This window comes from Gorilla gorilla, chromosome 14 (genome assembly GCF_029281585.2).
Source record: "Gorilla gorilla gorilla isolate KB3781 chromosome 14, NHGRI_mGorGor1-v2.1_pri, whole genome shotgun sequence".
NCBI classification, from domain to species: Eukaryota; Metazoa; Chordata; class Mammalia; order Primates; family Hominidae; genus Gorilla; species Gorilla gorilla.
Window position 1 is genome coordinate 125,601,465 of NC_073238.2, and position 61,306 is coordinate 125,662,770.

General features: G+C 43.2%; 1 protein-coding gene across 4 annotated transcripts; it reads right to left on the bottom strand.

Annotated features, from left to right (window-relative positions):
- Positions 1–16,615: 16,615 nt before the first annotated feature.
- On the bottom strand, positions 16,616–53,012 carry ANKRD10 (ankyrin repeat domain 10). Of its 4 annotated transcripts, none has more exons than XM_004054743.4 (6): positions 52,607–53,012; positions 48,512–48,664; positions 44,184–44,275; positions 31,126–31,361; positions 21,780–21,875; positions 16,616–18,186 (listed from the first exon to the last, which is right to left on the bottom strand). In XM_004054743.4, the coding sequence occupies exons 1-6, from the start codon at positions 52,814–52,816 to the stop codon at positions 17,711–17,713; spliced, it is 1,263 nt and encodes a 420-aa protein (XP_004054791.1). In that variant the 5' UTR covers positions 52,817–53,012; the 3' UTR covers positions 16,616–17,710. The 4 variants fall into 4 exon arrangements, 3 of the variants coding, with proteins under 3 accessions (XP_004054791.1, XP_018895241.1, XP_055216397.1); XM_019039696.4 differs by having other exon boundaries at positions 21,635–21,875; positions 52,607–52,983; XR_010130626.1 differs by lacking the exon at positions 16,616–18,186 and adding an exon at positions 32,207–32,300 and having other exon boundaries at positions 52,607–52,983.
- Positions 53,013–61,306: the final 8,294 nt, after the last annotated feature.

Genomic DNA, 61,306 nt, shown 5'->3' on the forward strand with positions numbered 1-61,306 from the left:
CACAGGCTTAAATTTTGATGTGATCAAATTTATGTCTTATTTCCTCTGTTGCCTGTGCTTTCAGTGTCATATCCAATAAATTACTGCCAACTGCAATGTCATGAAGGTGTTGCCGTGTGTTTTCTTCTAAGAGTTTTATAGTTTTAGTCTTACATTTAGTAAGAGCTAAATCTTACAAAATAATACTTAATAAGAGCTAAAACTATAATTAATTAAGTGTATCCATATATGGTAATTAATATTAAGTAATATTAAGTAATATTTATATTATATGTGGTGGAAGGTAAGGGTCCAACTTCATTCTTTTGCACGTGAATGTCCAATTTTCTCAACATCACTTGATGTCTTTTCCCTCATTGAATGATCTTGGCACCCTTGTTGAAAATCATTTGTCCATATATGCAAGGGTTTATTTCTGGGCTGTGTATTTTATTCCATTAATCTATAGGCATATCTTTATGCCAATACCATATTTTAAAAATTACTTTAGCTTCGAAATGTTTTGAAGTCTGAAAGTGTGAGGCCTCCAACTTTGTTCTTCCTCAAGATTGTTTTGGCAATTCAATGCCCCTTGAGATTTCATATGAATTTTAGGATGGATTTTTCTATTTCTGCAAAAATGCCATTGGGATTTGATAGGCTTTCTGATTCACTTTGAAAGTATTCTCTATATGTGGAAGGACATTAGCCCTTGGTGTAGCTTGTGACATTCATTTTTTTATTCCACGTGGAATATACCTTGGAGCATGGTGTGAGATGGCGATTTAAAACTTATTTCCCCCAATGCTAAATCATATTCAATCCCTTCCCACTGATTTCTGATAACACTGTATATAAATTTCCCCTTTTCATTGGTCGGCTTCTGGTTTATTTACTTTGATCTGGCTTTACACATTTTTCTATTCCAAACTATCTGAAGTTCCTGCCCTATCATGCTGCAAAACTTTGGTGTGTGATTCTGAGAAACAAGGACACACTCCTCCATGGTCACCCCCGGCCACCATGCATGACAGCTGTGCTGACCACCATCCCACCCACCCTCAGGCTTTATTCACATGTCTCCAGGTGTCACAATAATGTCCCCTACAGAGAAGAATCCGGTTCACTGTAAAGGACATTATTGCAGCCATAAAAAAGAGCGAGATCCTGTCTTTTGTGGGAACACGGATGGAGCTGCAGGCCATTATCCTTGGCAAATGAATGCAGGAACAGAAAACCAAATACCACAGGTTCTCACTTATAAGTGGGAGCTAAATGATGAGGACTCATGAACGCAAAGAAGGGAAGAACAGGCACTGTGGTCTAGTTGAGGAAGGAGGGTAGGAGGAGGGAGAGAAGCAGAAAAGAGAACTATTGGGTACTGCGCTTAATACCTGGGTGATGAAATAACATGTACAACAAACCCCTGTGACATGAGTTTACCTATGTAACAAACCTGCACATGCACCCCTGAACCTAAAATAAAAGTTAATAAAAATAAAAATGAAAGAAAGAACCTGGTTCAGAACTCAGGGAGCACCATGGTCAGGTCTCTTCGGTCTCCTGCCGCTGGGACGCTCCCCAGGCGCTTTTAACCTTTCTGACCCTGGCACAGGCCCCCAGTTCCTGGGTCAAGGTCGCAGCTTGGGTTTCTCTGGTATTTGCTGTGAGTCAGGGTCAAGGTCTGTGCCTCCGGAAGGAATGTTCTGGAAGGCACATCTCCATGTGCTCCATCGTGTGTGTGAATGTTTGTGTCTGCACATTTACATTCATTATGATGCTTATTTTTATGTATTGGAAACCCTGAGCTCATGCCTGTGCCTCCAGATCCAGTCTAACCCCACAGGCCCACTCTCATTTCCTGCTGTGACCTGAGGTCACCCTTCACACATGCAGGCCTGGTGAGCGGCCTCTCCTCTCCAGGTGGCCATAGCAGCGGGAGTATCACATATCTGGCTTTTTTCTTTAATGTGGAGTACTCCATATAATGATAGGAAGATAAAATACTTTTGACAAAGTTCATCTTTGATAGAAAGCATCAGGATCCAATAACACTCTGAGCAATGCTTGTCAAAACCTCTCTCCTACTTTCGTCACCAGGCAGTGCTGTGGCCAGAGCCCCATTGTTCAGTGGGGCCCTACGAGGTCCGTGCCTGCTCTTCCTTCTGCTGCGACCCCTGTGGGGTGAGTGGTCCTCAGCTCCCAGACTGCTTCTCCCAAGCATAAAGTCAGGTAGAAATTTAGCAATTTTCAGAGTTACATTACTGTGTAATTCAGGTGCTCTGTTTACACATTAAAACAGAAACAAATAATATTTATTTGCAAACCAAATCACTTGGTGTAGGTAGCCTGCATTGAGTTAACTGGGTTAGCCCTGACCTGCCCTGCTGCTGAGCTGTTCCCGGCACGCAGTGCTGTTGTTACTGGGCTGCCATTGCTGCATCCCATCCCACACACTCACACCCCACTGTCTTTTATGGCTGGGAAGGGTTGTGAGTGTCGAATATACTTTCTATGTAAGCTTACACTTTTAAAGAAAATTTCAGAAGGAATATAGGAATCCATGCTCATGGTAAAACTGCCAATAACATAGAAGCTGATTGTCTTAGTCTGTTCTCTCACTGCTGTAAAGATACTACCCGAGACTGGGTAATTTATAAAGAAAAGAGGTTTAATTGACTCATGGCTCTGCATGGCTGGGGAGGCCTCAAGGAACTTACCATTATGGCAGAAGGGGAAGAGGCACGTCTTATAGGGCAGCAGGCAAGACAGAGCGAGCCAGAGCAGGGAAAACTGCCTTATAAAACCATCAGATCTTGTGAGAACTCATTACTATGAGAACAACTGGGGGAAACCACCCCTAAGATCCAGTCACCTCCCAACATGTCCCTCCCTCGATATATGGGGATTATGGGGATTACAATTCAAGATGAGATTTGGGTGGAGAAACAGCCAAACCATTATCATTCTGCCCCTGGCCCCTCCCCAATCTCCTGTCCTCCCATTTCAAAACACAATAATGCCCTTCCAACTGTCCCCCAAAGTCTTAACTCAAAAGTCCAAGTCCAAAGTCTCATCTGAGACAAGGCAAGTCCCTTCCACCTACGAGCCTGTAAAATCAAAACCAAGTTAGTTACTTCCAAGATACAATGGGCGTACAGGCATTAGGTAAATGATTCCATTTCAAATGGGAGAAATTGGCCAAAACAAAGGGGCTATAGGCCCCATGTAAGTCCAAAATCCAGTGAGGCAATCATTAAATCTTAAAGCTCCCAAATGATCTCCTTTGACTCCATGTCTCACATCCAGGTCACGCTTATGAAAGAGGTGGGTTCCCATGGTCTTGGGCAGCTCTGCTCCTGTGGCTTTGTAAGGTACAGCCCCCCTCCTGGCTGCTTTCGTGGGCTGGCATTGAGTGTCTGCAGCTTTTCCAGGCCACAGTGCAAGCTGTCAGTGGGACTACATTCTGGGATCTGGAGGGTGGTGGCCCTCTTCTTACAGCTCCACTAGGCAGTGACCCAGTGGGTACTCTGTTATGGGGGCTACAGCCCCATATTTCCCTTCCTCACTGCCCTAACGTTCTCCATGAGGGTTCCACCCTTGCAGCAAACTTTTGCCTAGACAGCCAGCTGTTTCCATACTTCCTCTGACATCTAGGCAGAGGTTCCCAAACCTCAATTCTTGAATTCTGTGCAGGCTTCCGGCTTGCACCCGCTGAAGCAGCAGCCTGAGCTGTATGTGGCCCCTTTTAGCCACGACTGGAGTTGGAGTGGCAGCAGCTAGGACAGAAGGCATCCAGTCCAGAGGCTGCACAGAGCAGTGGGGCCCTAGACTTGGCCCATGAAACCATTTTTCCCTCCTAGACCTGTGCTAAGAGGGGCTGCTGCAAAGTCCTCTGACATGCCCCAGAGACATTTTCCCCATTATCTTGGTGATTAACCTTTGGATCCTCATTCATTACTTATGCAAACTTCTGCAGGCAGCTTGAATTTCTCCCCAGAAAATGGGTTTTTCTTTTCTATCATATTGTCAGGCTGCAAATTTTCCAAATGTTAATGCTCTGCTTCTTCGTAAACATGTGTTCCAATTTCAGGTTATCTCTCTCACGTTCAAAGTTCCACAGATCTCAGGGCAGGGGCAAAATGCCACCAGTCTCTGCTAAAGCGTAGCAAGAGTGACCTTTACTCCAGTTCCCAAGAAGTTCCTCATCTCCATCTGAGACCACCGCAGCCTGGACTTTATTGTCCACATCACTATCAGCATTTTGGTCAAAACCATTCAACAAGTCTCTAGGATGTTCCAAACTTCCCCACATCTTCCTGTCTTTTTTCTGAGCCCTCCAAACTGTTCCAATCTCTGTCTGTTACCCAGTTCCATAGTTGCTTCCACATTTTGGGTATCTTTATAGCAGTACTCTACTCTCCGCAGTACCAATTTACTGTGTTAGTTCATTCTCATACTGCTATAAAGAACTACCTCAGAGTGAGCAATTTATAAAGGAAAGAGGTTAAATTGATTCACAGTTCTGTAATGACTGGGGAGGCATCAGGAAACTTACAATCATGGTGGAAAGGGAAAAGCCATGTCTTACATGGCGGCAGGCAAAAGAGAGCGTGTAAGAGCGGGGAAACTGCCTTATAAAACCATCAGATCTCATGAGAACTCACTCATTATCATGAGGACAGCATGGGGGAAACCACCTCCACGATCCAATCACCTCCCATGGGATCCCTCCCTCGACACGTGGGGATTATGAGGATTACAATTCAAGATGAGATTTGGGTGGGGACACAGGGGACACAGCCAAACCCTATCACTGATGGACAAACACCTTGTGAGGGCATCAGCTCATTTAATCCTCACCACCATCTTATGAATGAGGAGTGGGCATTGTCACAGACCCCGCTTTAGAGAGGTGGAAGTGAAGGCACAGAGAGGTTTAGGTATTTTGCCCAAATTGCACAGCACTAAGTAGGAGCAGGATTTGAACCCAGGCAGTCTAGCACTAGGCGAAAGCCCTTCTTCACCCTCTCCCCACGCGGAGCTAACCCCTCTTGTTGTGGGGTGACAGACGCATTACAGATGGATGCACTCATGTCCCTGTGTAAATGCACAGCCTGGGGCTTGTTCTTTTTCTCCTTTGAAAACGCAGATAGAGCCGTTTTATCCCGCTGATGCTTGGAGGCGCCTCTCCATTTCTCACCCGCCCACAGTATCCCACAGCCCCGCAGCTCCACCGCTAGACCGTTTCCCACGGATGGCACTTAAGTTGCTTCCCATGTTTTGTCACAACAATGTTCAACCCTCGTCATCCTTTGTATATTTTGTGTGCTCTCGTGAATATTTTGTGAAAATGTCCCCTGGAAGTGGATGCTGGATGAAGGTTTGAATGTCGTCACTGGGGGTAGATGTTAACCTACTGTTCTCGAGGTGGCACCACTTTCCAGCCCACCCTGGCCTGAGACTGTCCACTTCCCACACCTCCCCATGCCACAGGCTGCCAACTCCTAAGCTCACATCTTAATATATTCAGTCTTCAACAAATTCACATGTGCAACCAGGAACCAAGAGGAGATTCCCCACAGTCCCACTTTTCAGAGGCATCTTACGGTCGTTCCTCCTCTTTACCACCAGCCTGGTTTGCTTTTGTCTCTAGTTCTTGATCTGTCGACCTCAGATATTACCTCTCAGCCTTGATGATCAAAGGTGAGGATCTGGCTCACTCGTGCTGGTGCTGCCGGAGGGAGGCAGCCATGGCATTGGGTTTTGCTTTTCCAGGAGGCACTTGTGGCAGCGAGTGCCCGTGTGTTTCCCCAGCGTCCCTCTCTGCTTCATGGCAGAAGATCCCAGTGTCTGTCCCTCCCTAGTTCCTGGAGCCCTGGAAGCCACAGGCCGGGAGGACTGGAGGTGCATGGTGGGGTGTGGCAGAGATGCAGGGCCGTGGATCTGATGACACTGCAGCTTTCAGACTTGTTTTACGAGAGAGAAACCACTTCCATTTCATTCCCTGTGGTTTGAGGATTTTCTGTGATGTGCAGCCTAATTTAACCCCAAATAAAGTAATGTCATTACAACCGCATCTGTTGTTTTGTCTTCCGCACTCACTCCATGAGGGCACGGTACCCTGACTCTCCTCCGTGCCTCCTCTCAGCCACCACCAGGTGCTCTTGCCACTGCCACACTCCCCTCACCTGGTACCGGGTGACAGGCCACCCTTTTCTACAGAGACAACTGAGTTCTGTGCTTTGTCCATAGTTGAGTCCCAAAGAAACCCTAAGCTACACGTGCATTACTACAACCGCATGAACACTGGTCTCCTACCAAAGTCTGCAGAGGTGGAGCCCACAGCCTCCCCAGACAGGCGGGAAGTTTGCCTCCTTCCCTGCATGCCCCACCCAGCTCACGAGGAGTTAGTTGGAGATTCTGGGTACCGCCGTGCACACCCAACGCCCCGTTTACACACTCAAGTATTTGGACCGCAAGTGGTACTTGTGTCTTTACTCAAACTGTTGCTATTATGGATGTTGCGGGGCAGTGGTGGAGGTGTTTGGCCAAAGAGTGACCATCATCTCAGTCTGACAGAGACTGTCCTAGTGTTAGCATTAAAAGTCCCACATCCATAAAACCCCTCGGTAGGCTGGGCACGGTGGCTCATGCCTATAATCCCAGCACTTTGGGAGCTGAGGCAAGTGGATCACTTGAGGTCAGGAGTTCGAGACCAGCCTGGCCAACATGGTGAAACCCCATCTCTACTAAATATTGAAAAATTAGCCAGCATGGTGGTGGGTGCCTGTAATCCCTGCCACTCAGGGAGGCTGAGACAGGAGAATTGCTTGAACCTGGAAAGTGGAGGTTGTAGTGAGCTAAAATCACGCCATTGCACTCTAGCCTGGGTAACAGAGAGAGAGGCTCTGTCTCAAAACAAAGAAACAAACAAAAACAAACAAACCTTCAGTCCCAAGCAAATTGGGACAGTTGGTGACCCTGGTGGAGCACATGCTGTAAGATTATTTCCTAAACTATGAGTGGGTAAGAATTGTTCTGAGTCTCTCCCTGTTCAGAGTCCTCATTCTTTTTCCTTTTCATGTCAAAGCTAGTTTCATTCCTAGCAGGATTCTAGGTTAAACAACGGTTTCTTCTCAGACCTCTGGAATAGGTCCCATTGGCAGGCCACCACATTGTCCTGAAAGTGTTCCTGACTGTCCACCCGCATCAGTCCACAGGACGGAGCCACACAGCCAGGACGGAGCTGCACATCTGCTCTCCTCCACCTTTGGTCAATTCTATGCCCACCTGGTTCTTGGAAATGAACCAGGACATGTAACAAAATCCATTTTTTTCTCCTTAGGATGAAATGATGTTGAAGGAAAGAATGTTATTTGAGGACCTGCTGTCTGTCCTTTTGTTTAAAGTTGCCATTTCCAAGAACCTAATGACGACCTTAAGTGAGGAATTAGTGTGCTCATAAAAAAGTTTTAGACGTTTTACGCTTACAGGAAAATGGTGAGGATAATGCAGAGAGTTCTCATGTAACAGAAATTTCTACTATTATTCACGTCTTACATGAGATGGGCACACCCTGTCCCTGTATCCGAGGACTGGACAAGCCCACTCTAGCGGTGCACAGCTGGGGCGTGCCCCTCGGCAGTGGGGTGACCTGGCTCTCTCGCCCAGTGATGTCCTCATGCTTTGTGTCACGTGAACCACGAAATCTGAGTGAAAACAAAAGTCCATGAATGTCCAGGGCAGCTACCAGACGTGCGCAAGTAAGTCTCATGAAACAAAAGCTTCCCTGGATGGGGACAAAACACGTCGTCTCCATGACGTGTTCCTCTGCTTCTCTTCCTCCGAATAAAAAGGAAACATGCCTCGTAAGGACGGCAGTGCCGGGCTGGAGCCGCCTCTCCCCATCAGCACTAATGGCGTGGTACCTCTCTGCCCGCCCTTCTCTCTACTCACCTGTGTTTTCCTTTCTTCCCGAACCTCCTCTTGGCTGAGGCCTCATGGGAAAAATAGGGGCACTCGCCCCATGGGCCCCAGGGAAATGCCAGTACCCCGGGCCGGAGAGTAGCCGAGCCCGAGACTGAGTCGTTGCTCCATGGGCCACAAAAGCTGGTTCCTGCACAGCAGCCACCCTGGGCCCCGGCAGACACGACAGAATGGGTTTCCCTACACAAACTGTGCTTGGCAGATGTTGCCTGAAAGACAGGAACACCGAAATTCCAACAGAACGACCAGGGGGTGGCTCTGTTCTGGCAGGCTGCAGGCTCTAAGGGACACCATGGTTCCGGAAGGTCAGCGTCAAATGCTGGTGAGAACTCACTCACTGCTCACCTCCATGACAGGCACGTGTGTTGGCTCCACCAGGGTGCAGAAGCCACACGAGCTGCTTTAACAGAAGAAATTCATGTAAAGCACAGCTCTCGGGCCGTGGGGCTGTTAACCAGGAGGGTGCACAGTGCATGCACCGCCCAGGTTCCGGTCAGTTTTGCTCCCACAGTCATCACCCTGGTGGGCGTTTCATGTTGTTGCTGTGAGAATTTGCCGTTGCTTGAGTGAGTCATGCTGACGTGGCCCCTACTCCAGGGTTTCCAGTCTTTCTGCTCCTAGACTGACTCAGCGCTGGTCATTAGGTGCTGTCCATCAAGGGGAACTTGCCCTGGGCATGGAAAATGCTGACCAGCTCCCTGTTTTGGAAAATGACCTCATCCCCAGGCTGCCCACAGGAGGCGGAGCATGCCAATGCCGTTCCTTACTGGTGTGTATATTACTGTTTTTGTCCTTTTTATGCAGCCTGCGGAGCTGTCATTTCACGCCTGTGTTTTCTCGGCCTTGGGCGAGGATCCCATGCTGCTGGTAATGAAAGCTGCCTGTTCCCTCGGTTGTTTTCACAGTCCCTCCTTTCTCTTCCAGAGAGAGGTTTTGTTTTGTTTTGTTTGAGACAGGATCTCACTCTGTCACCTAGGCTGGAGTGCAGTGGCATGATCTTGGCTCCCTGCAACCCTGCCTCCCAGGCTCCCATCCTCCCTGCAACCCATCCTCCCACCTGTGAAGGGAAAATAAATCTTGGGCCCCCAAACTCAAGCCAAAGGGAAAAGTCAAGCTGGGAACTGGGTCGTGCAAACCTGCCTCCCCTTTTGGTCCCTAAATAAGATGCTGCAAGATGAAAAACTGCACACCTCCCCTATATTTTGTCCACAAGGAAATTCCTAGTGAGGTCTGAAATCTTTACTGTAAGGTGTTTCTGTTAAGATTTCACCATGGCAATGCAAACTGATAGCTCATCTTTACAGGTGCAGTCAACCCCTGCCCACCAGACACAAATGCAAACCTGATTGTTCCCCTGCCCCCTTTGTCTAAGTCATCTTGTGTAAAAATAATGCAGATTCAATGAGCCAAACGCATGACTATTTTTCTCTACCCGCCTCTTACATGAAAATTGTGTACTCGTCATTATCTCACCCTTTCCCCTTGAAATTTGGAGCCCTCAAAATCATCTTCGGAGAAAGGTACAGACTGTCTCCCGGGTGTTCGTCCTTAACTTTGGCGGATAAACCTCCTAAAATGATTGAGACTTGTCTTGTCATTTTTCTCAATTGATACACCTCAGTCTCCCAAGTAGCTGGAACTACAGGCATGCGCCACCAAGCCCAGCTAATTTTTGTATTTTTTGCAGAGACAGGGTCTCACGTTGTTGCCCAGGCTGGTCTTGAACCCCTGAGCTCAAACAATCTGCCCGCCCCGGCCTCCCAAAGTGCTGGGATTACAGGCGTGAGCCACTACGCCCAGCCAAGAGAATTTTAAAACCACTGAGGAAATAGTGCCATTGTTATGAATCAGAGACTTAATGTGCTATTTCATGTAGTGGTTCCTGTCGTTTTGCTTGCAAAATTGGCTTCAATTATCTTGAATTATATGAACTGTCAGAAAAGCCCTGCGGCAGATGATGGTGATGAAAAGACATCCTTTAGCAGACAGGGAATAGGACTGATTCACTGATGCATCTGAGTTGCAATTTTTGTAGCTGTTTCTAAAAATCTTGTAATTAAATTCACTGGTGAGAGCACAGTAGCCTTCATAAATGGGAAAACAGAAACATCGAAGTTGTTCTCAAACCATCCTGGAATCTTAAAGTTCAGGGGGCATCTGGCAGAGGGGAGCCACAGAAAGACGGCAGGGAAGGGAGGGTTAAGGCGAGGCCGGGATAAGCCAAGCAGGGCTGTTCTAGTTTATCTTTCTTACTTTGTTCTTAAGAAAACTTGCTGAATGTAGTTGGCTTCAGATCTTCCTGTTTTAAAAAAAAGGCAGTAAGATGAAAAACCTGATGTGTCCTCTGCCCTTCCCCATCCCTCCCGCCTCTCCCTGCGGGGGGTGAGCACTCCTCAGAGTGCCTGGTGGAGAGGCCCCTGCCCTCCCCTGCACGGAGCTGGGGTGGCCTTAGGCCAACAACCATCAAAGAACTCAGGCCCTTAGTTCAGCGACCCGGGGGGAACTGGGTCCAGTCACCAGCCATGTGCGTGAGCTTGGATGCAGAGGCTCCAGGGGAGCTTTCAGATGAGACTGCAGCCCTGGCTGACACTGCACTGTGATCTCCTGAGAACGTGAGCCCGAGGAAGGGGCCCCTCCCCGGGTGGGACGTCCTGCCTCACAGCTCAACGCTCTGCTGCTGCTGTCAGTGCTGTGTTTTGAGGGGGATGCCCGGTTCTGCATTGACCAGCTCTAACCCTGGGGACACTGCAGCCCTGGTCATGGCCTGGGGACCCCTTCAAGGTGACCTTCCAGCACAGGTACTGGGCGAGTACCCACCCCTCAGCCTCTGCCAGACTTTGCCCAAGAGGCACATCCCTCTTTGCTGCACTGTGGACCTGCCTGCCCAGGTACTGGGGCACTTGGTCATCTGGTGGCTGTGACCATTACTAGGATGAGGCCTGAACTCCAGGTGGAGACCCCTTTCTCAAGCCTGCACTTCCCGCAGCCCCTTCCTGAGCCCTGGGGCCTCCCACAGTCTCTTGACCTGTGTGGCTCTGCTTGCACAGGTTAGAAACTTCTAGTTCAGCTTCCCTGGCTGAGCCCTGCCGGTTTTTCTGCTGAATGCCCAGAGAACTGGGGGACCCATGGCCTCCCGCCCCGCCTGGCCACGAGGCTCGACAACACAGCAGCTGTAGGGCTTTTCACCTGGCCCTCACCTGTGGGGCCTCCGCCTCGTCCTCAGCTCTCCCTGCGGATTGTGGTCACTCAGAGTCCCCTCGGGGATGGTTTCAGAGCTTCACCGGCCTCCCTTCCCCACCCTGCAAACCTTCAAAGCCCGAACCCACGCCTCGCACGTGCTATTCCCAACAGAGAAAAATGTGACCCCATCCACGTCCTGCTCCAGACACCCAGGAGCTCCAGTCCTCTCCTCTTTCCGCGGACTGGAAGCTTCTCCAGGGCTTGAGATGCCCACCTTCCCAGCGATTCCTGCCCGGCAGACTGATTCCGACCCCATTCTGTCCACACGTCCCCTTTCCAGCCCCATCTCCCCCTGCCCATTTCCTGAGACCTCTCTAAGGACCCTAGGGTCCTGAGCGGACCCCAGCAGGGCCCCTGAGCTCCATGATTCTGCACTGCCTGGGCCTTCCCGCCAGAGCCGACCCTGGCCCCCAACAGGAGGCCGAGCTGCCCTCAGGGGCCTCTTCACGGTGTGCAGGCGCCCCCCACCCCGGCCTCTCCTCCCCAGTGGCCTCTCCGCCCCTCCCCTCCCCTCCCCCATGGCCTCTCCTACGCTCCCTCCGCCCTTTCCCATGGCCTCTGATCCTCCTCCCTCCCCCCTCGCCAAGCGCCTGCTCTTCCATCCATTCTCCACATCTGCACATCACACACATGACATTCACACACATGCATATATTCACACCCACACAAGTCACACACACATAACATTCACACACGCACACATTCATCCACACATGTACAAGTGACACACACATTCACACACCTGCATTCACACACATCCAGATACACAAGTCACATTCACACACATGCCCACACCTCGACACAACACCCACATGCAACATTCACACGTGCACAATAGCCACACACGTTCACACATGCACACATATAACATGTCTCACACACACACCACTCATGCACATCAGCCACACATATAAAACAGTCACACCTGCACACACACAGTCACAAACGTCACACACATATAGCAGTCACACATGCACAGCAGCCACACACATTTACACACATCCACATGCATCACACATTCATACACATCTGCACACACGTCACACAAAACATTCATACGTGCGCACACATCATACACATCCACACACATCACGTACATTCACACATAAACATTCACACATTCACACACACCAGATTACCACTCACAATACTCAACGCTTCCCTTCACATTCTCACACATTTGCACACTCACACATTGACAACCACACACTTCCCTCCACATTCCCCCTACATTCCCACACTGACACACTCTCACACTCCCAGTCCTTGCACACATTTGCACACTCACATCCATACATGGACACACATCCTCACGCTCGCTCACTCACATGCATTTGCAAACACTGATACACATCCTCACACACACACTTGCACACTCAGGGTCTCCCTGGCTGCAGCTGTGTCCAGGGTCACTGTTACCGTTGCTCAGTGCAGACTCTTGGGGTGGTGTCCACCTCCAGCCCCCAGCTCCAGCCGTGCCCTGCCGCAGCCCCCGCTACCCTCCCACCGCCCCGGGACCCCTCACCCGCCCCGGCCCATCCCACCCACGGCCTCGCCCCAACCTTGGCTGCGGTTCCCCAAGCAGACCCGCACCAGAACCGCCCGGCTCACCCCCCTCCACCCGCACCTGCGCCTCTCTCCCGGTTCCCGCCCTCCTGATGGTTCGTCCCTGCACCCGCGCCCGCGCCCCACCCCCGGCTCCCGCCCTCCCGAGGGCTCCTCCCCTTCCACCCGCTGCCTGTTTCTTGGCTCCGCCTTTCCGGGAAACTTCAATGTTTCCCATGTTCTGTCTCCAAATTATTCTCCCGTTTTCTTCTCCTTAATAAAACCCCGAAAATCCAACCTATGGAAAAGTCAAAAAGGGTAATTCAATGAATACCCAGTCTACATTTTCCAGTATTTATCACTAGTTGCTTAGATCTCATCATTCAAAACATTCCAGCAGTTCTCTCACTGTGGCCTGCAGAACCCCAGGGTCCCCAGGACCCCATTTCAGGGGGTCCCCAAAATCAAAACGGTCTCATTACCAAGACGTGATTTGCCTTTTTCAGTGTTGACTTCGGCACTGAGGGTTCAAAAGAAATGGTGGGTAAAGCTACTAGCACCTTAGCAAAAACTGCCCCGGCCTGATCACCTTCATATTCTTCACGGCCGTGCAGTCAAAAAAAAGAAAAAAACCCAATTTCACTTAAGAATGCCCTCAATGCTGTAAACATGAGTAAATTTTGACAGCACACGTTCTCTGTGATGTAAAGGGAAGTGTGCATAAAGGATTTGTTGTGTACAGCTGTCTCCAGGAAAAGCACGTCTCTGGCTGATTGTGTGATAAGTGTATCCAGTCACTTTTTCAGAAACGTCATTTTCATTTGAAATAATGATTGACAAGCTATGTGATTTTAAAAAAAATAACCAGGTTGTAATGCAGTGGCTCAAGCCTGTAATCCCCGCACTTTAGGAGGCCAAGGTGGGCGGATTGCTTGAGGTCAGGAGTTTGAGACAACCTGGGTAAAATAGTGAGACCCCATCCCCCCCGCCCCCCCCCCCAAAAAAAATTGCCGGGCATGGTGGTGCACGACTGGAGTCCCAGCTACCTTCAAGGCTGAGTCAGGAGGATCCCTTGAGCCCAGGAAGTCAAGACTGCAAGGAGCCAAAATCGCATCACTGCACTCCAGCTTGTGCGACAGTGAGACCCCGTCTCAATTTAAAAAAACCAAAAAATTAACCAAGTGAGTCTTCTACTTCAAGGAAAACTGACAGTATTTGTGTCCAATGATAAAATTTGAGTTTTTCAGCAAAAATCAGGACGTTGTAAAACTTGTATCCAGTACCATGAGCTTGACAACTTCCAACTTTTGACTTTCATGAGATTATTGGTGATCAATGTTTTATTTTTTTGAGATGGAGTCTTGCTCTGTTGCCCAGGTTGGAGTGCAGTGGCGTGATCTCGGCTCACTGCAACCTCTGCCTCCCAGGTTCAAGCAATTCTCCTGCCTCAGCCTCCCAAGTAGCTGGGATTACAGGTGCGTGCCACCACATCCAGCTATTTTTTTTTTTGTATTGTTAGTAGAGATGGGGTTTCACCTTGTTAGCCAGGATGGTCTCTATCTCCTGACCTCATGATCCACCTGCCTCGGCCTCCCAAAGTGCTGGGATTACGGGCGTGAGCCACCGCACCTGGCTGGTTATCAATGTTTTAATATTAATGAAAAGTTTCAACATTTGAAAGACTTGCAGAACTCAGTTAAAAAAATTTCCCAAGTAATGCATAAAAAATTATGCATGGGTTAAAGGTCCATTCTCAGTGAAAGATGGACTCTACAGTAACGATACAAGAAGCTCACTGATGTGGATCCTGATTCAACATTGCAACTAGCCTTTAAGAAACTACTGTTACTGAATGGAAGGTCTTGACTGCAAGTTGTCCAGGTTCCTGGTGCAGCTGAATAAAGAATGGAACAAAACACACAAAGCAACAAAAGAAGTAAACAATGAAAGAAGCAAAAAAAGCGCAGATTTATTGTAGCAAAAGTACCCTCCAGAGTGGGAGCCAACTTGAGCCAGGCTCAAGAGTCCCCCCTTTAGGGTTTTTACTAAGCTAAAAGAATTTGGTAACACCCCTAGGTGACCTTTAGAGGCCTCCAATTGGCTGCACCCTATGAAAGATTAGCCTGCAACCAATCAGAGGCTGAAGTGGAGACTGTCCTGTTATCACAGGTAGGAGGCTGTGGTCTGAGTGCTGCCTAATCTTGCCTAGAACTGGCTGTACCTGCTGTTCTTTTGCTTATGCCTTAGCCCTTGGTTACCCTAACTCCCTATTCTCCTGCCCCACGACCACTACAGAGTTTGGGCATGGTATTAAGTACTCACAATTAACTGCAAAGACGATTCAAATATCCCTTTTTCCAATCACCTATCTGTGTAAGGCCAGATTTTCTCCACATACTTCAACCAAAAATTTATTTAGGTATTCTATCTCTGAGTAATGTTTTATAGTTTTCAGTGTAGAGGTCTTGAACATCTTTTGTTAAGATATTTTCATAGGTATGCCATGGTTTGGGTGTCACTGTAAATGGGCTTTATTTCATTTTCCAATTGTTTCTACTAGTACAAAAGAATGCATGCATGGGAAAGTATCTTCAGGCCAAAAAGGCTAAGACTCAGTGAGCTATTCTTGCCATCAGTATAAACGTCAATTCTGGTGGACACAGAAAAACCTAAGCTTATTCTCAATGTTAAAATGACAACCATATTTTTTAATACAGCATTTTTTCTTCAAGTCCTGAAAAAAAAACCCAAAAAAACTTGTCTCAAATAAATACAAAATACACAGACTAATGCACCTTCACATACCCACCACATGGATTTAACATGAGCCCGCACCCGTTGTGTTTGATCCTTGTCTCCACTCACCAGGGATCATGGGCCCCACTCATATTTTTGTGTTTTGAAGCAAATTCCAGGCATGAAAGCAATTCCATCATCACCATTTCCTTATGTATCGCTAAATAAGAACTGAATATACTGGTGTAAATGACTCTAAACTAGAATATGACAAACTACTTCAATCATCCACTCAAGTGTGGATGTTGCCCTACTCTAGGTTCTATGCAACATTTTTGTTCCTAAGCAGTCATCTTCCGTCCAAAAATTCAAGACTAATCAAAAGTATGTTTACTGTGTTTTCAGAGATTCACAACGTTTTTCAGCAAAGAATTAAGTCACTATAGAACATCTGGAATACCTTAGAAAACAGTCCAAACGGGATGGCATCAAGTTTCATCTCTCTTAAAAACTCAGTAGTGTGGGTGGCTTCTTGGATCAGTCTGAGGCCAAATCCCAGTTCTAAGCTTGATTACTAGTGTCTGCCATAGGATGGGGGGCAGTGGCCTGGACAGCGCTATGCATTCTCTTCCCGTTCTCACTGTAATTTTTGCAAAACTTCCAAAGCGTAATGCTCTCTTATTGTGGTCTAAGTTTTTACAAGAATATGCATGATGCAGTGAATGTTTTAAATTGCATATGTAGGCATGCCAGAATGGCTATTTTGGTGCTATTTATAACTGTAATTCATATTCCTAAAAGGCTTACATTAATTAACATTTGCTAAAACCAAAGAAGTTTAGAACATTATGGTTGCTGTCTTTTATGAAAATAAGCACCCAGGCACAATACTGAACTGACATGCAATTCATCCTTCCTCCACAGAGGTTCAGTACCAACAGTGCCCATAAAACTAGAGTAGAAACTCAAAAATAGAAAAAACACCGTATGAAGAGTGTAAGAAGAGTCAAGTAAAATCTTATAAGCAAAATGAAACAATAGTAAACTTCTCCTCCCTTCCCATTCCTTCCACAGATATCCACAACCCGCTGGCCCCCAAGCCCAGAGAGAAACCCCAGGGACACACTGAGTGTGAGAGTTTTTTATTCAATTTGTGAAGGACAGTTTTAGAACAAAATGTTAGTAACACTCTTAGTACACTGGTTTGTTCATTTGACATTTTATCTGCACCAATTTTTTTTACAAAAATCAAAAAAGTAAAAATTCATTACAATATTTGCAGAGTATAACCACTAGTTGCCTAGACAAAAGCTAATTTCTACAAAATCAAAAACTTAATGTAGTTTTATTAAGAGAGTCCAAATTCTCTCAGTTAACTGGATATACATAGTGGTATATATCTTAAAGCAGAAAACCCCAAAAAACAAAAACAAGGAAAAAAGAAAATACATGTCAAAAGTCAGTTAAATATTTTGACCTGACAGTTCCTACAAATAGTAACTTCCACTACATATAAAGGAATCTGTTACATGTGGTAAAATTTCCAGAGACCAAGTAGGAAATGTGGAATAAAAACGATAAATCAGAACGCAGCCCCAGGCTGGGCCTGTTTTCCATGAAGCCCAAGGCAGTGATCTTCATCATTAAGGAGGGACCACTGTGTCCACAACTAAAACCTTCAACCACATGGTGATCTGCAAAGCTTCATTGAAAAAGACAAATGTTCTCTTCTTCACACAAATCACTGCAGAAATCTTTGTAAGGCTGTACCTTGCATAGGGAAATAGCTGTGTTCCGTCAAATTCTACAGAAAACAGTGGAAGCAAGCTTTTTAAAATGATGCCCATGTGCAAAGAGATAAATTACCAGGCACCTCATTTACCACCCCAATTTATCTTGATCATATAATCTTTTAACAAAAAGAAAAATGGCAATATCTGGTGACAGTATTAAAAAGACAATGTTGAGATTGGCATCAGAAACTCCAAAAGTGCACCTTATAAAAAGGACACCTCACTGTAGAAACATCTATGCACTTAGTAAGCCCTACTCATGCACAAACAAGCAGTTGCTGGGAACTTGTCGAAGTTTACTTTTTCAGAAAGTTGAAGTATAAAAAAAAAGTACAAGTTGCGACATTCGTTCAAGTTGCTGCTACATGGGTATTCTGAGCTGGCTACCAGGAAGGACTCCTGCGTTTCCGAGAGCCAGGTCAGCGTCTCTAGGAGCCGTGGTGCAGGTGCATGGTGCCCAGCACGGCACTGTCGTACCGCTCCTGCACCTTCACGGACTTGGAATGCTCGACCACACTGTTCAGTTCTGGGATGCTTTCAGCAGTGTCCCCAAACCCGTGGTAGTGTCCATAGTACAGGTTATCCCCAATGTCTTCCACCCAGGAAGGCCTACTGGCTATGCAGCTACTTGGACTCCCGTTCAGGTGCAGAGAACCGCACAACTCAGGGTTAGCTCTCAGGGTCTTCTCTGGCTCCTCAGTCCCACTAATGCAGAGAGAACCCTGGCTACTCGGAAACGGCTGTCCTGGGGCTAATCCACTGCTAATTCCGTTAGTTCCTGTCAAGCACTGGCCATTCCTGCTTTCCATCCCACTGAGCGGGGTCGTGGAGGGGAAGTCCAAATGTCCATTGATGACACATCCATTTGTCAATGTATTCGATACGGAGCTACTGTTTTTCATATCTGCATTAAGAAATACACCTGTCACCAAAATTCAGAACCAATGAGGGAGGAGAAACTATAAAATGCTTCACTGCCATTACAATTTTAAAGAATTTTAGTTTCTTTTTTTTCCTTTTAAACCAGTTCTTTTTTCAAAGTAAAATCAATGTGCATAAGTAGACTTACTATTAAAACGTTAACAGTAGTATTTGCCTGGTAAGATAGGAAAATCATATGCGTGTCAGTTGCATCAGGTAGCTCAACTGAAAAATGTAAGCTGACAAATACACTGCATGAAAAATACCAACACAGTCCTGAAAAGCCATCAATAAAGTGCTCTCATTTTAAGACTACTTTCGAGAGCGGTTTTTAAAAAATCGCCCCTGAAAAGGTCCATCAGAACTGAGTGTAAAGTGTTCTACAGAGGGTTCCAACAGAACACAAACTTCTCTAGTTCTCAAGCGAAAATGGAAAAAAAGGTAAATGAAGTGAATTAAGGAAGCTCTTTGAACTATGTATGACAGCATCACATGAGGTTTTTTAAAAATCTTCTCTCCTCATAAATCAGGTAGGGATTCTTGACCCTCTCCTAAGTCTCAAATCAGGGCTATTAAAAGGAACCACTGTTTTTATTTTTATTTTTTTCAGTAGCACAGAAATCTACGTAGTACTTCTGCCAAATGCCACATGAGAGCACTGGCAGAATACAGAGGGACCGGCGACCATAGCAAGGAACTGTAACGGCCAACAGTCCTCAGGCATGCAGGCCTGGGCCAACAGCACAACGCAGAGTCGCTTCTTCTCAGTCCAGCAATTAAAATGACCATGGCAGCCAGGGTTTCATTAGGTTACTTTCAAAAACCACCTTTGCTGGAAAAAATGTTGGTAGTTTAATCTGCATATACAGACATCTATCAGGAGGGAGACGTCTTATGGGATAAAATGTCCATCATGGAACATCTGGGTACACCACGACAGGCAATGACAAGTTATTCTTCTGTATACTGGAACTTGAGAATCAGTAATATTCATGTTCACAGGAATTCACATAACAGTATAAGGGATGATCTAAAATTATCTCTAACTCGGTAATACTAGATTTTATCTCAATGTTCTTCACTACCAAAGCAAAGCATGTTATTAAATCTAGAAGAGCTCAGTTCTAATAACTTTTAGAATAAGGACGCAGCTTAAATACATCCGATTACCCTAACACGTCACACACCATGGGACTCTTCCCATAGAGGGCTTCCCCTCCATCTCACCTCCTGTAAACCTCTGACAGAGGCTTCTGATATGTCCTGCAAGTCTTCCTGCCAATAAAGGATCACGGCTTGTTCAGTGAATGGAAATATTATCTAAATATTCCATTAATCATCCTTTTTTTTTACATTTAAGCAACATAGTTTAATAATTGCTATAAATTCTTCACAGGACAATAGATTTTTTTCCCCCAAATTAAATGATAGCTTTTCTATTTGGCTAAAATCCTAGACTAAAAAACAAGTGTTTCAAGGACTAAATAGAAAATAAAAACTGAAATAAAACAAGTTATTCCCAGGGGAAATTCATATGAATTTTTTCAAAAACAAAGTATAAACAATGTTTTCCTAGGTGACAAAACTCAAATATGATGGCAACCTTGACAGTTGTTTATTGTATGTATAGTTTTTACTAAGAGAATAAAGTAGGTAGAATTTTACTTCAGTGCCCAGTTAATCTGTTCAATTATTTAATCTCAAAATCAAGGCTGGTTGGTAAGCTCATGTTGTTACAGAGAATCTAATAAAACTAAGCATAACAACAGCGGGCACCTCAGACCTACTGAGGCAGAGCACGTGCATCACGACCTCCAACATCTCCCTTCCTCTGCTCCCAGCTGCCAGCCAAGACCCGCACTTCCCTTCTGTCTGCCTGGCCAGCCCTCAGATCCCACGAACATCCAAACACAATGCTGGGGATGAGGTTTCAGACAAGATCCTACTTCTCTTCCAGCCAACCCCATAGAGAAGATCAGGACTTAGAAGCAAGCACCCTCCTATCCGAGCCCTTTCCAGGGGTGGGGACACTTGACCCTCCCAAGTCTCAAACTAGGGGCATTTAAAATGCAAAGATAGCTGTACACAGTTGTTCAAAAATGTAGAATTCTTGGAAATAATTTTGGCAGAACAAAAATTCGGAATTACTCAAGTGTTTAAAGGAGAGCAGCCTGACTTTTGGTCTGATTCTCAAAGGACTGTGAAGGCAGCTCCCTCAAGCTTCCAGTGGACGTGGAGTGCCATGTCCCACAAGGAAAGCCTCGAGTAATCTCTAGTGATTTAACACATTGTTTACTCAGAGTGTCATAAATCAAATGACGGGAAACACAGGGTGTATGGACTCGGCATCTGGTATACGGGATGGGCTGGGTTTTTCAAAAGTATGTTCCAGCTTGGATAAAGTTTAACAAATAACTAATGTCTGGGGAATAAAAGGTGGCCACTTCTGCCTATTCAAAAGAAGGTAGCAAGGTCACTTTTAAAAAAAGCAGGATTTGAGTTTTGTTATGGATCTTTAGCTAAGGTCAAATAGCCCCTGACTACAGAAAACCTATTATTTTAAATATACTAACTGATCTGAATTTCTCTACTGGGAAGAAGGTGACCACAGCAATTCTGTAGCTTCCAGAAAGATGAACACATTTTCTTTTAAGTTTAGTGAACACAAATGATTTTTTTCATGTGGGTTTGGGAAACTATATACATACTCTTTTTTTTTTCATCCCCAGTGAAGAATTTGCATAAAGACATAATTCACTTAAAAAAAATCTACTTCTAAATATTCATGCATGTTAAGAGAATGGCTAAAAATGTTTTTGTAGTCACCTGAATAAAAAAGCAATAGCTAAATGGACAAATCATTTTAGATATTCTAAATGCTATAAGAACAGAGCTGCTTCTGCTTTTTAAAAATTGGAAACAGGAATACTGTTTTAATATACTAAAAACATTAATGTATAAAATGTGTGTTGTGAAACACAGTGTTTACCATTTTAACAGACTCAGAATGAAGACCACAGAAACCAGAGCAACCAAGTCCTGGGAAAAAGATTCCATGCTGGAGTGACCGGGCTGAGTCAGAACCACATTTACTAGTTTCTCAGTGTTTACTGCTAGTCGTCCTCTTTGTGGTATATTGGTTTGAAAATATTAACTGTAGCATGTTCGGTATATTCACCCAAAGGCCATATGTCAGAAAATTAAAAATGCAAACCTCATTAAAAATAAGCAAGGCACATTAAGCAACAGCTTCAAATCAGAATAAAGATTGCACTTACATTTTTCATGTCCATAGAATATACCCAAAACACTTCTTGTATCTACAAACTTGCCCAAGATATGCAAATTATAGTATAACATTTTTAAAAAGACACTGGACAACAAAGTGCAAAACATCTGAGAAAAACTTATGTTAGAAATAATATGCATACTGATTCCTGCAACGACAGGGGGTCTGCATTGCTGACACAGTATATATTTCTATTTCTTTTGGTCCAACAGAACCACTCTCCTGCTGTTTGGTGTCTTCGACCATTGGATTGTTGTTGCAGCTAACAGGAAACTGTCCACTCCCACCTGTTACAACAGCAAACTCCCTATCAACGTGCATTTTGTCAGCATCATCTTCTGTGTCGCCATTCATGAGTGGCACGGCAGAATCCAAGCTTTGAGCTGCACAGAAAACAAAGACTATTTCAGATTCCTTTGTCTGTAACAAGATAAGTGTTCAGACACACAGTTTACATTATTTTGTGTGAACACTGAACACTTTAAACAATCACATAAAAAAAATCGACAGGTCACTAATGAGCTTAGCACACAACTGAAAAACTTTTCCACAATCAAAAAAATTTCTTGACGTGCAGATTTTAAGGTCATGGAATTTCAGATGCCTATTATAGATTTACTTGATGGCAAAAATTCTAATTTTCTGGACATTTAGAAGACATAAAGTGGTTATATAACCTGGAAACAATTCTAAACTCCATTTTCAAATTCAGCAGATTTTTTTTTTTAAAATACTAAGACAATTCTTAAATTTACATACAATTAAAACAATCCTGATTTTGTAAAAAAATCCACTATTTCCATTAACAAAAAAATAATGTAAAGGCTAAGAGACTCAAGACTAGTCTGTCAGCACTGTCCCAGAGTGGCATTTGATCTGAGCACCAAAATACAGTAAAATAATTACACCAAAATACAGAAAGCGTTAGAACTGTGAAGCTAAAGCTACACAGGCACTTCACTTCCAAGATGACCATTCTCTGTACTGTGGAGATGCAAATGCCCCATGTCATACACACGCTGCCCGAGCCCCTCCGCCTCTGAATCCTAGCAAGACTCACTTCTTACAAGCAGCTCCATGCGTCTGAACGGCTTCTCGTGTTTAAGAATGTTTTTACCAAAAAGGATTCTAACAAATCACTGTTACACCTTGCTTTATTCATTTACCATGGCATAAATGTCCTATCAGTTAATTTCAAAACAATCTTTCCTCTGCCCTATGGCTGTATTACGATTCACCTAACCAAATTCCCTGCAGCTGTCTGGGCTGCTTCCCTTTTCCTTCCTATCATGAATACCACAATTAACATACTCATAAATGCATTTTTTGTGTGTATTTCTGGTTAACTCAGATACTTAGAATTATTTCTGGGCCAAAGAATACACACCACAAATAGCAACTTTCAGTGCTAAATACCTCTTTCATATAAACATTTAAAAATAGGGAGAATGGAACTTTGCAGCTTGAATTAGCTCTAGTTTTAGAGGCCCGCGAGTCATTTTTGATTATACTGTATATATGAGATCTGGATTATTCTACAAAGATGCTAATGTACAGAATGAGAAACCCGATTTCTGAAATTAGTATGTGGGAGAGAAACAGAGCAGTGTGATTTGTGTAGTTGGGAGGATGGGGGGTAGTCAGAAGTCTGATTAGGCAGGAGGCCAAAAGCATTCTTCAAATACAGGTGCTTTAAGACCAGAGGCATTCATTCAATGGTGGATTTTAGTCTTATCCATTCAAAGCTTTAAAAAATCTTCCACAGGCCAGGCTCCACTTTCACTATGACTCAGGCATGCACTTTTAAGAGATCAGTGTGTAAGCAGGGCATCTTTTGAAAAAAAGAGAGAGAAAAAAAAAGGGCTGGGCATGGTGGCTCATGCCTGTAATCCCAGCACTTTGGGAGGCCGAGGCGGGTTGATCACGAGGTCAAGAAATCGAGACCGTCCTGGCCAATATGCTGAATAAATACTACTAAAAATACAAACATTAGCCAGGCGTGGTGGCGAGTGCCTGTAGTCCCAGCTACTGGGGAGGCTGAGGCAGGAGAATCACTAGAACCCAGGAGGCGGAGGTTGCATTGAACAGAGATTGCGCCACCGCACTCCAGCCTGGTGACAGAGCGAGACTCCATCTAAAAAAAGAAAAAAAAGAAAAAAGAATAGGAGAGGGGGTTGGTGGAAGAGCAGATCCCCCAAGTGTGCCAAAGTCGTCTCAACCTCCAGGAGCCTTCATGGCACGCAGACACAGAGAACCTGCAGCCAAGAGCAGGTCAGCGTTTGCTCCTCCCACAGGCTGCAATCCCGCAAAGCCAGCCACGAACACGGTTTGTACAAAAGAGTGGACTTTGATGGGAATACAATGCAGACAGCTTAAAATACCTACACACTCAATTGGCGTTCAGATGCCAATGTTACCCGGATAAAGTGGCAACTAGGGGTTACCTGCAATTTCACACCTCTGAAAAGCAGGTTAGAAAACCACAACAGAGAAGAGCTTCATGAAAGCTGGGGTGTTTGTCTTCTCCTTCACTAGGCCCAGTACCTAGAATAGTACTCACATCAACAGATGAAGCCCACCCACTAGCCAGGAGAAACAAAAACACAAGGTAAACAAAAACAAATGATCAGTAGCTGGCATAGCCTGTAATACAACCTGAGGAATCACAACCATCCAGGCAGGCCTGGCCATGCGAGGTGCAGGGACATGCACCCTGAAGGCAGAGGTGCCACTAGGGGGCCGGAAGAGCCGCGTTAAGGGCAGCCCAGGGAAGAGGAAGCGGGCAACACACTAATCTTCCAGCAACAATTAATCCTGTAACTAGAAGGCTCACAGTGACCAGGGACCTCTCAGAAACTGCTCCATTGAGTAGATGCATCTTTCGTTAATGCAGATGGTTTCTCTAATAAAGCAGGATAAGAATGAAAGGCTTCCATATTTTACCAATCAAGATTCTATTGTGGGAATCATTCCAACAGAACCTTAGAATTTCATTCCATCTCCATAGATACGGCCTCTCTATACGGTGTAGTTCCCACAACCAGCTGTCACAGAGCCTTGGATAATGCTGTTTCACGAGTGCCGCCTTCTTCATTCCTAGTAGCTATACATAAGTTCTTAATTGGCTGGTAGAGATATTAAGCCTGCAATTATTTATCTTTTAATTATGTTGTAAGCCATGAAATTAAAACTGGCCTCTCAAAATTTTAAGAACATTGGATTTGGACCTGTAAGACCCTACCACCTGTGGCATTTTCTCCCACAGCTGTCGTCCTTGCTGAAGGAATCATTTAATTACACCTTGCATTTGAGAAGGGTGGCCTGTACAGACATTTCAGAAAAACATGTCTCCCAAGGTCATCAGTTTACTCAGTTTGGGAAAGGAAGCACTATCCTTTCCTATCTTCCTATTGGCTCTTAAAGTTACACAATGATTGAATGCTTCTGAAAATGTTAGTATGACCACTTTTTCAAAGGGTCTTCACCTGCTGACTGTAAAAGCAGGTGTCAGGTCTCTGTTGGGAAGACAGGCTTCTAGTACACCTGAGACACAACGTTCAGGATGGAAACCTATCTAGGACTAGCTCAAAACCTCCAGCCTCCCTGCTCAGAGATACAGCCACACCCAGGTGTGGTCACTGCCTGCCCTCCTAAGTGAGAACTAGAGCCAGCAGAGCACGCCTGTGGCTGAGAAACCCACATTCCTGACCCTGGGGGACACGCAGAGATGCTCCACTTGGGGCTGATGCCCAGGGCAACTAAACGGTATGCATTTGTATTTTCATCTGAAATTTGGGGGTTGCACAAAACCCCTAAAGCCAGTTCCCAGTAACTCTGTAACTATATGAGCTATTCAAGCAGCTTGAAACCATGAAAAAAGTCTTAGTTTCAAGTCCGGGAAGGTCTGCTGCATTACAGAAGTAATGCAATTGGACACCAAGGTCGTGCCACTACAGAGGCTTATGGGAGTGCTCACCAGGTGGAGTGAAGACACTCCAGTGCATCACTCATACTGACACACAAGAGAACAGGACTGTAATTGCCAGGCATGCCTGCAGATACATGTAAGGCTTAGGAAAAATGCCTGATCACAACTTTAATCTTTACATAAAAAACCAAAAAGCACTCTATAGTCATACTTTGGGATATAAAGTGCTCCAATCAGCCAACAGGACATTACTCCCAAGACCCAAGCCATACTGGTTATATTCCCCAAGACTAAATCAGGAGACATTTTACAAGTCAGAAACTGCCAAGTACTTTCACCCAACGAACTTAGGCGAAGCTTGAGATCCTGACCTAGATTAGTAATCTACCTTTTACTGTGCCTCTAGGTGCTGTGTGGAAGGGTCCCACGTGTTGACCCATAACCCTTGAGAGGTGGCCAAATGGCCCAGGACCCCTCCCGCCTGTGGCCTTTCCACTGAACTGAGTGCATCCTGCTGTTGCTTCCACTGGGGAAGCCTCAATGTCTTCTCATTAAGGCAGCAAGGAAAGACACTCTGCCTTCCTGGTTTCCCACCAGCCATTACCTGGAACTATTCTTTGTTCTGCTGTAGAGCACATTTTACTCAACTTTTTAAGGTCCTGTTAAAACCAAATTGTTTTTCTATTACGAGGTAACCTTTCGCGGGACCCGCCAGGGCCCAGATTCCAGCAGTGCAGAGGGTTGGGATGACTCCAGGGAGCAGGAAGCAGCAGCGACAAAGGACAGAGAAGGGCACTGAGAGCTCTGGAAAGATCGGGGGGGGGGGGGGGACTGGGGGTTTGGCTCAAATAATACAAAAGCGGCTTGTGATCAAGTGTGCCAGTCTTGGTTTTGCTTCCCACTGGAGTGTCCACAACTGTGCTGAGGACAACTCAGGCCCATGAGGTTTGCTCAAATGGAGACTTTTAACAGTGGAAAACGCAGACACTGTCTGGACTGGAAGTGTAATTCAGACTGTATTTCAAGACGTCACATCTTCAGGGATCAAGGAAAAACAATCACCCCTTATTTGAACACAATTACGTAGGTGTGTTCTATCATCCTGGCCAAATTTTTATAAACAAATATACTGCAAATCTGAAAACAGTAAGGACGTCAGGAGTGCTATAATATGTAACTAAACTAGAAGGAACTAAATTACAAATTTACTCCTGGGAGGCATTTTATTTCCTCTCAAGTTTCAAGCAATTAACATCTATCATTTAACAAACCAGCTGGTCATATCTGTCCTCCTTTACCAAGTCTTTAACCCTGCTCAACGCGAACAGCTAAGGACAAAAGGCAGAGATCCTTTATCCGGGTTAAATCCACTCTGGGAAAGTGTTAAAACTTTCCACCAGTAATTTTACCTTTAAATCATCATGTTGTAGATACTTTTTTCTGTAAGGTGTTTTTATATTCAATATCTTCACAGTATGAATGAGCTTCTAAGATCAATAATATGCCTATGTGATTAAAACCGAGCTGTGAAGTCAGTTTGACGCTTGAGATCTGCTGTCACCACAGCCTACTTCTGGGGCAAATGTCCCAATTGTGAAATTGAAGTTATTGGGTCAGTTTTTAAACTCACTGTGTTCCCCTGCTTCTTCCCCACGACTCTTGAGCTCCATCCAAAACAATTATCAATCAGCAAAATCAAGTTTTCACTCATGGAAGGGACTGGCATTCTCTTCTAACCAAGATCATTGAAAAACTTGACAACAGTTTCCACGGAGTACATATAAAAATAATTGTATTGGGTTATTCCTGAAGATTAACCAAGAACGCTAGCAAACCTGAACTGAGTTTTATACACAGTGGTGCAGCTGGAGTCCTGAAGCCCATGCGTCATACCATCAGAGCAAATGACTGATAAACAAAAAACAACAAAAAAAAAATTTAAAGACTGATACTTCCTTGCACCATCTAAAATGAACAAAATCCCACTGAGGAAAGTATTATCCCAAGATACTTTCCATCAAAACAGACTGCTTAAGTAACTGTGGTATTTCACCCTCCAGAGTTCATGTCCACACCTATTATGTCTTATGTTCTGACTAAACTGCATTTGATACGGATGCAAATAATTTTATGAAAGTATGACTTCTTGTAGCATAACTTCCTTCAAAGACAGTTAATATTCAAGCAATACAAAAGGCCAAGTCTTTCTTCTTCACTTAAGATCTTTTACATCAACAGCTTCCAAAAGAAAATTCCTCCAATTTAAAATACTTGAAAGTAGTTTACTAAAAGCAGACACTACTTTTTGTGGGGAAGAATGGTTAACATTCAGACTCAGGATTCCAAAGTGTTTTGGCTTTTTTTCTTTTTCTTTTTTAAAGGGTGGATTTTACAGGGATCTCCTTAAGAGGTGACTTAGCCAGAAAACTTTCTGGAAGTAATTACTTTTGTAAATATAAATTCCACACTAAAAGCATCAATATTTGTAACTCTTAAATTCTAGGAAAACAGAACGCACTAAGTTTTATTGGTAAGATACAAGTTATGCAGCCAAGATATTATCCCTGGCACCTGTAACTTTTTTTGTTTTTAAAGCCAAACAAAACAAAAAACCCAGCTTAAACTCTTCTGAATATTTTTATATGTGAAGTTACTCAAAGTATTTTTATATACATGTGTTAAATGAGGAAAAAAGAATTTATCATTTCTTTTACTCTGGCATGAGAACCAAAAACCTAATAAAATAATTCAGATTAAGCAAAACTTAAAACACACATTTAAACAAAATCAAAACAAGATGCCAGAAATTACAACGAAAACTAAAGCAACATATCTTTAAATCAAAACTAAAAAACTGGTCAGTTAATATGGAAATAATTATATATCTACTGAAACCAATAACAATTTCATGTAGAACATTCAGGTAATTGGCAGAAAAAAAAAATGCTGTTTTAATGACCAAGAATGACTCCCAATACCCAGCATCATCACTTTCAGTATGTAATGGTAAAAAGGGGGGCAAAAAAATCACCTTTTCCCATAGGGAAAAGAGTGGTGGGAGTGTAGGTGAGCTGAAGATGCCCATCTACGCTCAGACACAAAAAAATATAAACACACTTGTGATGAGTGTGGCAAATCTAAGGACTGTCAACTACATAAAAGAACCATCAGAAGTTCCAGGAAATTAGTAAAGTCATGGTCAGTATACAAATCAGGAAAACCAGGGATGAGCAGCTTTGAAGTAATGTGCATCTTGGCTGAAATATTTCAACTGTGATAATCACAGAAACATCAGTCATGTACTGTGTTACCTGCAACAGTGGCTCAACCTGTTAGGTCTACGTATTACCTGCAACACTTAAGCAGAAGTGCCGGCTCCAACCATATTTTTGTCTAAACTAGCACCCTCGGGCTTGGGACCAGGAATGTATAGTTTGGGAAGGCTGCATGGTGAGTTTAACGTGCAAAATGTGAACTTCTAATCACTGGTCAACCAAAACAAATCCTCCTTCTAAAGGAAGAAAATAAAACCCCCGAAAGTCAGCATGACTCTTTAAACCAAATTTATGTAGTTAACGAGGATTAGGAAACAAGGAATCCTCAGAAATGCTTTTCAGGGTAATTAAGCAATGTGGTATTGGCCAATTCAACTGACCTCAAAACTCTGAGACTAGTTTTACGAACCCTTCTAGGTGCATTTTGAGTCCAATTAGCATGTTAAGTGATCTCTTTTTAAAAATACTAAACAGAATTTAAGATTTATCAGCAATAAGAGAAAATGAAGCATAAATCATTTTTCAAGGACGTTTAGACTATACAGTGACATACAGGGACAGACATGTACAATTCGTGCATGAGGGCATGAGGCCACTCTACAATATTAACCAGGCTTTAATTAAAGGAAATGACAAAGGATTTTTTTAAAAAGTGGATGCTCTTAAAAAGGCGTTGAAACTACATTTAAAAAATATATTAAAACATGGTACAAATAAATGACAATGCTGAATACATCACCATTAAAAGACCATTTTGAATTTTATGCAGATCTTCATGTCATGCTTATGATTTTAGCATCTTTCCAGAAATGCTTAACTCATAAAAATCTTGAATTTGATAAAACTGTTAAGTTCATACATTACTATAAAAAGTCTTATCACAGGAATTTTTATGGTGACAAGATATAAATAGTTGTGAAGTACATAATACTGACATTTTATCAACTTTATAGGGAAAAAATGTTTCACTTGGACACACTCATTAAATAAGGTAGAAAAGATGATGTTGGTTCATGAAATTTAAAGTTAACAAAAATCTCTAGATTTTTAAGTGATTAACTGATAGTCACTCAGTTTTCCTTATGCTATAACTTGCACGGTTTTTTTTTTTTTTAAACCAACGGGCAAAACTTTGTGCTTATACTCAGCAAATCTGAGCTCATAATCTGCTTCATTACTTTACACTCCCACCTCTCCCCCTATGTTCACTAAATATGCCTGCCAAGCTATCACATTTACCTTCTTATTAAGACTTTTTTTTTTTTTTTTTAAATAGAGACAAGGTCTCACTATGTTGCCCAGGCTGGTCTCGAATTCCTGAGCTCAAGTAATCCTCCTGCCTCAGCCTCCCAAAGTGCTGGGATTACAGGTATGAGCCATGACAACTGGCCTAAGACATCTTATATATAGATATAGATGATTTTCCTATAGGAAAGGGAGATGTTTTCAACTTCAAGAGTGATTGGCTGACTCTGCTTATTTGCAAACTCAAACCTATCTTAAAAAAAAAAAAAAAAACCAAAAACCAAAAAACCCAAAAAACCGGCTAGGCACAGTGGCTCATGCCTGTAATCCCAGCACTTTGGGAGGCCGAGGCAGGTGGCTTACTGGAGGCCAGGAGTTCAAGACCAGCCTGGCCAACATGGTGAAGCCCCTTCTCTACTAAGAATACAAATTAGCCCAGCGTGATAGCATGCACCTGTAATCCCAGCTACTTGGGAGGCTGAGACAGGAGAATTGCTTTAATTTGGGAGCCGGAGGTTGCAGTGAGCCGAGATCACACCATTGCGCTCCAGCCTGGGTGACAGAGCAAAAAAAAAAAAAAAAAAAAAAAGGGGGGGTGGGAGAATACTTACAACGAAAATAACTTACCTTAGGGACTTAAATCCTCAAGATCAAATTATACACCAGATCTTGCTGTGATAAGTCAACACACATGTGAGGTACAGAGACCGCTGAGGTCAAATCATAGTACAGAAATAGTACAGAAAACATTCACCTTCCCAAATGTGAAAATGTTTTACTGCCAGACCATCAGCAATTTTTATAAGCCCAGGAACATTTACAAGCAAATTTAAAAAAAAAAAAAAAAAAATCAGGCACAGTGGCAGATTTTCTTTAATAGATATATTTCAAACAGATACAACAAATTAAAAAATCTAATTCACGGCAGGTAAACATGGGTGCTCAAAAAGTTCCACAGACATTTACACTTGGGCCATCAGTATTTCCCTCACATTCCCTTTTGTTAAGTGTCCCATCTTCGCAGTGGCAGTACAGGAGAAATCTCCACCGTCACCGCACAATCCACCAGGCGCATTACCACCTGAAGTGAAGGTCTCATCTCGAAGGTGCGCTCAGCCATAAAAAGAAAACATATTAAAGAAAGGAAAAATAAGTGTGCTCTTCCCACCCACAAAGCGGTCTCACCTTCAGTTCTAGCTTTCTTTACTCCAAAGGCTTCTGAGTCTTCCAAGCATCTCTTTCGATTTGTTCCCACACTAATATGATTAGGAAATACATTCTGATGACCCCCATTTAAGATGCCATTGTTATAGAAATGGTTCAGATGACAATTCTGGAGGTTCAAGAGAAACTGGGCACACTCTTGGAAACCCTGGGTTTGTGCAATGTCTGCTGCTGTCAGGCCACTGGCATTTCTCAGGCTGTACAACACAAAAACACTGAATTACACCCCGTCCGCGTGCTAACCTGGTCTCTGCTCCTGCTGAACTGACTAGCTATCTGAAGGTGGTATGAAAGAGTAAACAAATTCATAGCAAATCTTCATTAAAGAAGTAGTTAATCAATCTAGCTCTGTAACTAACTTCTCTTATATACATTTGATTTCTAAGCAAGATTTGGGAGATAAACTAAATATGCTAAACTTCTAAAAAAGGCATCTTCCTATTTAACTTCTCAAAATCATGTTTTATGTTAGTCTGAAGAATCTAAATTTATGCTAACTTCAGACTTGAAACTGAATTCTATATTATATGCACTTAATTTTAATACCCATTCCTTTAGCGTGAATAAAATCATAACAAACAACATGTACTGAGATTGTCCATGGCATTCATAACTGTCTTCCTAAAAACAAAGCAATGGCTCACCAACGAGCCAGCCTTCATGCTTACATGTGACACTGTAAGTGGAAGTTTAGAAGGATGTCCTGACATTAAAAAGTAGCCTATCATCAGATTCCAGAGCTGAACAGTTGTGTTTTTCTGTCAGATTTTGATTGTTTTGGCCTTGCTTGGAAAAACCTGCAGGAGTATTGTATTTTTGGCATTGTAGAGCATTTGAGTAGTTGGTTCCTTTAAAAAGGCTTTGAATACTGTCCTAAAAACTCATCCCTACCACTCACAAGAACCAAAGTTTTACCTGGCTAATAGTACTAAAAAGGAAAGGTCTGAGACCTCTAAAGTAGCTAAAACTCAGATTCAAGTAGGAAGTGATGGCAGAGTAAGTGAAAGAGCTGAATAAAATAGAGTAAGTTGAACTTGTAAACCTTTAGACACTGAATTAAAACTGAGGGATCAAAAGTAACTCCATGTTGAAGTTCCCCTGGAAGACAAGAATGTACACTGCTCTGTGAAATAAACCTGTAAAAAAGCAGACATCCTGTTAGCTGCAGGTTGATAAACGGGAGAAGTACTTAACAGCAAAGACAGCTTCCATACCTGTTCAGCAAGCTACACTACATCCACAGCAAAAGCATGATGAAATAAAGGCCTTGTGCTGTGTCACTCAAACAACCAATCCAGAACCCTGATGCCTTTCTTGGGGTTACTGTTAATGCAAAAAAAAAAAAAAAAAAAAACCCCAAAAAAACAAAAAAACCCCCCCGCATTTGAGAGTGAAAACTACAGAATTAGGGACAAATAATATTTTCTTATTTATAAGGTCTAACAATAGCCTTGTATTCGTTATTTCCAGACATCATAAAGCTCTGATCTCAGAAATGAAAAGTGTGCATGGACACTCGCTAAACGTGTCTCTACTTTTTAAAGCATAAGATAAATGTACTATACCTTTTGAAAAAAGACCCAAATCCTATTTGATCAGATATGAAAGAGAATTGAGAATCTCAGAAACCAACAAAATTCTTAAAAATATAAGGCAGCTATGTGCAGGACTATTACAGACTAAAGTCGCTATTTTTATTAGCCAATAAGACTGCATGGCTATGAATGGCCATGAGTATTTTCTAGTATTGCATAATATTTTTATTTTGATATATGAATTAAATGAAAAGGAAGCACCAAAGTTTGGGCAGATTGTATTACATTAATTATACTTTGTACAAAATCAGATCACCTTGTTATTCAAATAGAAAATATACTAATATTATGTGACAGCTTCATCATATAGCTGGACTTTTTTTTAATGGTATATTTCACTTTCAAAAGATATCAGAAGTGCAGATGACCTGGGAGGGTCTATTCTGTCAAGAATGTGAACAGAAAAATAAGTTGCCACATGAAAATTCAAAAACTCTTCAAAGAGAACATAAGTTTACAAACTGATTATTTCTATAGATAAGCATAGACTTGCTCTCCAAAATCAAGAAACAGAGAAATGAGAAGCTACCGCTTAGCATTAGGACAAATAAAAATATGAAATAAAGCCCACAGTAAAGATTACTCTTTAGTGGACCAGAGAATAAAAAAGAGCAAACAGATTTTTGAAATGGCACTTAGAATCATAAATACCATGCTGGGCACGGTGGCTCACGCCTGTAATCCCAGCACTTTGGGAGGCCAAAGCGGGTGGATCACCTGAGGTCAGGAGCTTTGAGACCAGCTTGGCTTACATGGTGAAACCCTGTCTCTACTAAAAATACAAAAAATTAGCTGAGTGTGGTGGTGGCACATGCCTATAATCCCTGCTACTTGGGAGGCTGAGGCAGGAGAATCGCTTGAACCTGGGAGGCAGAGGCTGCAGTGAGCCGAGATCACACCACTGCACTCCAGCCTGGGCAACAGAGCAAGATTCTATCTCTAAATAAATAAATAAATAAATAAATAAATAAATAAATAAATAAATAAATACCAATTCGCTGAGGGAAGTTTAGATGCTCAAGGGGCATGCCAACATTCTGAAATTGTTAAAAGAACATCCAAAGCACATTCGATTCCTTTATTCCTTCAGAAGCTGAAGACTACACTGAATTTGGGTTAGAACAGCAAGATTTACTGATCTTCCAAAGAAATATAACCTTATAGAAAAATAATCAACAAAATAGTGCCAACATATGGAGATTCCTGGAGACTGTGAAGTTTGAGAGTGTCAGCCTACACATAGGTAGCACTGGTAAGCTCTCCCACTTCACTTTTTCTCCTGCCAAAAGTAGTTAAATATGTGCTTGTCCTCTACTTAGACCAACCAAATTTCCATGTGGTCTTAAGGTATTATCTCAAAACTTACTTTACTAAAAGAGCTCAAAAGACGGATTCTGGCCCAATCATGCTATGTACTCGTACGTAAGGACCAAGGAAGCAAGAACAATCACAGGTCAAACAACTTCTAGCATCTCACATAATTTTGGGGCACTAGAAGGCAGACATGATGGGGAGGTGAAAAAGTTCTAGAAATTGTATTGGACAGGTATCGGAATCTAGGACACATGGTAACTGGAGGAATTACTTAGAGGAGACTGTAATTTTGCTCTACATTTAAGTGGCACTATCTATGCAGCATTATCGGAAACAGAAATATCCAGCACCCTTTCTCTGCTTCTAGTGAGGTACAAGAACATTTCAACTCTATCATTTTCCTTGTTACCAAGGGCTGAATGTATACAACATACAGTTTAACTTGTTAGCATTTATATTCTACTCAGAGGAAATCTGTTGGTACCTGACTCAGGAACACAACACAAAATGACACCACCATCTCTTGCCCCTGAAAGTCCTCATTCTCATTTCCTCTCCTTACCTACATTCATCACCTCTACTATCCCTACTCACATTAAAAATCTTGCAAGTGGTCACTCAACTGTGTAGTGCAAATTATAGAAATTGGCCTGAAATGATCATTAAGGATCATCTAATCCAGAAGGCACTTTTCTAAAAAGGACTATGTAGTAATTACTTTAGACTTTGGAGACCATACATTCTCAGTCCTAACTACTCAATTCTTTTGTTGTAGGCTGAAAGCAGCCTCAAGGCAATTGAGCATGGCTATGCTCTCATAGAGCTTTATTTACGAACACTGAAACTGAAATTTCATCTAATTTTATGTATTAGAAAATATTATTCTATTGATTTTTGCTCAACTATTAAAAAATGTAGAAACCATTCTTGGGCCATAGGTCATACAAAAAAAGGCAGCAGGCCAGAACTGCTGAATAACATTTAACCAAATAGATGATACTGTAAATATTCCTCTATCCTTTATTATGGGGTACATTGTAAATTCCAATACAATGTATAGGGATAAAAAAAACCCAGCATAATTGCATATGCATCACCTCACTTTCCATTTGTACTGAATTAGCCATACAAAAAAAATAAAAAATTACTGTTAACTAGTCACCCTACAGTGCAAGGTAACACTAGAATTGATCTTTCCATCTAGTAACCACTGTTTTTTAAAGAGACAGAGTATCTCCCTGTTGCCTCAGCTGGAGTGCAGTGGCACAATCACAGTTCACCACACCCTGGAACTCCTGGGCTAAGGGATCCTCCTTAGCCTCAGCCTCCCAAGTAGCTAGGTATACTGGCATGCGCTACCATGCCTGGCTACTTTTTTTTTTTTTTTTAATTTTGAGAGATGTTGCTCAGGCTGGTCTCAAACTCCAGGCCTCAAGCGATCCTCCCACCTCAGACTCCTAAAGCACCGAGATTAGAGGTATAAGCCACTCTCTACTTCTATGAGATCTTTTTTACCTTCCACATAAGTACAGTACATGGAGTATTTATCTTTCTGTGCCTGGCTTACTTAACATAATGTCTTCTAAGATCATACATGTTGCTGAGAATTACAGAATTTTGTTTTTTTAATGGCCAAATAGTATTCCACGGGGTATATATACCACATTTTATCTGTTCATTTGCTGATAGACACAGGTTGATTCCAAATCTTGGGTATTGTGAATAGTGCTGGAATGAGCATGGCAGGTGCAGATGTCTCCATACATGGATTTTCTTTTGGATATATACCCAGTAGTGGGACTGCTGAATCATATGGTAGTTCTATTTTTAGTTTGTTCAGGAACCTCCATACTCTTCTCCATAATGGTTGTACAAGTCTACATTCCCACTAACAGTGTTTAAACGTTCCTTTGCCTCTGCATTCTCATCAGCATTTGTTACTGTCTTTTGGTAACTGTCATTCTAACGGGGGTAAGACAGTCTCTCATTGTGGTTTTGATTCTCTTTAGAATGAATATTTCTCCTCATTCCTCTACTCTTAATAATGGATTTTCTGAAAAACTTCTATTAATTTTATGCACTATTCAATTCAAACAACTTTTTAAAAGTTGCCAAATCTGTCACAAAATATTAAACAACAAGAAAAATATCTAAAGGTAAACTTGAGAGGGGTGTAAAACAAAAGACCCTGAGAGACCACTTAACTGTAAAACAATCATTCCTATTCCTAAATTGAGTGTTTTTGGTTACATGTTCTAAGTGCCTTACAATAAACCAGGCAATGTGCTTTATCTGGACAAAAGGAGCCCTAACTTCAAAGTTTGAGTTCCTCAAAGTTTTTTAATAGTTAAATTTCAAGTACGTTAGACTGAAAATAATTTGGGTTTCCAAGTCAAAGATTAGAACAAATAATCATTAAAGATCATAAAAGAAGTTCAGGTCTTTAAATTCTATTTTCATTTGTTAATCAATATTTCAATTTTCATGTTTTAATTGCTAAAATTCAGTAGGAGTTGAGCACGTAAATGAAACACTTGATTTACAGGTTCTGTGTTTCCATCCACACTCAACTCTAGTACTTACAGTACTTTGTTCTGTCATAGTACTTTTTAAATACTCCATCCTTTACCCTTCACTCAACAGGTTTTTCTGTCTGTTTGTTTTAAACAGGGTCTCACTCCCATCACCCAGGCTGGAGTGCAGTGGTGCAATCACAGCTCACTGTAGCCTCGTCTACCTCCTGGGCTCAGGTGCTCCTCCCACTTCAGCCTCCTGAGTAGCTGGGACCACAGGTACACAACACCATACCCAACTAGTTTTTCTATTTTTTTTTTTTTTTTTTTTTTTGAGACAGAGTTTCACTCTTGTTGCCTAGGCTGGAGTGCAATGGCGTGACAGCTCACCGCAACCTCTGCCTCCCAGGTTCAAGAGATTCTCCTGCCTCAGCCTCCCGAGTAGCTGGGATTACAAGCGCCCACCACTACACCCAGCTAATTTTTTGTATTTTTAGTAGAGATGGGGTTTCACCATGTTGGCCAGGCTGGTCTTGAACTCCTAACCTCAGGTGACCCACCCACCTCAGCCTCCCAAAGTGCTGGGATTACAGGCGAGAACCACTGCGCCCAGACATTTTTTTTTGTATTTTTTATAGAGACCGGATTTCACTCCACAGGTATTGACTTAGTGTATTACATGACCATAGGCACTAACTGCTGGCCACTCCTGTCAACCTCAAGTGAGGTACCAGTAGTAAAGTTCATCTGGACTGTGTTTACACACTATTCCAAAGGGAAAATTAAAGTATCCAGAAGAGTTTAAAGAGTCTCAAAAACTATTTTGAATGCAAACTGGTGGTAATGGAGATGTACACATTATTTTCAGATGCAATCTTCAAAACAGACGCACTTTTGAACTTAGCATCCCCAGTTTGATGCACCTGGATACACGGGCTGTGCCTGACCTAAAACGTGTGTCTGTTCGTTTCTGAAAATAGGACTGTGTCGTTCTACAGCTATAGCCTACCTCCTTGGTCCTCTCCTACATCCATTTGAAAAATCTTTGAAAATGGGAAGAGATTTTTAAAACTCAGACAACGGTCAACTTGAGGTTCAAACTGGTTCTAGTTTGAAGTTCTAAAATTAACTTTCTTTAAAAGAAACTCAGCATGATCAGATTTTTAGGCTAGCAAGCTAAATGTGCTGCAATGTACTGTGGAAACTATGATGACTGTGCTTTTATCTATAAATTCAATCTCCTGTAACATTCACCAAGACTACGAAAAGCAATCACTGAGCAGGCCACCCATTTTCTCTCTACTATTCTTTCAAAACAGGAATATTAAAATGTGGTACAACACAGAATCATCTTTACTGTGAATTACATGTTCTGCTAAGTAACTTGCAAAAAAAAAAATCAAACTGGCATTAACTTTACTAAAGATACAAATGCTTATATGCTATATTTTCTTATTCTGAATACAATATTAAAATTTATTACCTCTAGGCCAAGCACAGTGGCTCAACCCTATAATCCTGGCGCTTTGGGAGGCAGAAGCAGGAGGATCACTTGAGGCCAGAAGTTTGAGACCAGCCTGGGCAACACAGAAAGACCCTGTCTCTTCAAACACTCAAATCGATATCTAAGAATTCTCCCCCAAAGAACTTTCACTAAAATTCGTATCTAAGAATTCTCCCCCAAAGAACTTTAAAAATCAGGCTCCTCTCTGAAGCCAGCCAGGGTCCCACCAGTTTCCACTTATAGTGCCACAATTCCAGAACAAAGGAGAAGCCATTCTGATGAGAACGACTTTGTTTCAATTTTGAAAAACCACGGATCAGGAAATACCTGAAGTATAATTTTTAGAATCCGAGTTGTCACATCACCTTCAGGATGTTTTCTTATGGTTAATGCCATGTGACAATAAAAGATAACAATTTTTATATAAATAATATTTCTGTTAAAATTCTGATCTCAACTTAGCTATTGTTAGTTTACAAATAGAAAGGTAGATATCATAAATTAGGTAAGCAAAGCATGCAAATCTAAAGCATCTCTATCTGAATTCCTAGATTAGCGTTAAAACCAATCACCGCAACAAATACCTCAACAGTATGCCTCGTGTGCAGAAAGGAAGCGATACTGAACATTCAATGCCACAACTGTAAGGTTTTCGGAGAAGCACCTGTGGCAGTTTCAGCAGTTTCTATATGGAATGCTCCCCCTTTCTAGGATTACTTGAAAAAATCAAGTCAATTCGAATTACGTAGCTGTAAAACATTGACATGTGTAGTTTTTACAGATTCAGAATCTTCTGTGTGATTTAAAACGGGCAATGGTTCATAATACAGGAAACTTAAATAATAAGGGATCACATATTTGCAGGCAACATTTGGATTAAAAATACATAGACAACATAAGGTGCAGAAGCACACTGAGCTTAAGCCATTGTCATGTGACCACCTTGACCATGAGCTACTGCTCTAAAACACTGCCTTTTAAATTACCTTTGGTAATTTTTTAGCATGAAGCCAATTTAAATATGTCAATATTTCAACATAAGTTTAACAGTATGGACTAAAAACCATCAACTCACGATTCTGGTTACTTTAAAATTTGGTATGCTGTATCTCAAATACATTAGTAACTATTCCTAGATGGAAATAAGCAAATACATGGAATCATTAAAAAAAGATAAAAAACATTACTAAATTGTCCATTTGTAAAGATAAAACATTAGCAAACATCTAAGATATCTTCAGCAAAAGAAATACATGTGTATTTTTAACCCTTTGGTATCCAAACTCTTATTTAATTATGAAGACTTTCTTAAATATATTCTTCAGTTAATAATAGGAAGAAACTATTTTTAAAGAGTTTCTACCTAAATTTGGTGCCAAGTTTTCAAGTTTAAAGTTACTGAGGATAGTTTTACACTGCAATTGAACCAAAATTATGTTTTCAAACATTAAAATGTAAAACCATCATTCCAGTAGTTTGATGAAATATTTAGCATGCTCCTGCTAATTTAGCAAGGGAAAAAGACATTTGGATTTAGAAATCACCGGTTTTATTTGAAAGCACTATCTATAAAAGTAGTAAGGAAATTATTAAAATCTGTATTTTAATCAAGCTGCTATGAAAAACAATCAAAATTCTGAACAATTTCTTAACAAGTCTAGAATGGTATCGACCCACTTACTGTCCCTGTCTAGCAGGCAGAACTTAATAGCTATCTCAGGAACTGATTCCTCCATCCTGAAACACCTTAACAACTGGAAAATAGCCAAGACCAGACAAGTCTGCTGTGGTGACAATTAGATAAAAGGAGGCTGCACAGTGGCTCACACCTGTAAACCCAGTGCTCTGGGAGGCCAAGGTGGAAGGACTGCTTGAGCCCAGGAGTTTGAGACCAGCCTGGGTAGCACAGCAAGACCCCATCTCTACAAAACATTTTTAAAAATTAGTTGGGCATGGTGGTATGTGCCTATAGTCCTGGCTACTCAAGAAGCTGAGGCAGGAGGATCACTGGAGCCCAGGAGTTTGAAGTTGCAGTGAACTATAATCATGCCACTGTACTTTAGCCTGGACGACAAAGTGAGACTCTGTCTCTTTAAAAAAAAAAAAAAAAAAAAAAAGAGGAGGCAAAAGTAGGATGTGAGGATGACTAGAATTCAGAGGACCTAAAATCAGAAAATATGAATTCAGAGTCAGAATTCTGGTAGATTTTGTAACTGAAATATTATTCTGATGGGCAAAAAAATGAACAAATATAAATAAACCACGAATTTCAAAATGAATAGCTAGAAGTAAATCTAGGTTACATTTTGCCAAGGGCAAAAGTCGCAAATGAATTTAACAACTAATATTAAATATGCTCATCACCTGTATTTGACCTAATGAAAATCTGGTTTCTAGACAGGGCTCTATGGTAAACAAACAAAGGTGGGTCATAAATGGTCAATTATGATCCAAACTAAGACAATTCCATTTTAATTAAAATTTAATTAAAGTGAAGCAGTATTTTTTGTGGCATTAGAATAGTCTACTAACATCACATTCTAGGCTTTATTATTATAGCCAACTGTGCCTACTTTCTAAACTAGGCAAGAGAGACTTTTCTAGAGTGAGTCACTGAATTTGCTTATATAAGGCTATCAATGCTTCTCAAGCTATCTAATGATCCCAGTTAAGATAAAAATAATTAAGTTAAAATACATGTAGCCCAGCTGAAGATCTGGTTACCACAGAATAAATGGCTTCTCAAGAAATCCTCTCCTGTAGAAAAGTTCTGAGACTCTGCCATTAAACACTGGCATCCGTATAATGCAGTATTAAAATGGACCTACAAATCTGCCCGAGATGCAAGTCATGCTGCTTTCATTCTAAATCTCTTTATTTCTACTCAGTGGCATAAAGCTATTTTACTAGCTGGTTGACATGGAAACATCCTCCACTTATCTCTCAAGAAAATAAACACAAATCAGCCAAAAGTAATTGGTACCAAATTACTGAAAGTACAGCTATTCCAAGGCCCGAATTCTATTTACAATGCTAGTAGTGAAAAGGTCTTCTTAATTATCAGCAGACAGTAAGTTTTCAAGTCTTTTTCCAAAATCACATTAAGACTTAATGTTATGCTGTTATTTGTTCCATCGTTCAAAAGAAAAATGAGATGACAATCTTTTTTAATAGTATATCCTCTTCTTCCAGTCAATACCTGAGTACCAAGCAAGCAGCTCTCAAATATTGGGGGCAGTGGAAAAATGGAACTACCATATAAGCAAGATTAAGGATGGTGACAACTTCACGTACTTGCTGAAAACTCCATACACAGAGATTTAGGTCCTTTAAAGTACACAAACATTTAGTTTGGTCACAAGTTAGATTTAATCCTGTGCATTTTAATTTTTAGATGTAAACAATGGCAAATAATAATGACCAACATATAAGCCAGAAACAGAGCCTCACACACAGAAAACTTGGCACCAAAACTCAAGATTTAAAATAGGAAAAGAAAAAGAAAGTCCATTAACATACTCACGTGTGGTGCTAGAAAATTTAATACGATGCACAGCAGCTGAAATGCGTTATCTTACAGATGCAACCTACATTAACAAGTAAGTTATATAACAAACCATTCTAGCCACAGACACTTAGTGTACTTGCCCTTATTATTATGTACCTGATGTCCAAAAAAGCACAACAATTTAAGACTTTGGGCACTTTATGTAGCAGATATATAAAAAGCAAAGCAGGAATTAAGAGCAAATGAATTTAATAATACTGATATAAGGCAGCTTTTAATCTATTCACAGGAAAAGGAAAAATTTATATTATCTCCTAAATATTATAGCATGTAATATGAAGAGTTAATAATCTCGTCCATTCTGAATGAAAAAAAGTAACTTTAAATAAGTTAATTCTATGCTCCTTGAACGTCTTAAAAAAAAGAAACGGTTATGATTTGCTAGGACTACACTTTACCATATGAGCAGCGTTACAGGGAATAAAATAGACCTAGTACCATTATTTTGGAGATTCAAACTGTTACACGTTGGTGGACTAAATGGGGTAAATTATTAAAATGTGCAGAAATCAAGAAGCAACTTACAAATTAACTTACTGACAAAACTGACATTTTATCTCGATGTTAAAACTAAATAACCACATATACAATAGCAATGAATAATGATTACTTGTGCTCTATCTCCAGGCCAAAGGCTTATAATTGTTTTTGGCTAGGTAGCTCAGGCTAAGTATTTCTTCTAAAAAAAATATGAAAGCTCAGTCCAGGGAAGTCACCATAATGCAGGGTCTTGAGTGGTGGCTCTTATACTGAGAAGGAAAAACAGACTGGCACCTGAGCCCATCTCAGCCACACCTGGTGGAAAAGAGACACTTGAGGGCCCTGTAACCAAGGACAGAATTGTAAATAAAAGATTCTCATTTTTTAAAAGACACCTACTAAAAAAAAAGGACATCGTGATATTTATTGGCTGAAAAGATTAAGCTATCCATAAAATGAATAAAACATCTTTGTAATAAAATGTTCAGGACCAATTAGAGTATTATTTAGAAAGTAAGTCATTAAAAATATCAACTTCTAATTATCCACTGTTTCAATAAATGACAAGCAATTTAATCAATTATGTTATGACTCCGTATTTTATAATGAAAGCTTGTTATAAAAATTAAAGATGAGTTTTAAATCTAACTACAGTTAAGAAAAATGCACAAATAACTTTGCTTTAAAGCAATCCACTGAGAATCATCTCAATGTTCTACCAGTATATAAAACATACTATCAATTGTTTCTACATTACCTTTAGTCACAACTATACATGAAGTCGCGAGAGTCCCTGCAATGTAACAGTAAACAGAGGCCATGTTTATAATACTAAATCACTATATAAGGATCACAGCCCAAACTAATGGCGAATCTTGCCAATAAACTTAACAAAACAGAAGCTAAGATATTCACAGATGATTGACAGCCTCCGGTACCTACACACGTCGTGCATTAGCCTGTATGGTTTTGCTGTCTAGGATCTATTTTCAATATAATACAGAGTCAAAGCAGTGAAATGGAAACCAAAGGGTTAAACTAGTTTTGTGGGTTTTATTTCCTCCAAAGTCTAAATGTTCACATTTCTGATTAGAATAATGTGGTTTATAATTAATTTTCATGAATTATTCATAACACTTTAGGTAAAACAAAAAAGCTGATATTGGTTATTTTGGTTATTATAGCTCTATAGCTTACACTCAACATTTAAGGGTGAAAACCGCATCCGTTTTGTTAATGCTGTGAACTGCAGAAGAAAAATTTTTATAATATAAATCTTTAAGAAAAAGTTAATACAAATAAATTTAACAACTAAAATAAATGTATAATGCCATGGCTAATGATTTGCATATAAGATCTCATTTCTAAAAGACTACACGTAAACATTAAGATTGTCCTATCAAAGCATAAATAAGCTAACTGATGTAAGCTGGGCTAAAACGAAAGATATTTAAAAATAATGCCACCAGTACCAGAAGCTTACAGCAAGCTTGAGGTCTTTAATGTAAATAGTCCTATTTTACAAGGAACTATCAACCATTAAGTTACAATGGGCTTTAAAACATAACTTTCTCACATCTGCTAAGACGTGGAAATCAAAACCTAGAAAAGTGAATTTTCTTCAGAAACCTTCTGAGCCAGAGAGGTCTGAAAAGATATTTTAATCCAATCCAAGCTTCTTGTTTTGAAATCAAAATTAGGCAAAGAAAAGTTTAAAGACCACAGTGACACAACTAGTTAGTGGCAAAGTAATGGTGGCAAAGTAATGATGCCAAGTTCCAAATCTAATTAGTTAACTGTTCTTTCAGTTCAAACACACTCTCTCGACAAGAATATTGAGGCTGCTGTGAAATTAAACCCCCTCCTCTAGAGATCAATTTAATCCACACAATTTTCCTCACTAACACCAACTGTTCTAAAAGGCAAAATTACATTACTAATTTTGAAAACAAAGTTTTAGGACTTTTGCCTGCTTATGTACTGCCTTTAAACAAAACATCCTCAACTACATCTTTAGCTGGAAAGAATAAACGAAAGACACTTACTTGACGTGAGCCCCATTCGCCACAAGGGCACTGATGCATTCTAGGCTCCCAGAGCGAGCTGCCTTGTGAATGGGAGTTTCACCCTCACAATCCTGAAACAACAAAAAGCAAAATATACACATACTTAGAACAAAACTTCTGACATTTTGGAAGTAATGTCATTAACACAGATCAGAGACCTTCTCATCCTTTTTTGAAGTAAAACATGTTGAGCAAGATCTGAAGAACACAAATCTATACGTGAATGGAGGATGAGAACGAACCAGGAGGGGCCAAGATATTTGGTCACTGACCAAATATCTTGGGGCCTCTCCAGTAGTGACAGCGTGATTGCTCCCAACAGTGATTTATAAATCACTTTACACTGGATCTTAGCACATGTGTGTTTTATATAAACTCAGAATAAGTAACCAAACAAACAAGCCAACCAGCCAACCACACACACACATTAAAACAGTCATCAAGGCCAAGAAATAGCACATAATAGCTGACATATGGTCTCAGCTACCCACTTTCCTCTGTGCCTACCCCAATGCTAACGCGAGTCAACATCATCAATGCCGATCTTGAATCTTCTGCTTTGAACTTGAAGTGGGACCACAACTTAGACAAGATGGCTTGAGGTTCAATAGTTGATCTATTTTCAATATTTACTAGAGGAAATATTTACTAAATATTCCCAATCTATTTTCAGTATTTATTAGAGGAAAGGGAGAAGAACACAAAGGTAAAGCAAACCAAGCTTCATAAGAATGAAATTCCTGCTTCAGAAAGTGCAGAGGGGGTGGGGTGGCGGCGGAGGGGAGGTGAAGCACACACAGAGGCAGAGAAAAGTGAGCAGACCCAGGAAAGCCACTGTGAACATCAGCAGTCAACCCAAGTCTACACTGCATGAATGAAACAACCTGAAAGACCATCTTCATAGGCTATCAGCTAAGCAAGAGAGAGGAAAGGCAATCAGACACAGCAATCAAGAGAAGAAAGTGCTTTCCGGTGGAAAATGAAGACTGGGAAATCCTGGGGGCTCCACAGCAACACTTCTTGGATACTCACACTGCAACCTCACTGGAAGCTGAACTGCACAGACTACCACACAATTAAGAGACCAAGATAAAAAGGAGCGCAGCAACTGTGGGTCACTTAGAAAACAGTTCATTCCTAAACTCAGTAAATAGCTAAGCTCCTTCACCAACTCATACTCACAAGAATAAACATGAGGTGAGGGCCACCCAAAGTTAAAAAAAACAGCGGTAGATTAATTTACAGAAAAATAAGAGTATGAAAGGCTCGAGTGCTTGGTAGAGGCAAAAGTGTGCACATTTATTTAAACAAAGGTCTAAAGAGACTATAAAATTCTAAACAGAAAAATCCATTTTTGAAGACAGAAACACAGAAAACCATGTGGCTATAAACTATCCAGTCAACTCGGATTTTTCAAAAAGCGAAAACCTAGCCCTATCCTCCCCAAGAGAGGTGAGGAGGGGAGAGAAGTAGTACAAAATAAAGACAAATAAAAATTACATAAAAACATTCCCAGGAAAACTGGAGCTGAGATTTAGATAAAGTTTTGCCAAAAAAGAAAAAAGCTAAAAAGGTCTTTAAAGCTATCCTTGGAACAAGACAAAAAAGTAAGGGTCTGTCATGGTGGGATATTAACAGATGACAATGAAAAAGCAAAACTACCAAGTTCTGCAGGGACAATCTTTAAGGGCAGAGCAAACACTAGAGAAAGGCCCGGACATCTTGAGAGAAGGTAGCCAAGAGAAAAGATACGTAAGACTAAAGAGCCAGGTGAAGGTGCCCGGGCCTCCAGCTCAGCCCAGTCACATCGCAGCCACAGCAAATTGAGTGATCTATAGAGAACTGGGAGCAGTGCCAGAATGCTCAAGACAGGCTGGGCACCCTGGGTTTTCACAAAGAAAAATTTCATTTCCAATCTAGATATGAAAAATTAAAGACAACATCAAATGCCAGCAAAATTCTAGAAGAGGCATATGAAAGAGAAGGTTTGCTAATTACACACCAAGGCTAGTCGATATAGATTCACTAAAAACCAATCACAGGAAAGCTGACTTCATTTCCTCTTGGGGAAATCGAGAACACAGGCCTCTAGGCAGCATACGAGCTTTGGTAATCTCACAGGCTCACCTCAGAGACTGCCAAAAAAGTCTGTGGTATTAACTTTGAGGACAATGAACTTAGAACTGTTAGTAGCTAACATGCCAAAAGATTAACAGACTAGAAATTGGCTTAAAACACTGCATCAACAGGTTCAAAAAATTAAATGGACACAACAAAGGAGAAAAACCTGGATCGGATCTGGCATCCTGAGTTTATATGAGAAATGAGAGAAACTGTCTACCTGGAGATGAGTCAGCAGGTAGGCGGGGTGGGGAGCTAACAAAAGGGCTATTGTGTCCTCTAGAGTCACTGGGTGCCCATAACAAGAGGTGTTGAAATTCACCCACTACATAATAGAGCGAGATGATGCCTCAGATTCGGATGTAAACTCCACATGCCAGCAGACCACAACTACCTAAGATACACTAAGGAGAAATTCCAGGATGCTTAACAATGCCAAATGATATGCATTAGGCACATGTGAGGACTTGGAAATGTCTACCCGGATACTTCAAATACAGGGAGGGCTGAAAAGATTTTAGGATCCTGCCTGGGAAGAAGCAGAGTGCGGTAGAGGTTTCCAGGAGGTGTTATCTAGAGGCATCTGAGAGGAAGGTGGGGGACCCAGCAGCACACTTTCTGCCTCACTCCCTTTATCTATTGAAAATACTGAACTGCCATAAGACACTTTGAAAAGGGGGCTTCTTGATTTAAAAAGGTCTGGAAAGCAGTGTTAGACAATTTCTCTAGTCCTCTCTAAATAAGATGCTATGTAACAATTTGATGAAAATTAACCTACAAAAATTATATAAATTCCATACTATTAATTACTGCCATTCATGGAATTATTAACTGTATTTTACTGATAAGGAGATTGAGCCACAAAGTTAATGACTTGCCCAAGGAATCAAGCCCACACTGCCCTTTCTACCAGGGGACAGGGGTAGGGAAGAAGGAAAAACACAAGGCGCTGCCCAGCACATAAGGGTATTGAGTAGGTAATTCATAACTCTCGAATTTATGAAGACAAGCAACAGAGCAGCAGAGAAATATACATTATGTAAAAGCACACGTGCGGAGATGGAAGGAGAGAAGTGGCAGCACAACCTTAAAACGTGTCCCATATCCCACATTTCAGTTTAGTAACAAACAGGCCTCAACTCTTGGCCACCTTCCCTTACATTTTCTTTTCTACTTCACATCTTTTAAGGGGACAAACTGCCTTATAACTTACCCCACTTTCCCATTGATCCTTGTTTTAAATCATGGCTAAAAACACCTTCTTTCTCAATTACTTACTGCTCAGGTGGGTAGCTGGGTTTTTAGAAGAGGGACTAGCAACAACCTTATACCTGGTTATCATGAAGGATTGAATCTTGGGAAAGACAGAAAAGTAGAAAGACTTTCCATCCAAGACCTTGATGACTATAAAGCATTTAAAGATAGGAGTAAAAAAGGCATAAAAACCAGCTCCCAGAGCCCATGCCCAGGTCTTAAGAGATGAAAATTATCAATTAGTCTAAGGACTAATCCATCTGTAGCAAAGGACGCTGAGTCTAGGGACTGCTCCCAGTCAGACAACCTAATGGTTATTAGGTGCTGCTTGTCTTACACAACTAAGTACCTAACAATCTGAACGCATGTGTGTTTGGTTTAGGTGAAATGATACTGAAAACACAGCATGAAGAAAAATCTGGCACGATTATGTTCCTGTCAGTATGTTTAAATACCAAGTCCTCAAGGCACTTACTCTTCCCACTTAGTAAATGATACTTAGCACTTATCTGCATCAAGGCATCAACTTGTATCCGAAGTTCACTTTGGAGCTGACTTAATAGCCATGCTTTACCCAGGATGAAAGTGTTTTTATAATTATCTGTGGAAATGAGGCTAAGGCAGCTATGAGTAGAAAGCCAGGAAACCTGGGCTCAAGGCCAGGCTCCTTTAATTACCAGCTATAACCTTGGGCACATCACCCTGGATCAGTTTATCACACAACAGGTGAAAGCACTCTATGAACAGAAAGCATTCCTATGGAAAGGGCCTACTATCCTCCACAAACAACTGAAGAAACATAAATTCCAGTCTGCCCTCAGGTAAAGATATCAAACTCTAATTAAGGCCTCGATTTAAAGCAATACCGTGTATAATTATAACTGCAAAAAGAAAAAGCAAAAGCAAACCAAGTCCATCACCAGCACTCTTACCGGTTTGTTAATGTTGGCTCCTGCTTGAATCAGCCAGACCAGGCACTGAGGATGTCCCCCAAAGGCTGCAATGTGGGCTGGCGTCTGCGCGTACCGCGTGGTGGAGACGTTGAGTGTGGCTCCCGCTCTCACCAACTGCACTAAGCACTCCAACTTCGAAAACAAGAGGGGTAATGAAAACACGCAGACATGTCAGTACACTATTCAATATTACATGAATAATCGAAATTCTATAATGGTGACAAATGGCATTGTTACCAGCTTTTTAACAGATTAAGTCACTCTTTCCCAATGCCATGCAAATTTTAAAGGACATTTAAGATAACATATTCCCTTGTCCTTATGAAAAAGACGATAGATAGAAATAGAAAAATGCAAAAAGACGACTAACACTATACAGATTTAAATATTTCAGTTTCCCTACAATTGAATAAGCCAAAATCAGAAAATATTAGACTGCGCTGTTCCAAGACTTCTATCAAAACTGTTTGTTGCACAGACTATTCTAAACAAAAACATTAAAGGGATTGGTGGGCTAAAAAACTTTGTGTAGGCCGGGCGCAGTGGCTCATGCCTGTAATCCTAGTACTTTGGGAGGCCAAGGCGGGTGGATCACTTGAGGTCAGGAATTGGAAACCAGGCTGGCCAACATGGTGAAACCCCATCTCTACTAAAAATACAAAAAAATTAGCCGGGCGTGGTGGCGGGCACCTGTAATCCCAGCTACTTGGGAGGCTGAGGCAGGAGAATTGCTTGAACCCAGAAGGCGGAGGTTGCAGAGGGCTGAGATCACGCCACTGCACTCCAACCTGGGCGACAGAGCAAGTCTCCATCTCAAACACCACCACCACCACCACCACCACTTTGTGTAATGCCAGGCGCAGTGCCTCATGCCTGTAATTCCAGCACTTTGGGAGGCCAAGGCGGGTGGATCACCTGAGGTCAGGGGTTCAAGACCAGCCTGGCCAACACGGTGAAACCCCATACTGGGGTTTCAAAAATACAAAATTACAAAAATTAGCTGGGTGTGGTAGTGCATACCTAGAATCCCAGCTACTCAGAAGGCTGAGGCAGGAGAATCACTTGAACCTAGGAGGTGGAGGTTGCAGTGAGCAGAGATCACGCCGCTGCACTCCAGCGTGGGCAACAGAGCAAGAGCCTGTCTCAAAAAACAAAAAACAACAACAAAAAACCCCACAAACTTTGTGTAGCCATAGTAAACTCGTCATAGTCAAAGACTATTTTCTATAGTGTGCACAACTGTGCACTTTTACACAAGCCAGCACTGAATACTCATTGAATACTCAATAGAGGCCCCATTCTCCACATTTTTTTACTCTTTTCAAATGACTTGTATTTAAAAACCCTATGGGGGAAAAAGCCTACAGCATAACTGAGCAATGCATCTAGTGGGTGACTAACATGGCAAGTTAAGACTTTGTGGCCAAGCACCAATACTATGATAACCTCTGGCTAAAATAATTTAGCGCATTCAACAAATTTAGCAAGTGCCTACCATGTGCCAAGCAACTGTTCAACCCATGTTCTCTGATCCTAGACTGCTCATTTTCCCTCACTCCAATCACAATGCAGTTAGGGAACAAGCTATGCCTGACTGCAAGCAATTCTCTTCAAGAGGAGAGACCTCACCTGAAGACAAAGCACCTGACACTCTACCATCTCACCTCAAGGTTTCTTTTCCCATCTCTCTTAGCACTTTCAGGCTTTCAGTAAACACTCCTGTGAGATGAAGAGCACACAGATTCAAAACACCCTCTTCAACCAACTTGGACCTGGGAGTAAAGGCTGATGTCTATTTATTGCCTGTATTAATTTACTGGGTGAAAATGAAAGTATTAATTAGCGATAAGATGAACAGGTTGCAAATCCAATAAAAATAAAACGGATGAAAATCACTTGGCGTACCAAAAATCAGCTATTCAGGGCTCGCTGGCCTTAAACCTGTTACCCTTGGGTTCAATTTAGAAACTTGGATTTGGAATTCTGGAAAGATACTGTTCAATATGGTATCATACAAGCTACAATAGAGATTTTAAACAACCCGTTTAGTCCTCTGGCAACAAACGAGTCTTACCCACGGTTAGGGGATCTTGTGCACCACTGGCACATTTCTAAGAACACGAGCCTGAAACCTGTGTAAGAGTGCAGCCGTTAGCAGGGCTGGGGAGAAAGCCTGGACTTCGCAAGCGGTAGCCCTGAGTCCTGGCCTGATTTCTGTCCTAACGGCTTCTTCTCAGAAGGGAATGTTTGGACACTGGACAGGGGCTTTCTAAGGCCCCTTCCGTATCTAAGACCAAAGAGCCCTATGATTCAGACAGCTGGAAACAACGAAGTAACTGCTTCTTGTTACAACATTTGATGACCAAGGTAAACCTACTACTCAAAGTCCCATGGAAGTAGACTTTCGAAAAGTGATTTCAGTTGTTTTTTAAAAAAACTGTGATAAAATACACATTAAAAATTACCATTTTAATGTAACTATTTTAATCCCCAGAGACAAGTGGAGGCACCACTGGATTAAATTTTCTAAGTGACCATCTGTAATGAGGCTTTAAGCATTCCACAGATCGTCACCCAGCATTGTGTCGTTCTCAACCAGGGTAGAAAGGACAGAATCCTAAAGTTTAGTGTAAAAAGAAACCACAGCAAGAGACACTCTGGAGGGAGGAAATCCTCAGATTACTGACTGCCTCGGGAAATCTATTTAAGGCTGCAGGCAGAAGCGCAGGGAGGAGGCTTTATTACTTTTGTTTGTTAAGAAACTCATTTCCCCTGGGCACCTGTTTTCTCCAGCAGGTACTACGGTTGCACGACTTCAGACAGTGCCACAGGAACCTAACAGCCCTTGAGGACTGATTAACTTGCTTGTCCCACCCCGATCGTCAAAATTCCTTTTTCATTTCTTTTATTGAAAGAAAAGTGACTTTTCCACTTTAAAAGAATCAGAAACTGCTTTCCAAAAGATACAGCTGCGTTGTGAATGTAGCACCAGGGGCAGCAAAGTAAACCGCAACTTCATCAGCTGGTAACGACATTACCAGGGCGAGGCCTTCCTAAAGTAACTTATTTCACATTACCTCTCACATATTTCTGCAAAACCATTTAACCCCATCTCATCATTTACGAGAAAAACACTACAAATATCCCTGAATTTTAGTGAATTAAGAAATATTAATTAAAACCAGTCACTTCTGAAATGCACGGTGAAATCTCATTTAAGATTTCTGAGAGCAAGTACCCCAACGACTTCACAGATGAGGAAACTGTAGCTATCCAACCTTTTAAAACCTTAAAGCAGCACTGTGTTCCCCCAGAATTTTCAGTTTAAGAAAAAAGAGGGGAACGTAAAGCCTCCACGGGAAGAGAATTCTGCTTAATTTAACCACTTCTGCAGTAATTTAGATCCAAGATAAACACAGCCGTTACTAATTTTCCTGAAGCGGGCCCAGCTACGAGCCTTAAAGCAAACCCAGAAGCTGGAGAGCCGGCCTCCATCCCACACAGCTGCCCGGGCCTTCCAGTCTCGCCGGGGCGCTTGCTCCTCGGCTGAGCTCGTCCGCAGCGCGGCCCTCGGCTACTGGCGAGGCTGTGCGGAACCAGAAGGTCGACCGCGCCCGGGCATTCCCCGCGCGCCTCTGACCCCAGCTCGGCTCCCCGGAAGCCGCCTGGGCGACTTCGCGGCCTAATACCCGGCTCTGCGAAATCGCTCGCGCCTCCGGCCGGGCCTGGAGGGCCCCGCGCCATCCGCGCGCGCTCGTACAGGATCCGGCCAACAGGCGCCGGGACCCTTGGAGCCCGCCTTGTTAGAAACTTGCTACGCGCGCCGCCGCACATGCGCCCTAGGCCCCTCCGGACGCAGGCGCCACCGACCCCGCTTCCGCCCCGCGCCCCCCGGCTGCCCCGCCGCGAGCGCTGCCGCACAGGCGCCCTAGGCCCCTCGGGGCACAGGCGCCGTCGATCCCGCTTCCGCCCCGCGATCCCGGCACGCCCCACGTCCCCCGCACCTCAGACCCGCTTTCCCCGACTCCCACTGGACAGCCGCGGAAAATGGCGCCTTAAAGCGTTCGCACCCACCTTGCCGAAATGCGCGGCCCAGTGCACGGGCGTCCAGCCATAGAAGGAGTCCTCAGAGGCCAGGTGGGCGTGGGGTGTCTGCTGCAGCAGCGAGCAGAGCGTGGCCAGGTCCCCGTCGCGGCAGGCGCGGTGCAGCGGGAAACGGAGCGAGAGCAGCTCCTCGCTGGAGAAGCCTGCCTCTACGCCCGCGCCCGCTCCCGCCGCCGACATGGTCCGTCACCGGAGAGCGCGGGGCTCGCTGGCCTAGAGGACGCGTCGGGGAGGACTCGAGAAGCCGCCGCCGCAGCACAAAGGAACGAGACTAGCGCCGCGGTCGCGTCCCACAGGCTGCCGAGCGGAGCGCGCACAGAGGGGGCGGGGCGGGGCCTGCAGCGGCCGGGCTGGGGGCGGGGCCTGGCTCAGAGGACGCCTTGTGCAGCCGGGCAGGGGGCGGGGCCTGGAGCCGCGGACCTCTGGAGCGGCCGGGCAGGGGGCGGGGCTTGAGCCGGAGGCTGCCTGGAGCAGCCGGGCGGAGGGCGGGGCTTGGAGCTGCGGACGCCTGGAGCGGCCGGTAGGGGGCGGGGTCTAGCATAGAGGCCGCCTGGAGCAGCCGGGTAGGGAGCGGAGCCTGGACCAGAGGACGCCAGCAGCAGCCGATTAGGAGGCGGGGCATGGGGCTGTAGACGTCTGGAGCAGCCGGGCACTCGGCTTGGGCTAGAGGACGCCTGGGGCGGCGGGCGCCTGGAGTAGCCAGGCAGAGGGCGGGGCCTGGCTTGGGTCCACGCCTGGGGCGGCCGGGGGCGGGGCCTGGCTGGAATTGACGCGTGGAGCTCCGGTAGAGGGGGCGGGGCCTGGCTGGGCCGCTGCCTACAGCGGCTTCCGGGGCTTGGAGGTCACGGGGCTCGGAGGTCACGGGGCTGGCTGTGTGGGGGGCTCAGGGGCGTAGAGTGGCCAAGCAGCGGTCTGAGCGGGTCCCGGGGCCTCCGGCGCGGTGGGTCTCGGCTGCGCCCCGGGTGCGGACCGTGATGTCTCCAGCCTGGGGGCCGGTCCGGGCGGGGAATCCCGGCTGCCGGGGGCGCAGGTTGAGGCTCTGCGGGCCCGCGCCCAGAGCGGGTGGGAGTCACGGGTCTCCCGGAGGCCCAGTAGCGCGCGGTGAAGTTGTCCAGTAAAAATTTATGGAGCGCCTACGGGGAGCAGGGCTTCTCGTTAAAATCTGGGAATCAGCAAGCCCTAGTTCCTTACAGAGCAGGACAGATTCCTCGGTTTTGTCCGAGGGACGCCTTCTTCGGAACCGAGTGCGGTGGGCTAGGACTATACGTTTGCAAGTTTAAGAGATAAGCGAGAAGACCAGACAGAGCAAACAATAAAAGGCTTTTTGTTGAGAACTGTATAAATGTAAGGGAGTACTAAGTCCTCTATTTTGAATGACAGTATCATGGACTTTATTACATATGTAGTTTTATTCTGATTATGAAAGCATCAGTAATTTCACTATTGAGGAATAACCACAATGTTTATGAATATTTCCTTTGCTTCTAAATATGCGGTCTTTTTAAATCATGTATTTTATTTCATTTGTATATATAGTTTTTCGCTGCGTAAATTTCTTTCCTTTTTGCAAAATTCTACGTCACAAATTGAACTTTAACAAGGCAATTAGATGTCTGGGGAAGTACTGATGCACGAGAAAGCATATTGCAGCATTGGTTAATAAAACGAAAAAATAGAAACCTAAGATTTAACAAAGGGAAGTTGTTAACTAGTGGTGTAAACACTCAACACAGACATGTCTTCATACAGCAAACATTTGTTGAGTACAATGCTGAATGAAACACATTGAGAAACACTCTATAGTGGGGAAGTAGCAAATATTTCAATTCAGTGAGCAATTGCTAATGAATGGAAAATATGACACATAGAATCTATCTTCTCTCAGGGAGTTTGTAATCTGTTAGTGAAGCAGGAAAGAATAATCAAGCAATACTTTTTTGTTTGGACCAAAAGGGTGAGAATAGACTATAAACTCATTTCAGGTTTTGTTTACTCTAGAACGTAATCATTTTTCTTCTCACATGCCATGTTGATTTTAATCTAATCTCTTTAAAATATATCCCCCTGATTTCCATCTTTCTTAGGAAAGAGGCGTCCCATTTTGCGAAAGGACGTGAGTGTATCTTGTCCTCCATGTAATGAAAGGGAGGGATTACTCGCTAGGCTGCATTCTGGGAATGGTGAAACAGAGACAGTGGTAAGTCAAGGAATTTGTCCAAGGGCAAACTGCATGCCTGTGGCAGAGCTTAGAATAATATCCAGACCTAGGTTCCAACCCACTGTTAGGTTTTTTTTAACTTTGGAATTTGTTTTGCATAGAGTATTAAGGGGTAGGAAGATAAAATAGGTTATAGTGATAGGGTACTTCATGTACGTCTTTCCTCACTTCAGATGACTGGGTTTTTTAAAGGATTATTTAGACTATATACATATTTATTTAGCTGTACAGGAGTAGACTGACATATATACGTGGTGATGGATCCCCAAGACAGATCTTGTAACTGTGGCAGGAGGATTGTGGATAGGATGGTGTCTACTGACTATTCCCAATGCCAGTGATCGAATTGGTTGGTCACCCAGATTTTGCTCAACTCTGATAATTGTCAGATGCATTCCAACTAGAACTACTCCATCTTAAATGGGGCTGGGTAAGATGAGGCTGAGACCTATTGGGCTGCATTCCCAGATAGTAAAGGCATTCTAAGTCACAGGATGAGATAGGAGGTCAGCACAAGATACAGGTCATGAAGACCTTGCTGATAAAACAGGTCGCAGTAAAGAAGCCAGCTAAAACCCACCCAAACCAAGATGGTGACAAGAGTGACCTCTGGTCATCCTCACTGCTACACTCCCACCAGCACCATGACAGTTTATAAATGCCATGGCAACATCAGGAAGTTACCCTATGTGGTCTAAAAATGGTAGACATGAATAATCCACCCCTTATTTAGCATATAATCAAGAAATAACCATAAAAATGGGCAACCAGGAGCCCTCGGGGCTGCTCTGCCTAAGGAGTAGCCATTGTTTTATTCCTTTACTTTCCTAATAAACTTACTTTCACTTTACTCTGTGGCCTCACCCTCAATTCTTTCTTGAGTGAGATCCAAGAACCCTGCCTCTCCTGTGGTCTGGATTGGGACCCCTTTCCTGTAACAATCATTACCAATCTCAGATTTCCTTTGAGACTCTCATTTTTTTAAAAGCTCCAAAGAGAAGAAGAGTAGATTCATAACATCTTTTTCATCTGATGAAGCAACCATACACAAGCCAACTTAGGCATTTGAAGATACAATCCAAATCCATGAAAGAAAACAGGAAAACTCAAAACTTAACATATTAAGATTGCCTTTAGATTGGAATTTTTTTTTTTTTTTCAAAAAAGGAGTGCATTGTGTGAGAAATTGTGGAAGTGGGGTAGGGCTCAGTTGTGTGAATGGCACAGTGATTCAGTGTCCATACGTGTGACAGACATTGATGGGCATCTCTTGAGTGTCGTTATTACACCAGGAGCAGTGCGCCCTGAGGGACGTGGGGTTGGAGAGCAAGGTAGGCCCCAGTTGATGTTCCATACTAAGCATGCCATGCTAAGGAGTGGCTTTTTACTTTCAAAAAGTTTGGGAACCAATGAGGGGTTTTGTTGTGCCATTTAAGGGAGGGAGTGATGACTTGGGATGGAGGGGTGGGGGGACCCGGGTCAGACTTTCAGCTTGGCTGTGAGGATGGAGATCAGGGAGCCCACTGTGACAACACCTTCAGGACTCAACGTGGGCCTGCAAGCCTTGCTGTTTTCTCCTCGGCCCCTTCTCCATTCCTATCCACATCCACTACGCTGGCAAATCCATCTTTTGAGAGGGCAAATCTGCTTAAAAATTGATATAGGAACAGTTTCCAAAACTTGTCATTCAGATACCACCTGCATGTGGATTTTTTTTTTTTTTAGACAGGATCTCACTCTTGTCACCCAGGCTGGAGTACAGTGGTACAGTCATGGCTCACTGCACCCTTGACCTCCTGGGCTCAAGGGATCCTCCTGCTTTGGCCTCCGAAAGCCCAAAGCACTGGGATTACAGGTGTGAGCCATGGCTCCTGGCCATATGTGGACTTTTATATCTACATAGGATTGATATTTTTTTCTTAAAACTGGTTCACTTTTTAAAACTTAGCCACTTCATTCACATCCTCTCATTGATAAACCGTTAGTGAGTTTGTGGTGCTAGTTACATTTTCTCCCTACCCATTTAAACAAATAGATATCAAAATAGAGTTTGATCTATAAACCTTCCAAATTGGCTCCTGCCATTTGAGGTTTTCAGACCACACCCGGGAAAATGCTCCCAGCAAGCAAAGTCCAAGATCAGACCCTTGGCTGGGTGATGTCCTTACAGCCAGGGCCGACTGCCTGTCTTTGGACTTCTTGTTATGTCACTGCCCAGGGCTGTCCAGAGCATGTCCTTGACACTGGGGCTACCTCTGCCTGGAAGGCTGCTCCCTGCCCTGTCCCAGAGTCCACTCCTTCTGATCTGGGTTGAATTGTGTCCCCCCCAAATTCATGTGAAGTCCTAACCCCCAGAACTAAGAATGTGGCCTTATTTGGAAATAGGGTCATTGCAGATATAGCTAGTTGACATGAGGTCACACTGAAGTAGGGTGGGCCCCCAATCCCATATAACTGGTGTCCTTATAAAAAGGTGACATTTGTCATGCCTGTAATCCCAGCACTTTGGGAGGCTGAGGTGGGCGTATCACCTGAGGTCGCAAGTTTGAGACCAGCCTGACCAGCGTGGAGAAACCCCGTCTGTACTGAAAAAAAAAAAAAAAATACAAAATTAGCCTGGTGTGCTGGCACATGCCTGTAATCCCAGGTACTCGGAAGGCTGAGGCAGGAGAATTGCTTGAACCCGGGAGGCAGAGGTTGCGGTGAGCTGAGATCGCACCACTGCACTCCAGCCTGGGCCACAAGAACAAAACTCTGTCTCAAAAAAAATAAAAAATAAAGGGACATTTGAACACAGACACAGGGGAAGACGACCACGTGAAGATGGAGGCAGAGATGGGGGTGATGCTTCTACAAGCCAAGGAATCCCAAAGACGACGGCAAATCACGAGAAGCCGTGGAGAGGCCTGGAGCAGATCCTTCTCTTACAGCCCTGACACCTCCATCTGGGCCTTCCAGCCTGCGGGACTGCAGGACAACACATTTCCGTTGTGAAGCCGTCCAGCTCCAGGAAATAACACACTGGTCCTTGCTGGGTTCCACCTGTCTTGCCCGAGGTGGGGAGGCACCAGCCACCCCCTGGATGCCTCTGTGCACTGGCTTCTCCGGTGCTGTTCACTTCCCTTTCCAAAGCTGTTTCCCATGTTAGGACAGGAGCTTCTGTCCTCTGCAGGCAGGCCCGGGAGGATCCAGGTGTCTAGTCTTGAAAATGTTTTCAACTGATTTCTGAATTTCCCCATGTGGGTACCATAGAGGAAAGTCCCTAGTGAGTCCCTAGCGAGTTATTAAAATGGCTTCTGCTGATCTTCCTGGGAGGGGTGCTGGTGGCCTTGCCATGCTCTCCTCCTCCGGCCGAGTGCCCAGCCACTGACCGGCTCCTGGCTAGACCGGGCCCTGGTACCTGGTGTGACTCAAGGGATTTATATCTTCCTCACCCTTCCTGAAATTGCCACTATTGTATTTATTCCTTAAGAACATTCTAGAAAGAAAAGCATTTACCCTCACAGGATTTCCCGTCACCTCCAAATGAAACAATTTAAAAACCAGACCAGTAAATGTTACTTCTTTTTCTAATCGTGAAAGAGAGAGATTTTTAAAAAAATCCTGACTGTGGAGAGGCGTGCCTGAGACTGCATCCCCCTATTCATATACTCTTGTAATTAGAAACATGCCAGAGATTTGCTTCTGTGGGCTTTAAGTGTGGAAACCAACGATTGTCTTTCCAGCTGCCCCCTCTCTGCTTTGGAGGGGAGCTCTTGGTGAGCCCCTTAAGCAGATAGAGGAGACTGCTCTGAAAATATTAAATACTTCTGGCTGATGCTCCATGTTCTGCTGAGCAGTGTCACAGATGGATCTCTGTCTGTCTCTCTCTCTCTCTCTCTCCATCATTACTGTATCCCTCGAACGTAGGAAGTAGGACAGTGCCCAGCCCATATTAAGTCCTTAATACCTATTTCCTGAATGGCATGAAATTGAAATGTAAGACTGAGCTTCAAATCAGTTGATAGCTCTCTTCAGAAAGAGAAAGCACCATGGACCAGGGATCTCAAATACAAAGAACATAAAGATTCTAGAATCTTACTAATCATCCTGTCTTGCTTTTGTCTTGTTAAAAAAGTGATTAGCAAAAGTGATTACCCATTAAAAAAAAAAAAAAAGGAAAAGTCCCCAGTTCTACTCAGAAGCAAGGGCAGGTCTGTCTGCTGGAGACTGACCGTGGCGTGGGGAGGGATGGGTGGGCGAGGGTGTTGAAGGAAGGAAAGGGAAACAAGCTGCCAGCTGGTCCCTGCCACCTAAGGAAAGAGCAAGCCACCGGAGGTGCTGCTGGGGGAGGATGACCCGCAGGTGGTTTCCTGACATCTTGACCTTTAGTTTAGTAACCCAATGCAGTCCTTGAAAATGTTTTCAACCGATTCCTTAATTTCCTCATGTGGATACCATAGAGGGAAGTCCCTAGTGAGTCATTACGGTTATTAAAATGGCTTCTGCCGATATTCCTGGGAGGGGTGATGGTGCCCCTGCCACCCCCCACACAGGCTCTCCTCCACTAGCCGAGTGCCCAGCCTCGAGTCAGGGCCCACTGACCCGCTTCTGGCTGGACCAGACCCTGGTACCTTATGTGACTCAAGGGATTTACATCTTCCTCACCCTTCCTGAAATTGTCACTATTGTATTTATTCCTTAAGAACATTCTAAAAACAAAAGCATTTACCCTGATAGGAATCTTCATGACCTAGGATAAAATAATCCACCCATCTCATGTTATAAGAGGATGTGGATGTCACCTTAAAACCGCTCATACCTCACAGCACAAGACTGAGTGAATGCAAGTCCCAGCCATGCAGAAGCACCAGGGCGTGGGGAGCCAAAGAGATCAAATCACAGTGTGGGCTCTGCCTGGCAGAAAGATGCTTGATTGTCTCCCTTTATCCTATAGTGCCTAAAACCTTCCACAACCCTCCAGGCTCTTCCAGACTTGAGCACTGACTATAAGCTTAGCTAACTGTTTTACAGAGCAGCCAGAAGCAGGGGTGGAAGCTGGAGAAAACAGCACAGCTCTGGCCCTGGTGCAGAGCCCGTGGATGACTACCGGGACAGTTCAATTTCTTGTTGTGACAGCCTTCTTTTTCTTTTCCCTGTTTCTGAAGGCTGGGTTGAAAAGAATATTGCAAAGAATATTGCACAGGGGGTTCTTCTGCTGGAGGAAGGGTTTCCTCCCTGCCCTGCCTTAGTTTCCTCATTTGTTAAAGGAAGACAATAATTATCCTGTCCAGGTAAAGGTCATTGTGAGGGTCAGGTGAGCTTTTGGGTGTGGAAGAATCTCTAGACTAGGAAGATGCTGAGTACTAATTGCTCTCCCAAGTGCCTTTATGAATTTACACTGCCAACAGCAATTCACCAAAATTCCAGTTCCCGATTCTTTCTGATACTAGGTATTGCTATTAGATTTTTTTTTGTTTTGCTTTTTCATGAAGGCTAAATTGCAGTGGTAATGGCTGCTAGGGGCTTTGTTGTCAGAAACTGGCGCCACTGAGGGCAGGCCAGCTGCTGAGAGCATCCCTGGTGCCTCTTGGGCTCCTGTGCCCTGCTCCTTGGACCCGGTGCCCCTGGGGGACTGCTTCACCTGGCACTGTCCTCTACACAGGCTGCTGAGGCTTCAGCATTCTGACCTCTGGCCGGGGGCAGTTCATCCCAACTGTAGGATGGCTGTTTCCTCTTCATTCTCCAAAGTGCGGCAGCACTCAGCCTGTGACTTTTATCCACACTTACTGCAGGTTCGGTGTGCTGGCAAGGACATGTCACTCCACAGAGAATAACCGGGGCCACAGACCCAGAGTTGCTCCTGTTTACTTGGACATGCCTTCCCCCTGCTTCACTCCAGCCTGACTCCAAGGAGTAGTGGGCGAGGACAGAGGAACAATTAGAGTTCAAACACACTCAAAAATCTGTTCCAGGTGGATTAGACTTCAATGTGAAAGCAAAATGGGAAAAGATTTAGAAGAAAAGATAGCAGAACATCTTTATGACCTTAGAGGGATGGAGGATTTCTCAACAAGACACGTAAAGCACAGCCATAGAAATGTCCAAACTTGCCTATAAGTAATAATGTAATAATGTCTTTCAATTGTTATTAATTAATAACTTCTTTCAAAGCAAAAGACAAGCTACAGAACAAGGGAAATTGTTTGCAATTCATTTAACACATACAGTCATGCCTCGCTTAACAGCAGGGATACGTTCTAAGAAATGCGCCATTAGGCGATTTCCTCATTTCAGCATCTTGGAGTGCGCCCCCACAAACTTGGATGGTACCGCCTGTCACACACCGAAGCTAGATGGTGGAGCTTGTTGCTCCTAGGCTACAAACCTGTACAGCATGTTCCCATACAGAATACTGCAGGCAATTGTGACATAATGGTAAGTATTTGCATATTTAACATACCTAAACATAG

Excerpts from the sequence above, each read along its gene's own strand:
- ANKRD10 (XM_004054743.4), bottom strand. The coding sequence starts at position 52,816 with ATGTCGGCGGCGGGAGCGGGCGCGGGCGTAGAGGCAGGCTTCTCCAGC. Across the intron at positions 48,665-52,606 it reads GGGCCGCGCATTTCGGCAAG|TTGGAGTGCTTAGTGCAGTT; the intron begins GTGGGTGCGAAC and ends TTGTTTTCGAAG. Across the intron at positions 21,876-31,125 it reads AAAGAAAGCTAGAACTGAAG|CTCAAAGCTTGGATTCTGCC; the intron begins GTGAGACCGCTT and ends TTTTCTGTGCAG.